This window comes from Bos taurus, chromosome 10, assembly GCF_002263795.3.
Source record: "Bos taurus isolate L1 Dominette 01449 registration number 42190680 breed Hereford chromosome 10, ARS-UCD2.0, whole genome shotgun sequence".
Taxonomy (NCBI): domain Eukaryota; kingdom Metazoa; phylum Chordata; class Mammalia; order Artiodactyla; family Bovidae; genus Bos; species Bos taurus.
Genome location: NC_037337.1, coordinates 102,048,917 through 102,119,910, shown reverse-complemented (window position 1 = coordinate 102,119,910; position 70,994 = coordinate 102,048,917). Strand labels below are relative to the sequence as shown.

The window sequence follows — 70,994 nt, the reverse complement described above, 5'->3', positions numbered from 1 at the left end:
GAAACCGCCCCTGGAAATGGTGCCCGCCTGCCCTTCCCTGCAGTGGAGTGGACAGGGCAGGCTTGAGAAAGCTGCGCCCCAGCCAAGGGCCTACCCAGGCCACGCTCCAAGCCCTGGGCCCCCCATTCCCCGGGGGCGCGGGCCTGTGCTCCCCGCAGGCGTGAAGGTCACAGACACAATGTGTGAAGACCCCAGACCAGGCCCCGCTCTGTGGTGATTAACCCTCACAGCAAACCCCTGAGACTGCTACTCTCATCACGTCTGTCAGGGACTGAGCTGCAAGCGCCCCCAGGATGAGACGGCGGGATGGCATCAGTGACCGAATGGACGTGAACTCGAGCAAACCCCGGGAGAGAGTGGGCGACAGTGCGGCCTGCTGGGCTGCGGTCCATGGGGCCACAGAGAGTTCGACTCCTTAGCGACCGAACAACAACAAGCCCCAATTCCGGTGCTGAAGGCCCACCCCAGGACCTGAGAGTGTGATTGCATTTAGAGACGGGGCCTTAAAGACGTGAGCCGTCTATACAGAGCCATGGGGGTGGACACACCCAACCTGAGAGGGAGATAAGAAAGGAGATGAGGACAGCCACCAACAGAGGGAGGACCACTGAGGACCCGGGGAGGAGGCGGCCATCTGCAAGCCCCGGGACCAGCCCGTGACGCCCTGCTCTCGGACGTCCGGCCTCTGGACCTTTGAGAAAATGGAGGTCTGCTGTCTAAGCGCCCATGTGGGGTACTTTGCCGTGCAGCCTGGGCGGTCTGGCGGTGCCCTGTCACAGGTGAAAAGACCAAGGCTTGGAAGGGATGAGAAGTGCACCCAGGGTCACGAGGCTGGTGAGCGGCTGGGACGGGAGCCTGACCCACCTCTGTCCCCCAGCTCTTTCGGAAGTCCTTCGGAGGACATCGCCCTCTCTCCCTGAGCGAGCCGGGTGGGGAAGGAGCCTGGCCTCCGATGAGGCTGCAGGTCAGGGGCCGCTTACACACCCCTCCTGGTGATGGGGGCACAGCAGGAAGAATGCAGGGGACTCGGAACCCTCAGCCTCCAGTGCTCAGCTGACCGGGTGGGATCCAGCCCGGCACCCACTCTTCTTTCCCCAACCACCTCCCCTCAACCCTCAGCCCCGTGGGCCCAGGCTCTGCCCTACACAGGCACTCCATCTGCCTGGGGCCTCCACACAGCTGCCCCGAACCTGCCCCAGGAGCAGGGACAGCCGGTGAGCCTGGAGCTCTACTCAAGAGGGCCAGGCACGCAGTCCATCAGGACAGAGAGAAATGTGTGATTCGGGGCAGAGGACTCAGGGGCAGAGCCTGGGCTCGGAGCTGGGAGGCCCGGGGAAGCACCTTCTCCCTGAGATGCTGTGGGCAGAATGCACCGTGAGCCCAGCTTCCTCATCTACACAGTGAACTGCATCCCAGAGACTGGAAGCGTCCGCCGAGGCATCCTTCCCTCCCTCCCCTCCCCTTCCCCCGCAGCATCGAGGCTACGGGTCCCACAGAGACACACACCAGGGCACGCACACCCCACTGCACACTCCTGCTCACACACCCCACTGCACACTCCTGCTCGCACACCCCACTGCACACTCCTGCTCGCACACCCGGGCATGCACAGGCACACACATCGGCTAACAGCACTTAAGCATGAAGGGGGCTGGCTGTGAGTCCCCAGCACCCGGCTCCCCGCCTCTGCTCAGCCATCAGGCCTGCCTCCCCAAGGGCTGCTGTTGCCCTGGCAACCCACCCAGGCTCAGGTCCCCCTCCCTGGTGGAGGGGTGGGTCTCTCTGAGAGGCCTGGTCCTATCTGGTGTCACGCGGAGGTCAGGAGGGCAGGGGGCCGTGTGGGGCCCAGAGGCGGCTTCAAGAAGGGGCAGTGTCCGGCTGGGGGTCCGCCTTGACTCCCCTCGGGGAACGTGATGCTCCCTTGGGGCACAGGTGATGGGGGCAGGCTCTCAGCAGAAGCTCCAGAGGCCGAGGAGGGCTGTGGCTGGAGGACAGCGGAAGCCACAAGAGCCGGGCATCTCTAGGTCTGGACTCCCAGCTGGACGCAGCGCCTGGAGGAAGCTGTCCAGCCACTGCCTGCCTCGTTCAGCCTGTGGGGTCTCCTGCCACCAGCCGGCTGGGTCTCCCTGACAGACCCCTGTACTCTGCTCAGCTACTCCCTGAAAGGTCCTGACCTCATCCTCACGGACCCCAGCCTGTCCCTCCTCCTGAGCAGACAAACTCCAGGTTCTGGGATTGCTCCTCCCATAACCACAGCAGACCGTTAAACTGCACTTGGGATTATTCACAGGATTAGCATTAGTCACTCGGTCGTATCCAACTCTTGTGACCCCACGGACTGCAGCCCACCAGCCTCCTCTATTCATGGGATTCTGCAGGCAAGAATACTGGACTGGGTTGCCATTCTCTTCTCCAGGGGAATCTTCTGGACCCAGGAATTGAACCCAGGTCTCCCGCACTGCAGGCGGATTCTTTACCGTCTGAGCCACCGGGACCCCCTGACCACTGCTTCAGCCTCCGCCTCCTCTGTCTCCTCCGTGACATCTCCACCAGCGCCCTGCTGCTACGTCTGCTCAGTCTGCCGGGGCTCTATTCCGTGCCACGGCCACTGGGCGCCCACGACGCGCCAGGCGCCCTGCAGAGAGAGCTCACACCTTCCCACCAGCACGTGGCTGGGGGCAGCGAAGGGAGGACTGCGTCAGAGGCCTTGGACACGGGTCAGAGGCCCAGGTCTGAGTCCCACCGTGTGGCCCTGGGTCTGTCCCTTGCCGTCCCAACTCACTCAGCTGTAAATGGGAGGGTGACAGGGGCCCTAGGCTGCCAGTTTGTTGTAAAAAGCAACTGGGATCATGTACTGAAGACCCAGAGCACTGGGTCTGTCGGCTGCAAATGGGCGCCGCCACGAGCACTGCCAGCAGCCAAACAACAAGGCGTTTGCCATCTGCCTCTGTGGAGACTGCGCCCTTCAACGCCCGCTGAGGGGCCCAGGGTGCGGGAGGCACTCTGCGCCCGGGGAGTCTGGTGGAGCAGGTCTTCAGACAGCTGGGTGTTTGCAGGAACACATTTCGTGATCCTCATCCTCGCCTCTCCTCCTTTCTAGAGAAGCACTAAATCCCTCCCCGGTGACGTCAGCGCCTCGTGACTGGCAGAGAGCCTTTTGTAAAATGAGTCCTTGATTGCGCTGAGCTCCCCTTCACCCGCCTCCTATATCTTGCCCTCCCCCCGCCTCTGTGGAGCTCTCTCTCCCAGAGCATCTGAGGGGCCGCCGCCCCGGGCCGCAGCCCTCATTTTGCCCCAAATAGCACTTAACTCGCAACTCTCGCCGTGAACATCTTTTCAGTCAACAGCCCCACGTGCAGCTAGTTTCAGGGACTTCCTGGGAAGTCAGGGCCAGTGATGAAGACTGTGCTTCCGCCCCCGAGGGCACTGGTTCGATCCCCACACAGGGAACTAAGATGCCGAAGCAGCCAAAACGAAAAAAAAAAAAAGCACCAACTACTTGGTTTGGGCAAGATGCAGGGAGGAACAGGAGCCGAGTGTTTCACCCCTGTCCTGCCAGAGAGCCCACGCCAGGCTTCAGCTTCTGCAGCAAGGGGCTGACACAGCGAGATGGGAGCGACGCCTCTGAGAGCCGCTGCCTCGACTCTGCACCGTCTCCTGGAGGCCAGGGTCAGCCTCGAGGGCTGCAGGGGGCGTGGGAACAGCCAGGGCTGTCCCAGCTACTCTTCGGCACTGGGCAGGTCACCGCTCCCAGGCCTTGGGGTCATCTGTCCTGCAAGGGGCGCAGGTCGGTGTCCCCCCAAACACATACGCGAGCCATGGGAGCTGCGACCCACGGGAGGCCTGCCTCACCAGAGCTGCTCCACACCAGGGGCCAGGCGGCGGCCCTGGGGGCTGGCCCCCACTCAGCTCGAGTCAGGGGTGAAGCTGGGCTCCCAGCTGGATGGCAGCCACCCCCTGTGCCCACCCCCGCCCACCCTGAGAAGCTCCCTGAGCTCCTGGGGAGGCCAGAGCCTCGGCGTGCGGCAGCGTTTAGCTCTGTCCTGTCAGAAGAGCACTTTTCCCCTCTCCTTGGCTGCGCCTTCTTCTGGTGACTTTTTGGCTCAGGGCCCAAGTTGGATCAAAGACTCCCTGGGGGGAGGACAGCAAGACAGTGCTCTTGTTGTGAGAAAATTGTGCAAGGGAGGCCTGCAGCTGGGGGGCCGGAGGGGCCGGGCGGGCCCAGAAAGCGGGACTGCCCTGAGCTCCAGGTTGGGGGTACTCTCCCACCAGAGACGCAGAAAGGCAGGTGAGGACCAGGAGCGAGGAGGGGAGGCGGGTCCCGTCAGCTGAGAGTGGGGGGCTTCCCAGCATGTTTGCAGTGACGGGCGACCTCTGGGCCAGAGCCTGAGGTCCTGGTGGACCCTGACTTCAGGACAGACTGAAAGGTCCTCTCCGACAAGCGGGGGTGAGGGCAGGCGAGGAGCCTGGAACGTCTCTCTGAGCTGCTGCCGCCCTTCGCCGGCTCGCTCTCACACAGGGTCCCCACCCCACCCCCGGGCTGGCGCGGCCGGAAGAGTCTGAGGAGCCCTCCTTGTCTGGGGGTTTGGCATCAAAGGAGAGGGAAGCAGGTGCAGCAAAGTCAGCCCGCCAAGGCGCGGGGGGTGGGGGGGGCGGCAGGAAACCCGCCTGCTGGTGCCAGTGGCAGCCTAGACCAGCCCGGGCAGCACAGCAGCAGGGCAAACAGGGGGAAGCTGTGTGTCCCCTGGGCTGTGACTGTGGCTGCTGTGGACTCTGCTTTGGAAAAGGGAGAGGCAGGCCCCTGTGCCCTGGGAGCTGGAGGCAGTCAGCACATAGGGGCAGGCCTGCCGGAGCCCGGGAGTCTGGGCAAGCCCGTGCAACTGGCCTGCATGCACACACTCTTCCACACACACATCACTGCACACATGCTCCTGTATACACACCCTGCACACACCCCTGCACACACCCCTGCACACACACCCTATACATACCCTGCACACACACCCCTGCATACACACCCTACACACACACCCCTGTACACACACCCCTGCACACACTCCTGTACACACACCCTATACACACCCTGCACACACACCCTATACACACCCTGCACACACACCCTGCACACACACCCCTGCACACCCCCCTGCACACACACCCTGCACACACTCCTGCACACACACCCTGCACACACTCCTGCACACACGCCCCTTCATACACACCCCTGCACACACACCCTATACACACATTGTACACACACACCATGTGTGTGTGTGCAGAGTGTAGCCTTCCAATGCCCCCAGCACTGTGTGAGGCCACGTAGAGAAGCAGAAAATTTGATTCAAGTCCCAGCCTCCCCACTTCTCAGCTTGTGACTTGGCCACATCGCTTTGTCTCCAGGAGCCTCCTTTCCCCCCTGCCAGGCAGAGCCAGAACTCTGGCCCTCCCGCTGGGTCCTGTTGACACCTGACACATGAGCTCCAGTTCAGTTAGCTGTCACCATCCTCTGAGTTTAGTTAAGGAAGGGCTGTGCCCCAGGGCTGTGCCGAGTCACAAGACTTGGACTTGAATCACATTTCAACTCTGGAGGTCACATGTGCGCATACACTTCACACATCCATCAGCCATCCACGCACGCCCATGTGGGTAAGCGACCAAGTGCACGTGTGCCACAGGCACACACATGCCGGGTGATTATGACCACCATGCCGGGCGGGTCATACACGCTCACTCTGAGTGAGACACACCTCACTGCCACCCTGATGTGTTTGTCTGCAAGTGTCAGAACCCAGCTAAGCCACAAGTACAGTAAGTCCTTGTTTAACAAGAATCCTGGATGTAGGGGGCTTCAGGGTGACTTGGCAGTCTGGTGAGGTCATCAAGAACCCAGGTTCTTTCCATATCTTTGAGCACCATCCTCAGTGTTAGCCTGATGCCACATGCTTGCAGGATAGCTGCTGCACCCCTGGACATCACGCCTACATTCCAGCATGAAAAAGGAGGAACAACGGCCTGAGCGAACCCTCCCTGCATATCTGTCCCTTTTATGAAGAAGCAAAAGTTGTCCCAAATGTCTCCCTAACTTCCTCCCTGCAGACGTCCCCTTATATCTCATTGCCTGGGACTGAATCAGTGGCCACCTAGAGCTTGCAAGGCAGCTCAGGAAAGAGAATGTGGAGAAAGGGCACAGCACCATCAGGGCGGCAGGATTCATCCCACAGGCCTGGGTACGCTGCTGATTCGAACAAAACCAGGATTCTCACTTAGGAAGAGGAGGGGGAGGTCAGTGAAAATGTCTGGCACGTGTACCCACATGGCCATGAGCGCCATCCTCCAGGGCAATGTGAAGACAGAGGCACAGCAGGCCCAGGGGTTTGCACTCCCTGCGGAGGAGAGGAAGGGACCCCAAATCCTGAGCAGCTGTGCCCTGAAGACAGGGAGCCCAGTCAGAAGCATGTCTGCTGCAGACAGCCAGCTTGCTAGGAGCAGGAGGGGCCTCTTCCCTGGTTGTGCTCATCCCAGACACCAGAGTCTTGGCCACAATATTCTGTGTCCCCCAAACCCAGACACCTAGGTCTGCTGTGCTCAGCTTTTGTTTCTTCCTATCATGACATTGTTCTTGCTGTTCAGTCTCTCAGTCGTGTCTGACTCTTTGCGACGCCATGGACTGCAGCATGCCAGGCCTCCCTATCTATCACCAATTCCTGGAGATTACTCAGACTCATATCCATTGAGTTGGTGATGCCATCCAACTATCTCGTCCTCTGTCGTCCCCTTCTCCTCCGCCTTCAATCTTTCCCAGCATCAGGGTCTTTTCCAATGAAAAATGATGCTCTTTGCATCAGGTGGCCAAAGTATTGGGGCTTCAGCATCAGTCCTTCCACTGAATATTCAGGGTTGATTTCCTTTAGGGTATATCAGGAAGCATTTAACAGGAGGCTTCCTGTGTGCTGTTTTGGATCTGTCAGGAATCCTCTGTTCCTTATTTATTCCTGAATATTCAGGAATTACGAGGAGAGGCAAGCCTCTCCCCAGGGCTGAGGAATCCAGGCATTTCCTTCGTTAGTTTTTCTATACGGTGATAAGTACCCTCTTCCTTTTTATGAACCATATGGTAAAAGTGATTATTTACAACTCTCTCTCTCTTTAATATGGATCGCCTATGTTTTGTAAGTCTGGAATTTTAATCTTTATCTTTGCTTTATCTTTATCCAGTGTTCTTGCCTGGAGAATCCCAGGGACGGGGGAGCCTGGTGGGCTGCTGTCTATGGGGTCGCACAGAGTCGGACACGACTGAAGCGACTTAGCAGCAGTATCTTTATCTTAATCATACAGTATATATGCCCACACCATGTTGATTAAAACACCTTTGCTCCATCAGAGGTTTGGTCCCCATGTCTTTCTTTATCTTTCTTTCTCTCTCTGTCTCCCTCTCTCTCTTTTTCAGGCTGATCCCCTGGAGCACAGAGGCCCTCTGGGCTCACTTTCCTGCCCGGGCTTCTAAGACCCTCTCGAGAAGGCACTCTGTGCCTTCACCCCATCGAGAGGGCACCTGAGGCCTTCGTGAACAGAGCAAGCCCCGTGCAGGGGCTTTATTGGCTTTCTGCGTAAACCAAGTAATATCAGCCTCTTTCTCTCACCTTTACTTTCTTACCAGTTGACTCCAGACCACCAGGTTCCGGTCCATTGAAGGACCTCAACAAGGGTGGACTTCCCATGGCACGCCTGATGGCACTCCCGCAGGGCCCACTGGCCACCTGCACTCACCAAAACACCTGCTCGCCTGCGGGCAGTGGCGCCACAGGGCTGCCTGGGGTCCCCTTCACTCTGAAAAGCTAGGAAGCCGTTTAGAAGCTCAAATACTTTAGTGTGGTCCCTGCTCCGTGGACCCCAGGGACCAGGAGTGCTGAGAAGCCCTGAGGCGGCAGCAAATGAAGGTCCTTATTGTGGATGGATGGCTGGCAGGCACCTTCTGAAAGGAAGTCCACAGTCTGCCCTGCAGCTAACAGAGCCCGAGGACAGGGAGCCCGGCAGTGGGGCTTGGTCATCAGTTCCAGGCTCTCCTCTCCGGGGACTGGTGACCGTCCTTCTCCTGGAGTCGTGGCTCTACTCTGCTTTTATCTGAAAGCCTGCTCCTTGGGGCTTTGCTGACACCCATGAGCCCCATGAGCTCTTGTCCAAGACATGAGGTCTGCAAAGGGTCCTTCCTAAGGGATGATTCGTGTCGCCATGTGGGTCCCTGAACCTGCAGATGCTCTGCCAGCTCCAGCCAGGCAGCTGCCGCAAGTTTCCTTCCTTCGATGCCCTGTGTGCCCTGCTGGCTGCCCGCCTGGAATGGCTTCTCGCTTTATGTTTGGCTGGGCTTGTCCAAAGCATGGGCAGAGGGAGGTGGCCGTCCCTTCCGGATCGCAGTCTGAGAAGGTCGAACCTCTCACCTGTGCTGCTCCCTGCCCCGGCACACTGGCCTCATGAGCCCCCACCCCCACCCCACCTGGGGTCCTGCACCCCGCGGTGCCCCTGCCCAGGGCCCCTCCTGGCCATCCCGCCTGCAGGTCTAGAGGCGCAGCACCGTCCTCCTGGCGTGCCAGCCTGAGAATTTAGCTCGTTGTAAATACTTCGGATGTTAAGGATGTGGTGTGGCATCCAGTGGTCCCACCCTCTGAGTGAGCAGGTGCCAAGAAGATGCGAGTGAAGGATGCGGGCGAAAGATGAGGGCGAAGGATGTGCGCAAAAGATGCGGGCAAAGGATGCGTGTGAAGGATGTGAGTGGAGGATGGGCACAAAGGATGCGAGCGAAAGATGCGTGTGCAGACCCAAGGAGAGGGAGTCACCCCCACGCGGGCTGTGTCCCCGGAGGCCAGCTTCCTGGTGTGCGGGTGGAGGTCGGGGGGCAGTGTCTGAAAAGGTTACTGAAGCTTGTTTCTCTCCAAGGATTTGTTTCTTTTCATCATGGTGACTTGGAGACCAGAGCTGGTGGAGGTGGGAGGGAGCAGTGGGCTTTCAGCATCCTCGGCTGGGCAGGCATGGGCATGGCCCAGGGGCGGGGCTGGGGGTGGGGTTCCCGATGGGTGGGACCTGCCTGCCCGTCTCTCTGTTGCTCCTGCCCCCGCCTCCGCAATGGGGAGGGGAGAGGTCTGAGGGAGGCAGGGCTGGGGTCAAGCTCTGCTGAGTCCCTTCTGAGCACCCAGCCTGAGCTGGGGCTCTGAGACCCTGCCTGGGAGGAGCACTCAGTCCTGGAGAGGGCAGATGGACACAGAGGTCACTGTGGGGTCCCAGTTCCCATTTGGGGGTGATTGTGCCACCCAGGGGCCATGGGGTGACGTCTGGAGACATTTGGGGCTGTAGCTCAGATGGTAGAGTCTGCCTGCAATGCAGGAGACCCAGCAATCCCTGGGTCCGGAAGATCCCCTGGAGAAGGAAATGACAACGCACTCCAGTATTCCTGCCTGGAGAATCCCATGGACAGAGGAGCCTGAAGGGCTACAGTCCATGAGATCGCAAAGAGTCAGACATGTCTGAGCGACAAACACTGCACTTCGCCTTGATAACCGGCAGGGGCGCATCTGGCGTCTGATAGGTAGAGGTCAAGGATGCTGCTCAACACCCTACAGGGGACAGGAGAGGCCCCACAGAGTGCCGAGTGCCGAGTGCCAAGGAGGGCGAGTGCGTCTCTGCACAACCGGGGGCGTGGCCAGAGCTCAGAGAAGAAGCGCGAGTCTCCTGTGAGTGTGCGACGCCTCTGGCCCGAGCCCTGTGGTGACCAGTCAGGCTGTGTGGCGGCCTTCATCGGCCTCCGGGGTGGAGAGCCGTCTGACCACAGCGGACCCAGACCCTTCCGAGCTCTCAGCGCGGGGCCCGGGCGGCCCGGGCCCTGTGGGGCTAGGAGAGACTCGGTCAGGGCCGCAGCCCCGGCCCCGAGCCGGGACGACCTGCTTGTGTGTGAGCCCCAGCCTCTCTAGGCCGGTCCCCCGCCTTTCCCAGGCGGCCCGGCCTGGAGCGGTGGGGCCTGATTGTGGGCAGCTAGGAAGGGGCAGGGCCCGGCCCAGCCTTCCAAGTGACGGCCGCCTCCCGCACGGGGGCTGCTCCCGCGATCCGACCTCCTCCACGCTCCACGGCTGTCCCCTCCACGCCGCACTTCGCAGCCCCAGACTCCTGCAGGCCCTGACCGTGCAGGGCCCCTCCTGCCCCAACCCCGGGCCCCCCTGCCTTCCCGACACCCCACCACCCAGACAGACGGCGTCTCTCCCCGACTTGAGTCTCCATGCCCTGCTCCGTTCACAAACGCTGAGAGCAAGGCCTTCATGACTCCACTCAACACTTGTTGCATCTGAACTTTAAACAACAGAAAAGGTTTGAGTAAGCTTAAAAAAACACAAAACTTTATACATGTTTGTGTGCCTGCAAGTGCTCAGTGGTGTCCGACTCTTGCAGCCCCATGGACTGCAGCCCGCCAGGTTCCTCTGTCCATGGGATTCTCCAGGCAAGAATACTAGAGTGGGTTGCCATTTCTTCTTCCAGGGGATCTTCCCAACCTAAGGATCCAGCCCACGTCTCCTGCGTCTGCTGCACTGTCAGGTGGATTCTTTGCCACTGCACCACCTGGGAAGCCCGTGTCTGCTTGCATTGTAGCTTAAATAACTCAGGAAAATATAAAGAAGAAAGTAAAAGCTACCTGAAGAGAAAGCCACTGCTGGCATTCTACTGAATATCCTCACACACAATATAAAACCTATACATCTATGTTTCCAGTCGATTTCACATAAACGGGATTTCTTTATATTTGCAGTCACATGACCTCCTTTTTCATCCTTTGGTGTGACAGGTAGAACTTTCCATATCAATACAAACATCTCTGTCCTCTGTGATCTGATGGCTGGGCGGGATTCCATTGCATAGATGGGTTACAGTCTAACTACTCTGTTTCCTATTGAGCCATTCGGATTCTTTCCAGTTTTTTGTTCTTTCAAACAATGCTCTGATGCATATCCTTTTATATAGCTCTTTTCCCACTTGCCTGATTGTTTCCTTAGATCTGGAAAGTAAAGTGAAAGCATTAGTCACTCAGCCTTGTCTGACTCTTTGCGACCCCATGAACTGTACAGCCTGCCAGGCTCCTCTTTTCATGGAATTCTCCAGGCAAGAATACTGGAGTGGGTCACCATTCCCTTCTCCAGGGAATCTTTCCCACCCAGGGATCAAATCTGAGTCTTTTGCATTGCAAGCAGATTCTTTGCCATCTGAACCACCAGGGAAGGTCAGGAACTGGTGGGCAATTTAAAACTGAGATTTAAAACTGTGTTTCCAAATTGGCCTTTACAAAGACTGTACCAACTTACTTTTTAAATAATAATAATAAGTAGCTACCATGGGCATCCAGTCCCATCACTTCATGGCAAATGGAGAAACAATGGAAACAGTGGCTGACTTTATTTTCTTGGGTTCCAAAATCACTGCAGATGGTGACTACAGTCATGAAATGAAAAGACACTTGCTCCTTGTAATAAAAGCTATGACCAACCTAGACAGCATATTAAAAAGCAGAGACATTACTTTGCCGACAAAGGTCTGTCTAGTCAAAGCTTTGATTTTTCCAGTAGTCACGTATGGACATGAGAGTTGGACAATAAAGAAGGCTGAGCACTGAAGAATTGATGCTTTTGAACTGTGGTATTGGAGAAGACTCTTGAGAGTCCCTTGGACTGCAAGGAGATCAAACCAGTCCATCCTAAAGGAGATCAGTCCTGAATATTCATTGGAAGGACTGATGTTGAAGCTGAAACTCCAATACTTTGGCCACCTGATGCGAAGAACCGACTCATTGGAAAAGACCTTGATGCTGGGAAAGATTGAAGGCAGGAGGAGAAGGGGACGACAGAGGATGAGATGGTTGGATGGCATCACCGACTCAATGGACAGGAGTTTGAATAAACTCCGGGAGTGGTGATGGATAGGGAGGCCTGGCGTGCTGCAGTCCATGGGGTCGCAAAGAGTCGGACACGACTGAGTGACTGAACATCAATACCATGAATTGAGCACTTTTTCTTTGCCTGGCACTGCTCTAAGCATTTTATACCTGATAATTCATTTAATCCTCCCCCCAAAACTGTGAGGTGGGTACTTTCATGCCCACTTTACAGACAAGGAAAGCGAAGAACAGGTAGGTTTATGTCAGTGGCCAAGGGTTAGCAGGTGACAGAGTGTTAGTTTGCAGGGGCTCCCATGTCCCCACATTTCTAACAACACTAGGAGAAACGTTTCTCATCTTTTGATAATCTACTGGGAGGAAAAGAAGAAAACGTCACTGTTGCTTTATTTTTATTTTTCTTACAGTGAGTGTGGTTCCCCTTCCCCCAAGTGCTGATCAGCCACTCTTTTCTGAAGTGTTCTATGAATTACTTTCTCATGTCTCCTCATTTTTCAGCCAAGGCATTCCTCTGTGTTCTGGTTGGCAGGAGCGCGTCACGCCCTGCATGAGTCCACCACTTGTCATTATCTGCCTCACCCCCTGTTTAGACAGCGAGGAGAGGGGCTTACCCAGGGTCTGGGATAGAGCAGGTTTCTGGAAGAGGGGCTCCTCGTGTCAAAAAGGGGGCCTGGGAGCCTGGAGCCCTCAGCACTCGACGGGGGTACGACTAGTTTCGTTTGAGGCCTGGGAGGCCTCGAGGCTGATGGGGTGCAGCCCCTTGTTCACACCAGGTACTGGAGCCCGGCCCCGCGCCCGCGCCCGCGCCCGCCCCCGAGCCCGCCCCGAGCCCGCCCCCACCCCCACCCCCACCCCACCCCCACCCCCACCCCCACCTCGGCCCCGCCCCGCCCCGCCCCTTCCCCCGCCCCTGGCCCTGCCCGGCCCCGCCCCTGGCCCCGCCCCCCGGTCCCCGCTGGAGGTGCTCCACCTCTGACCGCAGAGCTTCCTGTCCACGGAGGACGCCGCACGCAGCAGGTCCCCTGCCCGAGGGCCCTCCCTGCGCTCGCGGCTGGCACTGAGCCGGGGAGGCGCGGGGCCGCTGGCACACAGAAGCCCTTTGTGCCCGTTGCCAGGGCCCGGCTGTGTTTACTCAGCCTCGGTAAACAGGAGGTGCCCGGAGGCCCGCTCTGCTGTGACAACTCCAGAAGCATGTTCTTTCCTTCCTGAGGCGGCTCGGGGGTTCCCCCACCACGAGGGGCTTCCCCGGAGCTGGGCAGGCGGGGCTGCAGGACGGCAGAGCGGGCGCTCGGCTGGTCCCTCGAGGGTTTGACGGACACGCTGAAGACCAGGGGGGTGGCGGGGGGTCCCGGCCCAGGAACACAGGGAAGGACCTGGCGAGACGGGCCCAGCCCCGGGTCCTGTCCCCCGCAGGGGCGGACGTGGGGGCGTCCACCTGCCCCCCACACTCTCGTCATCGCACTCACCACACCTGGAAAGCCGCGCCACCACCCCCCCGTGGGTGGGTGCGGCGAGGGCTGACCCCACCTCTGTCATTTCTAAGGCTCCCATGCCTGACCAAACCAAGACGCGTCAGGATGGGGCAGTAAGAATCACAGCGTGAGTTTTAAGGTTCACAACGTACGGATTGTCACGGTTAACACCCCATCCCACCTCATCCGCGCGGCAACTCTACAGCGGTTATTACAGGCTGGTCAGAGGACTGATTCTGCGCAGACCACACTGAAGAACCACGGGAGGTGCGTCCAGGGAGGCCCCATAAGAAGAGCTCGCTTTTGCTCGGCAGATGTCTCAGCCTTGCCCAAGGCCGTCTCCTCCTTGGGGGAGAAAGTCAGAGGGCAACCTGGGGGGCCTCCCGGGACAGGCCTGCGAGGTGGCCGGCGGCCAGCACTCTGTGCGACCTTCAGCCCAGGTGCACTCTGGCTCCTTCCTGCAGGGGAGCTGGGCAGAGCGCTGGGCTCCCCTCTTCCCGTCGGAGGCCCCTGGTGGTCCTCCCCTCACAGGGGGTCTGGCACGGCTAGGATAGGGGCTCTGAGGCTGGAGGCTTGTTTGGAGGATGACCACCCCTCCTGGGTGGGTGCTTGACAAGTGTCTGTCGGTTCGGCCTCCTCCCGCCCAGAGCCTGTCCTCACATAAAGGGCCTGTGTACCTTGGCAGGACACTGGGGCAGGGAGCCCTGTGGGGAACTGAGTGGATTTCCTCAAGGTGGCAGCGGGCCGTGCCAGGGAGGCCGTCTGACATCAGGGTCGCCCCCGGGCCGAACCACCCAGGGCTCAGCCTGCACGGCCGCTGTGCGCCTGGCCCCATGCTGTTCAGAGTGCACCCTGGCCCCCCCGCCCCGACCAGCCAGACCCAGGGTTGAGGCTCCTTCCCCACCCTGCTCTGACCTCCTTCTACCCTAGCGGCTTATTCCAGCAGGATCGTGTTGGCAAGCGCTTCCAAGCCAGCCTTGGCAGGTGGTGAATGGGAAGGAGAGAGTGGAGCCAGGCCCCCAGCCCTCCCCACCCCCAGAGCAGGCCATTATTGTCCCCTTTTACAGACGAAGAAACTGAGGCCCACAGGGCACCTGGAGGAGCTTATGGGACAAGACTGTGTCCAGAGACAGATCCAGAGCCGTGCTGTGCCCTGTTCTCAGCTGCTGCCTCTCAGAAGGAAGCAGAGAACCCTGGTCTAATATCTGTTAGCCACGTGACCTCCAGAAAGCTACTCAACCTTTCTGAGTTTCAGTTAATGAACAGTATCCATCTCCTTGGAAGAAAAGCTATGACCAAACTGGACAGCATATTAAAAAGCAGAGACATCACTTTGCCAACAAAGGTCCATCTAGTCAAAGCTATGGTTTTTCCAGTAGTCATGTATGAATGTGAGAGTTGGACTGTGAAGAAAGCTGAGCACCAAAGAATTGATGCTTTTGAACTGTGGTTTTGGAGAAGACTCTTGAGAGTCCCTTGGACTGCAAGGAGATCCAACCAGTCCATCCTAAAGGAAATCAGTCCTGAATATTCATTGGAAGGACTGATGTTGAAGCTGAAACTCCAATACTTTGGCCACCTGATGGGAAGAACTGACTCCTTGGAAAAGACCCTGATGCTGGGAAAGATTGAAGGTGGGAGGAGAAGGGGATGACAGGAGGAGATGGTTGGATGGCATCACTGACTCGATGGACATAAGTCTGAGTAAACTCCGGGAGTTGGTGATGGATAGGGAGGCCTGGTGTGCTGTGGTCCATGGGGTCACAAGGAGTCAGACATGATTTAGAGACTGCACAACAGCATTTTCTAGCGTTGATGTAGTAAGTCAATTTATATTTTTTGAACACCAAGAATAGTGCCTGGTACATCATAATTATTGCTTAAACGAAATACAACACTTATCAAACAAAACAATACATTGTAATGGGATCATGAGAATGACAAAGATCACAGAATGAAACTGACTTGGGGAAAGCAGAGCAGCTCAGGCCTGTGGATTCTAGAGATTTCTTCAACTGAGGTGCCTCCAGGGCCCCTGGATTCTGGGAAAGGAAATCCATCATCCTCCAAGTCACTGCCGCCTACAGTGGGCTGGGTTGGGCTGGTCCTTGGCCCCTGTCTAGGAATTCTCCAAAGGTCAGGTGGGCTGAGACCATGCTCCTTGCCCTCGCCTGCCTCTGCCTGCTGACTCACCCCAAGGTGCTCCTTGGGAGCTTCTCCCCTGGGTTCTCAGGCCCAGCTAGAAATCCCATATCTGCACATTTGTTCCTCTGGCTCAGGGTGGTTCTCTGTGTGTGGCCCAGCGCTGGGCACGGGGTGCCTGACAGAGGAAGCGGTGGAGGCCCCACGCCCCACCCCACCCCCGGCGCCCACGTGTAAAGGGCAGGCCAGTCTGCGCACACGCCATCCTCACGGACTGTAGGGCGGGGTGAGGGCACCAGAGAGCCCGGAAAAAAGCGGGGGACCAGCTTCGCGGGCTCATGACCCACTCAGCATGGGGTCCTGGCTCAGCCCGAGTGAGGCAGGCAGCCCCGACGCCTCAAGACTGCAACTCCTGTGCCCCTTTCAGAAATGACAAAACTGAGGCTCAAAGACAGAAAGGAGCTTGCCCAGGCTCAGACGGCTGGTGGGGACAGAGGTATGTCCCCAGGTGCTCTGGGGGTCACGTTGCTCCAGCAGCCCAGACTCCAGCCGTTTGTCCCTGACGCCAAGGCCAGTTCCCAACCCCCTGCTCTCTGGGGCCTTTTCCTCTTTGTCAGGGGTAAACAAGAAGAGAGAGGGGTCTGCCAGGACAGGGAGAAGAGCCAGTTCTGACTCACACACCCGAGAAGAGAGCTGGCTTGTGGCTCCCTGGACTGTGAGGACTTTGGTGGGGGTGGGGGCGGGTCCACTCCAATAATGTAAACAACAGATAGTGTCCCACAGTGAAGGGCAAGTTGTCAGTTCACGGGGAAGACGGGCTCGGGGCCAGAGCGTGAGGTCGGGTGGAAGCGGGGCAGTCAGAGCCAGGAAACGGAGGAGCCGGGGCTGGGGCCGCCTGTGCTCCGCTGGGCTGCGTGCCCGCAGCAGGCCACCTGGCAGGCACGACGGCTGCGACTGCTGACAGCGGGCCCCCACGCAGCAGGCACTGCTGAGCGCACATCACACGCGTCGTCTCCCTGAGCCGCCCCACTGCCGCCGAAGGGCCGCTGTCCCCACGCCTCCAGAGGCCAGAGACGGTCAGTGCCCCAGCCAAGGCCACAGAGCAGGGCGGGCCTGGTTCCCTCCGGGGCTGTGTTTCAGCCCCCGCCCCCGCCCGAGTCTGGAACCTGTAACGCTGGGGTTACAAGCAACACAACAATTCGCTGCTGTTCATTTTTAAAACATTTATTTCATTTCGGCTGTGCTGCGTCTTCGCTGCTGGGCGGGCTTTTCCCTAGTTGCGGTGAGCGAGGGCTCCTCTGGAGTTGGGGTGCATGGCTTCTCACTGCGGGGGCGTCTCTCGTTGGGGAGCCTGGGCTCCAGGGCAGGTAGGCTGCAGCAGCTGCAGCCCCTGGGCTCCAGCGCGCCGGCTCAGTAGCTGTGACACCCAGGCTCAGTCGCCCCACACACAGCATGTGGGGCCTCCCAGACCAGGGATCGAACCCGTGTCCCCTACACTGCAAGGCAGATCCTTAACGCCTGGACCACCAGGGAAGCCCCTGTTCAACGTTTTTAAATAGCAAATCGCCCCCACCACTGAGTACTTAAAACCACAAACCACAACATTCTACATGCACCTCCAACAGTCACAGCACCACCATTTACAATAGCCAGGACACGGAAGCAATGCAAACGGCCATCGGCAGAGGAACAGATGAAGAGCTTGTATAGATACCTAGACACGATCTATATGTAGATAGATATCTATTCCATTACATAGATATCCATATATGCAGTAGAATACTACTCAGCCATAAACAATGAAACACTGCCATTCGCAGCAACGTGAACGGACCTAGAGATTATCACACTAAGCGGAATGTGCCAAAGACAAACACCATATGATATCACTTACATGTAGAATGTGACTCAGAAAGTGATACAGAGGCTTCCCTGGCAGTCCATGGTTAAGACCGATTCCAATGCAGGAGACATGGGTTCACTTCCTGGTGAGGAAACTAAGATCCCACCTGCTTCACAGAGTTCACAGTATGGGGGGGAACAAAGAAGAAAGAAAGAAGATACAAAATAAGAAGAAAAAAGATACAAACTAATTTCTTTACAAAACAGACTCACAGACACAGAAAACAAATTTATGGTTACCTTAGGGGGAGGGGGAGGAGGGATACTTTAGGAATTCAGGATAGCAGACACACTACTGTACATAAAACAGATAAACGGGCCCTATCGTGTAGCGCAGGGAACTATAGTCAATGTCTTATCCTAACCTACGATGGAAAAGCGTCTGAAAGAGAGCACCTCCACGCACACGCATGCATACACGTGCATTTATAACTGAATCATTTTCCTAACCTACGATGGAAAAGCGTCTGAAAGAGAGCACCTCCACGCACACACATGCATGCATACACGCGCATTTATAACTGAATCATTTTCCTAACCTATGATGGAAAAGTGTCTGAAAGAGAGCACCTCCACGCACACACATGCATGCATACACACGCATTTATAACTGAATCATTTTCGTGTGCTCCCAAAACTAGCGCAGCCTGCTAAATCGATTATAGTTCAGGGTTTTGAAAACCGCATTTTGCTCCTGTGTCCTCCACTTCTGGGGGTCAGCTGGCTCTCACTGAGCCTCCGAGGCGGCTCCAGTGTCTGCACTGGCGTCATTTTGAAGACTCCCGCACACCCGTGTCTGGAGGTCAAGGCCGGCTATCAGCCGGGGCCTCAGTGGGGCAGTCGGCCGAAGCAGCTGGAGGCCTTTACATGGCCCGGGCTTCCTGAGAGTATGGTGTCTGTGATCCAGGGGCGAACATCCCAGCAGAAACAGATGGAGCTTGTCACCCGTTCAGACCCAGCCTCAGAAGTCACGTAGCATCATCCTCACCTTGTCACAGGCCTGCCAGACTTCAAGGGGATTGAGCACAGACCCCGCTACTCAAAGAGACCGATGATGGGGAACTCACCCCTTCACTGTTCATGGGCGTCTTCAGTTACTTAATGTCTTGACATGAATGAAAATATACCTCCTGTGACTCCACCCCCAGGGGGCGCCAGTGGTAAAGAACCCACCTAACCAATTCGGGTGGACCTAACGTGTTTCCATCGCTGGGTGGGGAAGATCCCCTGGAGAAGGAAATGGCAGCCCACTCCAGTGCTCTTGCCTGGAGAATCCCACGGACAGAGGAGCCTGGCTGGCTACAGTCCATGAGGTCGCAAAGAGTCAGACACGACTGAAGCGACATCGTCAAGTTCAATTCAGTCGCTCAGTCATGTCCGACTCTTTGTGACCCCATGGACTGCAGCACGCCAGGCCTCCCTGTCCATCACCAACTCCCGGAGTCCACCCAAACTTATGTCCATTCAGTCGGTGATGCCATCCAGCCATCTCATCCTCTGTTGTCTCCTTCTCCTCCCGCCTTCAGTCTTTCCCAGCATCACGGTCTTTTCAAATCAGTCAGCTCTTCACATCAGGTGGCCAAAGTATTGGGGTTTCAGCTTCAGCATCAGTCCTTCCAATGAACACCCAGGACTGATCTCCTTTAGGATGGACTGATTGGATCTCCTTGCAGTCCAAGGGACTCTCAAGAGTCTTCTCCAACACCACAGTTGAAAAGCATCAATTCTTTGGTGCTCAGCTTTCTTTATAGTCCAACTCTCACATCCATACATGACCACTGGAAAAACCATAGCCTTGACTAGACGGACCTTTACCATACATGTAACTCCCCCCACCCAGTACAGCCTGCCTCTGGGACCACTGAGTCCTTCCTCCTTCCCTCCTTTAAAGAGGTGGATGTCTAACTCTCCAAGTCTTCTCCACATAGAAATCCAACCAGTTCTTTCCCTCATCCTCCTGAATGTTTGCCATTCTGGCCATTTATATCTGTCTTTTTTCTACAGAGAGACTGGCAAAATATAACCCAAGGGCCAGATCAGGCCCTCAGCCTGTTTTTGTAAATAAAGTTTTATTGGAACACAGCCGTGCTCATTTGGCTACTGTTGTCTGTGGTTGCTTTGTACAGAGTTGCATGGCTGCCATGGAGACCATGAGACCCTCGATATCTTCTCTCTGACCCTTTATAGAGGAAGTTTTCTGGCCCTGATCCTGAATGTGTGTGCCTTAAGTTTCTCTCCGGACGAAATGCTGAAAATGACTACAAGGGGTGAGAGTGGAGGCAAGGAGGCTGGACAAAGTAACACAATGCCCAACGACAGCACTGTGACAAAGTAACAAAATGCCCAACGACAGCACTGTGACAATCTGACTATGTATTTCCACGACTGAAATATTAATTTACACAAAGATATTTTAACATTAGACCCCATATATCTAATTCTCTGCAGACGTTCCCAGGACTTGTCTCTGGCTGAGTAAACACAGAGCCCTCTGTGTTTTTGTGAGCTGTCAGTGTGACAATGCCTCACGCCTTACCTGGAGTCTCTTGCTCTGCCTCTAAGGAGCCCAGCGGTTGGGAGCAGAGCAGGGTGGTATGTGTCCTGGGGTGCAATTAAAACCCACAGATTCTTAACTCCGAAAAATAACAACACTGAAAACCGCAGCGGGCTCGATGCCTGCGAAGAGGAAGTCCGGGGCTGGCCACAGGGGTCGGGTAACCACGCAGGCACCAAGGAAAGCGGGCCAGCCCACCCCAAGGCCGAGTCGGCCTCCCTAGGAAACTTGGACTCTGCCCCAGCTTTCCAGAAAAGACTTTTCTCAGTCACTATGGTCACGAAGCAGGAAAAGAAAGCCCTGAATTGTTTTCCGGGAAGAAAAGGAGAAAAAGAAAATAAAATGTTGCCATCTCAAAAATGCATGCTTTGTCCCCAGGCTACCTAAAAGACAGCAAACAGGCAGGGGGACTTGACTTAGACGAGAGGCTGAGACAGCGGAGGCCCTCCCCGCGTCTCAAGCTGCCTTCCAGAACGCGTGCCCGGTGACTGAGCTGTGTGACCTCTCTGGGTCCCCTTGCCGCGGGTCTGGGTCTAGGACTATGTAGTAGAAACCCCAAGGCCGCCTCGTCTGGGGCTGCTACCGGTCTCCATGAGCAGGTACGGAGGAGCCGCAGAGGCGGCGGCCCCGGGGCTCCCAAGGAGGGCTGGGAGGGAGGAGATGGAGAGAGGGGCCAGCGGCCTCCCAGGAGCAGCTCTGCTGGGTCACTGCGGCCTCACGGGATGCGGGCCGGCAGGGCAGTGTGTGGGCACTGCAGGAATCCAGGCGCCTTCCAGAAGCCTCATCAAAAAGTCCACGGTGAAGAGCTGAGAAAAGAGGGATGAGCACCATGCAGGGGAGAAAGCTGGGCGCACAGGTAGGGCTCGGCCTCGATCCTGCCCACTCGACCAGGTCCCTCCACGCACGCCTGTCTGGGGGTCCCCGGGGGGCACCCTGCCCTTCTGCTCACCTCCCCCGAGGGTTCCCAGGCGCTGAGCCTGCTCTCCAGCGCTGCCCAGAACTCCTTTGTGCCGCGGCCCCGGCAGGGCACCCAGAAGCGGCCCCTGGATCAATCCCTGGATCGATCCCCTCTCCTCCGCTCAGGGTCCCTCCAGGTGTGGGAAGGTGGCTGCCCCGCTCCGACCTCCGCAGCTTCAGTCCTGGGTGAGGTCATTTCCTTTTCGCAACTGCTCCGTGAAAAAACCTCTCTCCAGGTTGGTGACCGGCGAGGCACAGCCCAGAGCTAGACTCCCGGGAGAAGAGGCGAGCAACTCGGGGAGCAGCGTGCCGTCTGCAGGGGCTCGGAGGGGCTGAGACCAAGGCTGAGGTCTCAGGGTCCCGGCTGCTGCACCCTCGGAGCTGTTAGCTCTGACACGCCCTTCATCTGCGGAACTAACCGGTCTACAGAATTCTAGCTCTTCTGAACACGCACCAATGGATGATGACTTTGTTGTCTAAGGTCAAAGTGCGCAGTATAAAGACACCAGACCAGGCAGCTGAGACCAGCTACAGGGACGACGTGGGAGCCCCAGCCTGCCTCGCAAGAAAGTCAACCAGCTTCAGCGGCATAAAACCTCACCTCTGTCCACGAATCACGTCTGATTATTCACGCACTCACTCAGCCTTTCCATTTTTCCTTCTGCCTCCCCTTCCGTCCCGTTCTTCCCTCCATCTTCTCAGCCCTTCATTCATCCAACCATCCACTCACTCCTTCCATCCAGTGATTCTTTCCCTTTCTTTCGCCTCTCCTTCTTTTCATCCAAACTTCAGTCTTTCTAGCCACCCGTCTGCCCAGCCTTCATCCTCCCCTCCTTTCAGTCACTTTCTGCCCTTCCTTCCACCCTCGCTCCTTAACGTGTCCATCCATCCATCTTTGCTCTTCCCTTCCTTCCATCCTCCCACCCATCCAATCATTCTTCTATCCTTCCCCTTGTCTTCCCATCCTTGCTGTCTGTCAACACAGTCGTTACCTGCATATTTACGGACGCCCACTTGAGCTGGGTGCTGTTTATACTTACATGTGAGCATGGGTGGTCGTGTTCAGTCTAAATAAACCACAAGCCTGTTAAAGAAATCCCTCATAGGGGAGAAAAACCTCCAAACCTTGAGGTACAACGTGAGAAATGTCATCCAGTACCCACAGTAAGGGGCGCAAGTTTGAGGAGGAGCTGTACAACTCTGGGCAGTCAGGACGCGTTTCCCTGTACGTGCTTCAGGAATGCGCGGGGCGGATATCTCTCCTGCAGACAAGGGAGGCCTTGACACATTCCGGGCGGAAAGAATGAGATGCGCAAAGGCACAGAGGCACAGAGGAGTGTGGCGGTTCCTGAAACAAGCGGAATGACCTACAGGCAGAGCAGAGGGGCGCAGAAGGCCAGCTTCGGGACCTCCCTGGTGGTCCAGTGGCTCAGGCTCTGCCCCCCAGTGAAGGGGGCCCAGGTTCGATCCCTGGTCGGGAAGCTAGACCCTGCATGCCGCAGCTAAGACCTGGCACAGCCAAATAGATAAACGTTTACAAAGAAGAAGTCCAGTGTCCAAGGGCCGCTCAGGGCCTGCGGAGGGATCTGGACTCTCTCCTGAGGACATCGAGGAGTCCTGGAGGAGAAGGACCCACTTGGCTTCGGCAGGAAGGACGGAATTGTGTGCGTGATGGGGGTTGGGGGCATGGACTAGGGAGCGGCCACTGGGAGGCCACTGTGCGGTCAGGAGGGGACAGGAAGTGATCCAGCCGAGTGATGGAGCTCAGCGGGTGGAGCTGGGAGTGATTAAGGGCGTGCAAGGAGCGGGTGACGACAGAGAAGAGGGAGGGGGTCCTGGAGGAGCTCTCGCTGGTGGGCAGGGACGAGCGTACTGGGCAGACGTGGAGGCTGGGCAGGCAGTGAACGGGCTCAGGGACACGGAGCCTGAGGCCTGGAAGTGGCCTGACTGCACGGTGGGCCCTGGGATGCACAGCAAACAGCACATCAGGGCCCCCAGCTCCTGGGGCTGTGTTCTGGGGTGGGGGCCCCTAGGTCAGTCTGCAGGTCTGAGAGCCGAGGGAGTCTGCCCAGGGGGACGGCCAGCTGGGGGCCGGGGGAGCAGAGCCCAGGCTCGGGTGGTGGGCAGGAGGCGGGGACAGAGCTGAGCAGGCGGCTCATGGGGCTGGAGAGCAGGGGTCCCCACGGCCCATAACTTGGCACACGGCTCTTCTGCCGGAGCTCGGGACTCAGGGCCAAGGCAGGCGAGGTGTGGGCCTAACGGGGCAGCCAGGTGTCCGTGGCGGACTTTCCTCTGCCCCTCAGGGGGCCCTGGGTTTCTGTTCCCTCCTCCTGCTAGAAGTGCACACCCCGGCCCCCAACACTGCCTGTCTCCTCTGCTTCCTGCTCCAGCCTCAAGTTCCCACCGCACCTTCACTTAGGTCAGTAACTGCCTCTCTCCTGAGCGAGACACGGGGCTGAGTTTGCCCTGACCAGTTGTAGTGTCGCTATGGTTTTTCCAGTAGTCACGTATGGATGTGAGAGTTGGACCATAAAGAAGGCTGAGCACCGAAGAATTGATGCTTTTGAACTGTGGTGTTGGAGAAGACTCTTGAGAGTCCCTTGGACTGCAAGGAGATCCAACCAGTCCATCCTAAAGGAGATCAGTCCTGGGTGTTTATTGGAAGGACTGATGCTGAAGCTGAAACTCCAATACTTTGGCCACCTGATTCGGAGAGCTGACTCATTTAAAAGACCCTGATGCTGGGAAAGATTGAGGGCAGGAGGAGAAAGGGATGACAGAGGATGAGATGGCTGGATGGCATCACTGACTCAAAGGTCATGAACTTGCACAAACTCCAGGAGACAGTGAAGGACAGGGAGGCCTGGTGTGCTGCAGCGCAAGGGGTCACAAAGAGTCGGATCCAACTGAGGGACTGAACAGCAGCAACAAGCTGTAGGGTCTGAGAAATGTCATCTGGCCTCTCAGAGTCACCATCATTCCCGTGTCTGTGAAATGCGGCGCCTGAGCACGTGGGTTGGAGCAGGCTGTGTGAGCCAGGGCAGACCAGGGCTGGCTGGACTGAACACAGGCTGAGGTCGCACCGAGTCAAGCTCCACCCACGACGATGGATGCTCACATTTCCTGAGCGCTCACCGTGTCTAGACTCTCTCTAGGCGTTATCCCCCTTCACGAAGTCTGCAAAGGAAAGCCTGTTAGTTATCTTCTTGTCTTCAGAAGACCTTGAAGCACAGAGGGCTTGAGTCAGCTGTTTCGGGTCCCAAGGTGAGAATTGGGCCTGGGTTGGATACCTGGCTGTGGTCTGTGGGCATTCTTCTCCACTGTGCTGCGTTCCCTCCAGAGGCTCTGTGCCCCACACGCCCGCCAGGGGGCGGGACCACACTCACCAGGGGGAGGGCGTGGGCGGAGCTGGGCACGCTCAGTGCGGAGAAGAGACTGCCTGAGGCCGGGGACCCCCTTCCCCCTCTTCATCCCGTTAACTCCAGCCCAGCTCCCTGACTGCTGCCTTTCTGGGCGCTTCTGGAGCAAGGTGACCATCCTGCCTCAGGTGACCGTCTCATGGCATCTAGCACCTTCTCTGCGCCAGGCGCAGGGACGAGAAGGGACACGTCCTCTCGCTGAGTCCTGGCAGCCCCTCTGTCCATCCTGGGCTTGCCTGGGCAGGGGTCCCTGGGCAGGGCGGAGCCCCCTGGAGCCAGCTGAAGAGAAGGGGAGCGCTGTGGGGGAGCTCTAGGTATCCCGGGGAAACCCGGCCTCATGAGGGTCAAGCCAGGCCCCAGGGCGGCGTCAGAACCCCATGGACCGCCTCCGCGTCTCAGTGTCTCTTACGCTGAGCTCACCCGGTGTCTCTCATCCGCGTCTCCTTCGGCGGTCCCGAGATGCGGGGACAGAAGTCTGCTCAGGGCGGGAAGAACTGTCTCGCTCAGGACTGTCCCGACACACGGGGCGGCCTCAGCAGACAGCAAACCCACCCTGGGACCTGCCAGCCGCAGTGGGAGATGCGCGAGGAGACGGGCCGGCTCCGAGGGGGCCACTCGGGCTGCGGAGTCCAGGTCACGTTTCAAACGCCTTCTCCACGTCTCCACTGCGATGCCCGATGACCACCTCAAAAAGAACACGGCTAGGGGCTCCCTGGTGGCCCTGCGGTTCAGAATCTGTCTTCTCGTGCAGGGGATGCAAGTTCAGTCTCCAGCTGGGGGACTAAGCTCCACCTTGCCTTAGGTCAGGGAAGCCCGCAGCCACCAAGGAGAGCCCTTGTGCTGCGCAAGGACACGGGCAGCAAAACTCTAACAGACAAACACCAACCAATCGCTTTAAACAACACACACAACCGAACGTGAGACCGTGTTCTATCTCCCAACCGCTCCTCCCACGTAGTCTTCCTCATCTCAGCGGATGGAGCTCCATCCTCCCAGTGGCTCAGGTCGAAGAGTCGTTCTTGAGTCTTCTCTCTTCCATCCGGTATTTGATCCTTCAGTAAATCCTGCTGGTTCTACCTTCAGAATGTGTTCAGAACCTGACCTGTTTTCTCGTTTCCCCGGCTACTGGCCTGGTGGAGCCTCCCCATGGTCTGGCCCCCCGGTTTAGACTCTTTCCCGTGTAGCTCATTCCGGAGTGGTGAGTAGATTTCCTGTGCTAAACAGCAGATCTTTGTTGGTTATCTACGTTTTAATTTTACTTAATTTTATTTTTAAAATTTTTTACTGGAGTATTGACAGGGTGGTGCTAGTGGTAAAGAATCCACCTGGCAATGCAAGAGATGTGAGAGGCACAGTTTCAATCCCTGGGTTGGGAAGATCCCCTGGAGCAGGAAATGGCAACCCACCGTTCTTGCCTGGAGAATCCCATGGACAGAGGATCCTGTCGGGCTACAGTCCACGGGGTCACACAGAGTTGCACACGACTGAGCGACTTAGCACACACACTGGAGTACAGCTATTTACAACATTGTGCCAACTTCTACCATACAGCAAAGTGAATCGGTCACACACATACACGTGTCCCCTCTTTTTTGGCTTTCCTTCCCATGTAGGTCACCAGTCCCTCTTAACCTGCCAGGTTTCTTCCTTTATTTCCCAGCACATACCACTTTGAATAAACTATGTAATTTTGTTATTCAATTATTTACTCTCTGTATCCATCCACTAGAATATAGGCTCCGGGGGTCAGGGAGGGCATTGACTCTACTTTGTCTGCTCACTGGTACCTCCTTAGTATCTAGAACAGGTACTGAGCCAGCATAGATGCTCGGTTAATATGATGCTGGAGAGATGAGGCTGCAGGTAAGTCTGGAGCCGGGAGCCCAGGGTGCCCCTAGCAGCGCTCAGGGAGCATGGCCCCCAACACCTGTCTTGGGGTCCCGGCAGACTCAGCCAGCTTCTCTCTCCACCTTTACCTCCCACCCCTGCTCATGCAGGCTGGGTTATACTCTGGAGGGGCACTGGTTCTTAAATGTGCCCACAGAGGGTTCAGGCATGCTAAAAATCACAGATACAGAGAATAAACTGGTGGTTACTGGTAGAGAGGGAAAAGGAGGAAGGGATAAGATGGAGTAGAGGATTGAGAGTTACAAACTACAATGTGTAAAAGAAATAAGCTACAGAATCTATTGTACAGCACAGGGAACACAGCCAATACTTTATGGTAAGTTTAAATGGAATATAATCTACAAAAATATTGAATCACTCTTGTATTGTTTACCTGAAACTAATAAAAGATTGTAAATCAGCTAAACTTCAATTAAAAATAATAAATAAATAACAGATAGATGATCTTAGAATGCCAGAAAGAAAAAAAAAAGAACTTCCTAAATTATACCAAAAAATTTGGTTCACTTGGGTGTGCTTTTTTTTTTCCACTGGGGAGGGAGTGCCCTTTTCCCCGTGACATTTATGACCTTCTGACACACTATTTAATTTACTTCTTTACTATGTTATGTTTCTAAATTTATTCTTCATTATTTGGGAGATTCTCAAAGGGATTTCTGATTCTATAACAGTTTGCGAATCACTCGTCTCAATCACCCTGCCATTTTGCTTGTGGCCAGCAGGGTTCCCAGACTCTCAGGCCTGGGAATTGCCCACCAGGCTTGGGTCTGCTGACCGTAGCCGTCATGCAGTTGGAGAGGTGACAGCTGGACTTGAGTCAGTCCCCAGATTCTCCTCCCTCTGCTTCTAACCTGGTGGTCCCCAGGCCCCACGGGCCTGCCTGTCTCCTCGGGCCTTGGCCTGAGTCTGCTGCTAAGTCACTTCAGTTGTGTCCGACTCTGTGCAACCCCATAGACAGCAGCCCACCAGGCTCCCCCGTCCCTGGGATTCTCCAGGCAGGAACACTGGAGTGGGTGGCCATTTCCTTCTCCAATGCATGAAAATGAAAAGTGAAAGGGAAGTTGCTCAGTCGTGTCTGACTCTTAGCGACCCCCTGGACTGCAGCCTACCAGGCTCCTCCATCCATGGGATTTTCCAGGCAAGAGTACTGGAGTGGGGTGCCATTGCCTTCTCCATGGCCTGAGTCATGTCCCTGCAAATCAGCAAGTTCAAAACGGTGCAAAGTCCCTGTGGTGCTCTCCGTGGTCCTGAACCATCTGCTGGTCTCTGCTCAGAATGAGGTCGTTTCTCTGAGAAAGGGAATCGTGTGGCCCCCAGAGAACCCCTCCCGCTCTGGGTTACACTTATCTTTCCTAGAACTCTAACACTACTGGCTTTGCTTATGTTAAACCTTCTTATCTTTGAGATCTTGGCTGAGTTGTCACCTCTTCTGGAAAGGCTGCTTGGGTTCTGCAGAAACGAAGGTGGTCTCCTCTGTATCCTGTACTTCCCACATTCCAGTGTGTGAGGACCACTTTTGACCTCATCAGTTAGGAATAAGCTTCTCATCTGTCTCCCACACTGCTGTGTCCCTGACGTGTAAGTGATGACAATAAATTTTGTTTGAACAAATGAGCAAATTAATTAATGAGACAAGTGAGTGGTGGATGGTCTGGGGAAGGAATATTCTTGTGGTTGGTTCCTATCCTTTGATTTCTCCGGGACTATTATGCCAGGCTGTCTGTAACAGGAATGTGGAAGAGAAACAAGAGGTTAATATGGTCCTTCTCCTGTGGAATACGTGACCTGGTGAAGGAATGAACAGAGGCCACATTTTATAAATGGAAAGACTGAGGCTTAGAGAAGTGATGTCATTCTTCTGTAATCGCTCAGCTCAGGAACAAGAGGTGGAGCCTGAGCTTCTATCCCGTGGCTCTGGACCTCGTACCCACCCCCTGCCTGTGCCATCACTTCCTCACCTAGATTGCAGTTCACAGCCCTGGGCAATGAGGACATTGGGCAAAATCTACCTCAGAGGGAATTTTCCAACTCCGAGTTTCTGTTGAAAATTAGAACTCATGGGTTTCATCTCTAGTTTGGGGATAATAGCTTCCAGGGCCACTAAGATGGCTCAAGGAAAGCCCTTTGCTTCCAATAAGTGCTTTTGTCATCCACGTCATAGTATCAGAAACAGGATGAGAGATCCCTTCGTTCCAAGAGCTGGACTCTCAGCAGACCACAAGAGTCTTTTACATTCCTCAGGGTTCCCAGGAGGTGGGGTGGGCCTGACCTGGTGCATCCTGGCCTCAATCTGGACAGTAACCACAGCTCCCAAGACAGACAGTCCCCGTCCTTCTCACTGGTGGATTTGTGGAACTTGGGAGAAATCCCATCATCACCAACCTGGGGACCTTCACCTGCATGAGCCCTGAGCTAGTGTCAACTTTCATTTCTTGAAACATACCCACCATCCAACCACACAAGTCCCATGTCTCTGCCTCGGGGGCAGGCCAACCTGGGGTATCCAGGGCTGGGAAGACTCTTTTTTTAATGGGCTATGTGAGCAAGTTGCTCAATAAAGGCTTTTTGCTCAAGGGACAAAATATTAGTATTTCTGACCGTGCTGGGTCTTCAGTACTGTGCACCGGCTTTCTTTAGTCGCCGTGGGCGGGGCTACTCCCTAGCCGGGGTTCACTGGTTCCACACGTTCTCGTTTGTGGCTTGTCTTGTGGGCTGGGCCGAGGGTCGCAAGCTGCAGCAGTCACGGAACACGGAGCTCGAGAGGCAGGCTCCGCAGTTGCAGTGCCGGGGCTTCACTGCCCGGAGACACGCGGAATCTTCCCGGACCAAGGGTCTAACCACGTCCTCTGCACTGGCAGGCGGATTCTTCACCACTGGACCACCAGGGAAGCCCGAGACAAAGTTTTGAAAACATGGATCCACAGAAGAAAATCACACTAAAGAAACGAAGTAGATGAGAAGTAAAAGAAGCCGGGACCTCCTGACCCTTGAAGGAGACAGTGACTCCTTCTGGGAACCAAGGCTCGGTCTGGGGGAAGGAAGGGCTGGAGGCGGGGCTGAGGCGGGGCATGGGCCCCACCAGGGAAGGCCAGGGGAGGCTTGCTAAAGGCTGGCGTTGCAACCTTCTCACTCTGGCTGAAAGTCGGAGCTGTTGGGAGGAGAACAAAAATGGCCCCCCGCAAAGCCCACTGAGAACTGTGCTGGGGCGGGGGTCAGTGGCGCTCTCCCCAGGGTCTCCGGGATTTCCTGTGTCCCCCTGGTCTCAGCAACCACGCAGTTCCCCAGAGCTGGCCGCCCTGCCGTGGACTCGGTCCTGCCTGTGGCGTCCCCAGCACCCCGCCAGCAGGACTCACAGCTGCACCCAAGGGAGAGGGCCCAGGGCAGTCAGGAGGCCTGCGTCACGCACGTCGCCTCTCTGGCTCAGCGTCCCACCTGCAGAGGGACAGACTGGATGCCCTCTGAGGGCCATCGGTGCTGGTGGTGCAGGGGCTCCCGGCCTGGATTCTGGGGGGCTGTGTCCCAGTGGAGACAGGAGGCCCTGCGGCAGCCGGAGCCGGCCGCCCACGCACAGGCAGGCAGGGGGCGGGGCGCTGCGGTCCCGTTGCCAAGCGCAGAGAACTTTCCACTGGGTCCAGGGTTCCGTCACCATGGCAACTGCTGGGGGTGGAAGCAGAACTCCTCAGAATTCTGAAGAACATATGGGGGAGGGAAGAACAAGAGCGGGAGCCCCAAGCAGGCCCAGGGAGGGAGGGGCAGCACCCAGTGGCTCCCCTTCCTCTGCCCGCTTCATTCCCGTCTTCTTCTGAGCTTCCTCTCCTTGTTCTTCTCTCCTTTCTCTAGATCCTCCATACCCTTCCCTGAACCCTGGCGTGATGTTTACTGGGCACCTACTATGGACCCGGCACCATACCAAGTGCTTTATGCATCTGAGCTCATTTAACCCTCTCACTGCTGTGTGGTAGGTACTATCATCTTCCCCATTTCACAGATGGGCAAGTAGAGGCCCAGGGAGGTTGGGTGACTTGCCCAGTAACCGGCAGACCCAGGAGTTTGGTTGGATCCTGTGACTGCACCCCCAGCCTCTGCTGTATCTGGACAGTCTCCATTGTCTGAGAAACTCCAGGAGCCCTCTCCTAATGAAATGAGGGTGTGTGGAGGTCTGGAGACCTGGTCTCCACTTCCCCTCCCCACTGCCTGGACCCCACACTGGCCTTCCCGGGTAAGGCCAGGGCAGAAGGCAATGCCAGCTGCCCATATGTGCGAGGCACCTCTGTCGGCTGAGTTTCCCGGCCTTGGCTGCCCAGTGTTCACCCCCACGGGACCAGAGAAGCCCCTGGCCTAGGGCTGGAGTCAGGACATCCAGGAGACCAGAGATCTGAATGCCACTCCCAGCGCCCTCTCCTGTCTCCTGCAGGCCCTGAGAACCTGACCCAGGGAGTCTGCTACACGAGACCGACTCAGAATCCCAGGGGGTCCACTTCTCTCCTCTCACCCAGTCTGGTGATACTGGGGGGTGATGGGAGGTCGTGTATAAAGACACTGTGAGAGCAGCAAAGTTGGCAACTTCACCAGGCCCGTCACTGGGCATGACATCCCTGGCAAACTCCCTGGAGAAACGCAAAAAGACCAGGACAAACTGGAGGCCAGGAAACATCTGCTTCAGCTCTGGCTTTCCAGATGGGCAGCTCCTCTCCACGTCAGCTCCTTGCTTTCCCCTGGCTTCTGTGTCCGTGTGCTCAAACTCCTCCACTCACTACCTTGGTTGGGACTTTTGTCTCCAGCTCCCTCTAAGGATCTTAGGTCTTACTCCAACTCTCAGGACCAAATTTCCAAAAAGGAGCTCTAACCAGGACATCTTTATTGCTGGTGCCTCGATTGGATGGACTCCCGCTCTACACATCCCACTGCCTGTCGGCCGGGCCACTGATTGGCTGCTCTGAGTCCAGTGCTTTCCCCTGATCCAATCAGCTGTAACCAGGGAGGCGGGGTTCCATGTTACCAGAGGATTGCGGTTGACATAATGGATGTATTTCTTCCCTGTTGAAGCTAACTGGAATTGGGGAGTCTCTTACCTGAGCAGGCATCTCACTAACTTGGGTTTGGGTCTCAGGCCTTTGGTGATGAGTCACTTGCTTCTCTGCTTCTGTGCGGTCAGGTGAGTTGGAGTTTCTCTTCCTAGTAAGCAAAGCCTTGTGGCTGGCACCTCTGGTTAATTCCAAGATTGAATGAGTAAGACCTGGACAAGGGCGGTCACGACCTTACAGAACTGAGGTGACGGGGTCCAGAATGCTGAGTCAAGAAACCTGGAGGCCCCGCTTCTGTTAGCAAGCTTCCTTCCGGCGTCAGTCAAAACTGACCAAGGAGGCTTGCATTTCCATCTGCGGGCGCCAAGGTGCCTATACTCTGAAAGACCAGTGGATTGAGCGCATCCATTCTGGTTACAGTGGGAGCTCTAAACGCTCAGTCCTGGGCCAGTTCTCCCATTTGAGGAGCCAGCTTTCTCTCACCCAGGGGGGCAGGGGAGCGTGTCTGCAGCCAGAGCCCCCCCCACCGCCCCCGCGCCCACCAGGCTCACCACAAGTCTCCCATCAAGGCAGTTCTACAAATGTCCCCCTGTCTCCCCACCTCCTGATGCCAATGATCAAAGGGACTGTGATGCCTCTCCCGTGTATTATTCATGCCTCACTCTGTGGGACAGGTGTACCAGCTCCACACTGAGTACTGGGAAGGAAGGGAACACAGGGACGTCACGGGAGGCAGAACAGTTTTTTACTCCAGAGTAAGACTAGGCATTAAAGAGCACCCAGTCCAATTCCCCCACCCCCCAGTTTCTGCGTGCTCACCTCTGAAGACACAGAATCATCTCTTTGCTGATTTATGGGGTCTTCCTTGACATGAAGGCAAATAAGCCTCTTTATGACTTCCCCCCATCATGGTTTTCCGTCGAGGACCACTGGGTGGGCACGCCTAACTCTCCACACTGAATCCCACCTGTTTCTTTCGCCAATTCACCTATGCCTGAGCCTCCAGGACCCTGACAACTCCAGTCATTTATGTCGCCTCTTTCTAAGTAGGGATTGCAGACAACAGCCCAAAGACCAAATCTGGCCCACTCCATGTTTTGTAAATAAAGTTTTATTCGGACATAGCCACACTTACTCAATTATTGTCTATGGCTGCTTTTGACTTACAAAGGCCAAGCTGAATAGTTAACACGAACACTGTATGACCTACCAAGCTTAAAACATTTAGTGTCTGACCCTTTACAGAAAGACTGTTCTCATTCCTATTCTGAAGCATCAGTGGTCCCTTAAACGGAACAGGAAATCCCAGGTATGGCCTGACCTTCGGGATGGACACTTCCCAAGGTGTCCCCTCCTGGGATCCTTGTGTGTGCTTGGTGCAGGCCCAGAATCTGCGTGTCTCGGCAGCCATGACTTGACGTTGGCTCCACGAGAGCCTGTGGTCAGCAGGAGTGTCCAGGGCACTCTCGCGCAGCCTGTTGCTAAGGCCTGTTGCCAAAACAAGGGCCCTGGCCCTTGAGTTTTGTAGGACCTGCATTCATCTTGGTTCACTTTTTATTTGTAGCCTTTGTCCCAACTTCTTGCCTAACAGAGACTATTTTGAACTGTAAGTCCCTCATCCATCTATGAACCAGCCCTCCCAGCTTTGTTATAGACTGTCCCTGACTTACAACAATTTTTTGACTTCATGATGGTGCAAAAGCCATATGTGTTCAATGGAAATCATGCTTCAGATTTTGAATTTTCATCTTTTCCTGTCTGTGAGATGTGGTACCATCCTCTCTCGTGATACTGGGCGATGAGCCACAGCTCCTAGCCAGTCAGCAATCTTGAGAGTACACAACCCGTACACTCACAACCATTCTGTATCCAGGCCACTGTTCTGCTTTCCACTTTCAGTATAGTCTTCAATATATGACATGAGATATTCAATATTTACTTATGAAACAGCCTTTGTTTCAGTAATTTTGCCCAGCCGTAGGCTAATATGAGAAGGTCTCTAGATAAACCCATGAATATAGCGGGATGTAACCCCATCGCAAGTTGAGGAAGATCTGTATTTATTCAGCTTCCTTTCTATGTCGTCATCCAAATCATTGATTTTAAGAGCCCTGTAGCATGGCGCTAGAGACCTCCTTTCCCTGTTGTTACTGATCTACTTATCAGTGGTCCTTAGACATCATTAATCAACCGATCCCCACCCATAAACTGCAAGGTTCCACTTTACCAGGTTATTAGTAAGGATGTTTGGGTCATTTTGTCAAATATTTGACTGGGTTTCTATTCTCAAATACTACCACCCACCTTTTAGGAACAGACTTGTGGAATTGTGGAAGAGACTTTGGAAACCTATTAACTGACCCTCTTTCCTCGCAGATGGTGAAACCAAGGCCCAGAGCAGTGAGTAGTCCAAGATGACCGAGTGAATTGGTGGCAGAGCCGGGAGCAGGGTGCTCTGCACGACACCCTGGTGATTCAGACTGTGTGTGAGTGAGCAGCTAACTGCTATAACAAACGGGCCCAAAATGTGACAGACTGCCGCAGCAGAAGTCTCCTCTGGCCACACTCGTCCTGATGAGCATGCAGGGTGGCGTGTCAGTTGTCGGCCTGACCGTCCATCAGAGGCCCAGGCGCCTTCCATTCGTGGCTCAGCCGCCCCACGGGGCCTGCCGTCCTTCACCGTCGGCTGACAGGAGACGGCTCCGGCCCGGTCAGGGGAACCCTGCTTTGCTGAATCCCAATGACCTTCTTCTCTGGCTTTCACTGCTCCCCTCACCGCCCAGAGGCCGTCCCTCCCGACACAGGCCTGTATCACACGCTCAGCCCCTCGTCCCATCCAGAAAGGGTTGGTTCCAGACTCAGGGCTGGCCAAGGGGGCTGGGCTGCAGTCCAGTCTACCAAGCAGGAAGGCTGGACTAACTGAGCAGCTGGGGTGAGTCCAGAGATCACCCACTAGCGGGGAGCGGGGGCTTCCCCCATCCTGTGGCAGGAGAGAACGGGAAGCGGCAGCCAGCAGTTCACAGCTGGAGTCTGCCACAGCATCACACCCCTCCTCCCCGCGTGTGTGTGCCTGGCGGTCCGCACCCCGAGGAGGCGCCATCAGGCTGAGAGGTCGGCCAGCCCTGAGCGGTCGCCCTCTTTGTCGTCAGTGCTGGGGCGGCTGGGTAACTGGGGCTTGGAATCCCCAGCCCAGATCCTTCCTACTCCATGTCCACCAAGCCCTTTCTCTCGAAGTAGTTTTCTGGATATCTGCGTTTGTGAAGCCTGGGATCTTACTCCTGGTAAGAACGGGGGACCCCTTCCAGGGCCCGAGAGAGGGCTCTTGTCTCACACTCAGACGCGACCTGTCCAGGGAGACGTGCACACAGGGAAGAGCCTTCACTGGGAGGGGCGCCCGGGCGGAGGACAGCAGGGTGAGGGGCCCAGGGGAGCGCCCTGCCGCGGGGCTCCCAGTCTTGGGTTTGATGCTGATGAGATGAGTTTCCAGGCCGTCTCTGGCCAGCGTCCTGACTTGGAACCCTTCCTGGCGGTATGCGCATTGCTCAGTCAAGATGGACCCCCGTGGAAGGACTCTGGGACGTGGGCAGGACATGTGGACGGGCGCCTCCTCCCTCCTTTGACCTTTCCCGATCTCCTCTTGCTGGTGGTGTCTTGTTAGTTCTGTGTTCCTTCCCAGGACCTCCCGCTGCACGGTAACTCATTGAAGTGGTCACCATCGTCCCAGGTGAGGGCTGCCGTCTCTTTGAACCGTGCCCTTTCCTGAGGCACTGTGGCGTCACAGGTCTTTAGAGCCGTGCACTTCTTACTTCTGCCCCTACCAGCAGCACAGCCAATCTCTCCGTGACCCAGTTCCCTTATCTGCAAAGTAGAACTAACAGTGAGTAGTTAGCAGGGATTATCGTGTGGATGTACTGTATGGATTAAATGAAGGGTGTAAGTGAGCCTGGCGCCGGGCTTCATAAAAACCTGTCTTCTCTGTGCCTTTCCCCTCCGTTACCTTGTTTTGTTCAGTTGCTCAGTCGTGTCCGACTCTTTGCGACCCCATGAACCACAGCATGCCAGGCCTCCCTGTCCATCACCAACTCCCGGCGTTTACTCAAACTCATGTCCACTGAGTCGGTGATGCCATCCAACCATCTCATCCTCTGTCGTCCCCTTCTCCTCCTGCCCCCAATCCCTTCCAGCATCAGGGTCTTTTCAAATGAGTCAGTTCTTCGCATCAGGAGGCCACAGTATTGGAGTTTCAGCTTTAGCATCAGTCCTTCTAATAATATTCAGGGTTGATTTCCTTTAGGATGGACTGGGTGGATCTCCTTGCTTTCCAAGAGACTCTCAAGAGTCTCCTCAACACCACAGTTCAAAAGCATCAATTCTTCGGCACTCAGCCTTCCATGACTACTGGAAAAACCATAGCTTTGACTAGACAGACCTTTGTTGGCAAAATAATGTCTCTGCTTTTTAATACACTGTCTAGATTTGTCATAGCTTTTCTTCCAAGGAGCAAACGTCATTTAATATCATGGCTGCAGTCAACATCTGCAGTGATTTTGGAGCCCCCAAAAAGAAAGTCTACCACTGTTTCTACTGTTTCCCATCTCTTTCCTATGAAGTGATGGGACCAGATGCCAAGATCTTAGTTTTCTGAATGTTGAGCTTTAAGCCAACTTTTTCACTCTCCTCTTTCACTTTCATCAAGAGGCTCTTTAGTTCTTTTTCACTTTCTGCCATAAGGGTGGTGTCATCTGCATATCTGAGGTTACTGATATTTCTCCCAGCAATCTTGATTCCAGCTTGTGCTTCCTCCAGCCCAGCATTCCTCGTGATGTGCTCTTCATAGGAGTTAAATAAGCAGGTGACGCTCTGTCACCTGGGTTCCCGTTATCTCCTCTTCCTCTCTGCCTAACCTGCTGCCACTTACCTCTCAAGCCTCTGTCTTCTCTGACCAGCCCATTCCCCAGTCACCTCCGCTGCAGTCGTCACTGATGGGGGCTAGTCATACTGGGATAAGACGCAGGGCTCCCTGTTAGTCAGTCTTTGCATAAAGTTGCACTCAAAGACAGTCAAGCACCCGAAAGTACTTTTTAAAGACATTTCAGTCCTTCTTGTTTCTTGAAAAAGAATCAAATTCATAATCCATGGCAGATTCTCAGAAGCTCCTTTGCAGCCCCCAAGTTCTCATCCACCCTGAAGCTGCAGCTCTCACAAGCCCACCCTAGACCAACCCCCTACCGTTTTTCTTTCATTCTCTGCCCTCTCGCTTTTTATTACAGACATTGCGGGGTGGGGGAAGGCAACATGAACACTCACAGATTAATACACAGCTTGTCTTCCTCCTATTTGGGTTTCCAGCGAGTATCTCCTTCATCTAAATTATAAGCTCCACGACAACGGAACTATTGAGTTGGGAAAATGGCTTTTAATTTCATGTCATTTCAAACAAACAAATTTTGCAAGACTAGTAAAGGGTCCCCCATATATTCTTTTTCCTTTTCTTGGGGTTTCCTTACTTTAGGATTTTACTCTGGCTGGAGGGCTCCCCCATATAATCTTGACCCAAATCCATCAATCGCCCACTTTTTGCCCCATTTGCTTCCTCCCTCTTCCTCCTTGTATACATTACCATATATAGCATATTTATATATTACACATTATATATATTTACATATATGATAAAAATAATGTTTTTTTTCTGAAATCATTTCAAGTAAGTCAGAAATTTCAAGTCACTTTATCCCTAAACACTTCAGTGTGAATTTCCTAAGAAAAAGGATATTTTCTTACATAACCACAGTACAGTTACAAAAATCAGGAAATTAAACATACCAACAATATACTATTGTCTGTTCTACAATCCATATTAGAATCTCGTCGATTGTCTCAACAGTATTCTTTATACTTCTTTTATTTTCCCAGCCTAAGACCCAACCCAAGGTCTAAAATTGCTTTCAGTTGTCATATTTCTTTAGGAGGAAATATTTTGTTTTGGGGCTTTTTTCCTGAATCCCTGCCCCTACTGAGCAGTGCTTAACACAATGCTGTGAACTTAATAGAAACTCAGTAATCACTGAATTGAGTTTGGAACAAAGAGTTTAATAGTAATAATTGTAGCTTCTCACGCCCTATGGCAAAACTGTTCGTCATGTACCCAAGTCATTGCCCTGTTCCTTCAGGCTGATGGATGTCACGGTGGTTGGATGGAAAGATGGGTAGACAGGTGGGCAGATGGATGGATGGTGGCTGGGATGGGGGTAGAGGGGCGGATACAGACTAGCTGGGTAGGCTGACAGGTGGGTGGATGGGTGACAGAGGAGCGCAGATGGAATGCGGCGTAAGGGCGGTTGAATGGAGTCGGAGGGATGAGCGTTAAATGCGGGGAACTGGCGGCTGAATGTCGGTGGGTACCCGATATTCACAACGATGTGCTGGGTGAAGCACTTGGGTGGAGTCGGAAGTCCTGGCTCCTGCTTGCCTTCTCCCAGCAGGTTCTTGAAGAGCTCCTTGTTCCCACGAGACTAGTTGGCCTTTATGATCCTTTCCCGTTTGGACCAAGTCTTGTCTCAGAAAACAGGAAGTGATGCTCCCAAGGCCATGATGGGGCCCAGGGTTGGGTCTGGTCAGCCTGGCTCTGAAGGGGGTGCGTTTCGCTGGTCCCGCTCCCCTGCCGCTGCGGGAACCCCAGAGGAACGGCCGGAAGGCGTGGGGCCCCCTCGTCCCCGCCGCCCGCCTCCCGCCGGCCTCAGCGGCACGAAGCCCCCGGCCCTCGCTGCCCGCAGCCCCGCCGCAGGCTGAGCCGCGGCCTCTCCCCGGCCCTGCCTGCTCGCCCCCTCCCGGCTGCGCTCCCGGCTGCGCTCCCGCTGCCCGAGGCCTCTGTCGCAGCCTCAGCCCCGCACCTGCGGGCCTTCGCGCCCCCTCCGAGCCCGCAGGAGCTGGGGGCCTGGCTCCCCTCCCGCACGGGTGAGGGGCGTTAGCACTGCCCGCGGGGGCAGGGGGGCTCCGCTCAGGGCGCTTTCTGACGAGCCCCGCCTGCCTCCTGGGTCCCAAGGCAGGAGGCCCAGCGGGAGTGAAGAAGGCAGCAAACAGAGGCAGCAGCAATAAGCGAGGGAAAAGAAAGCATTTTAGAAAGACGTTGGTATGGAATGTTGTAAAAGCCCTGTCAGAATAATGACCATGAAAAAAAAATCAGAACTCATTTGGACTGCCGTATTTCTAGCACTGTTCTAATTTTGTGTGACTTCTGGTGGTGGCGGGCTTCCCTGGTGGCTCAGCTGCTAAAGAATCTGCCCACGACGTGGAAGGCCAGGGTTCGATCCCTGGGTTGGGAAGATCCCCTGGAGAAGGGAAAGGCTACCCACTCCAGTTTTCTGCCCTGGAGAATTCCAGGGACTGTATAGTCCATGGGGTCTCAAAGAGTCAGACACGACTGAGCGACTTGCACTTCCACTCTAGGGTGGCAGCAGCCCCCAGAATCTTTTCCTAAGGTAATGGCCTCCCTTTGGGGAGTGTGGAGCCCTAAGATGCTGGAGCTGAGTGACTGAGGCGGGGGAACCGAGGCCTGGACACGCGATTCTGCACTCGCTGACTGGACGCCGCGTGGGACCCAGAGAAGCCGTGGGTCTGCCCCAGCCTCAGGCCCTGTCGCTCCCCAGGCCCACCTCCGTCAGACTGTCTCCCTCCTCCCAGACACACTCTCCGAGCTGGAGGGGTGAGGGGCTGCGTCTGGGCCGGGGCAGGGGCAGCGTGTCCGAGACGGCACAGCCAGCTCCACACAGAGCCGGGGCTTGGAGCTCACTGGTGGGGGACGCAGGGCTGTGCCGCCCGCGCCGTCGGCACCAGCGCAGACCCGAGGGCTGCACTGAGAGCCGTCCCGGCAGAGACCGGAGCTGTGACTGGGCCGACGGTTCGCTTTGAGACTTGAAGCTGGACGAGACGGCGCGTGTGTTATTTCCACAGCCTTTTGCAGACATCAGCCAGCCTTCCGTTGTTTTCAGAACATGGATCTGGTGCCTCTTCACACTGCACACGCGGTTCTTGTTCAGCCCACTAACCTCCCCAAGCCCCAGCTGTGGGCCGTGGGAGCACAGAGACTGAGGACGCACCTGCTGCCCCAGGGGGTGAGGACAGGCTGGGGGAGCGGGCGCTGCGCGGGTCACAGGGGCGGGCAGAGGGGAAGGGGGAGCAGGAGAGCCTGCCCACCGAGCACGGCGAGGGTGGAGACGCCTGGAAACGGCAGTGGGTCAGACGTGGCAGGAGCTCTCTGTGTGTTCACCAGAGTCTGAAGCCGTGTCTCTGATCAGCGGGTGACTCTATTCCAGGGCTTCCCTGGTGGCTCAGAGGGTAACGAACCTCCCTGCAATGCAGGAGACCCGGGTTTGATCTCTGGGTTGGAAAGATCCTGGGAGAAGGGAATGGCAGCCCACTCCAGGATTCTTGCCTGGACAGTTCCATGGACAGAGGAACCTGGTGGGCTACAGTCCATGGGGTCTCGAAGAGTCAGAAATGACTGAGCAACCCAGCAAGCAAGGAAGCTCTTCCATCTGGCAATGGAGGGGCCCAGCCTCCTTCTGCATTGCAGCTTCACTATCTTTGCCTTGCTTGTCTACGTCAAACTAGCAAAAGAGAAAAAGCATGGACGAGTACCTGTGGGACGCTTTTTACGGGCCTCACCTAGAAGTGTCACACATGATTTTGATCACATTCCATTGGCTAGCACACACATGGCCACCCCTAACTACAAGGAAGAAGGGAAATGTTTTTAAAGGTATTCTCAGGAAGAAAGAGTGGGCCTGGTAAATAGCTATGGCAGACACATGCTAATTGTACTGTCTCTTTAACGTGTTACTCACATCAGCAGTACTGTGAAGTAAGGCATTAACACTACTTCCATTTTACAGATGAGAAAGTTCAGGCTTGAAAAGATTCCACAGTTGGCCCAAAGTCACAAGACTGGTACGTGGCTGAGCTGTGATTCAGTACTGGGCTGGTCTGTGTGAGTCTGAGGTCTATTCACTTAGCCAATACCATCGGGCCTCATCCATTCCCAGGACTTACCCAGCACCACCAGGCCTCATTGCTTCCCAGAAAAGAGAAGAAACAGGAAGCAAACATGAGGGTGAGTCAAGAAAAATTTAAAAACCAAAGGAAGACAACAGAAAGGAAGCGAAGGGGAGGGAGGTGAGGATAGCAGCCAGTGTGGAGGAAGTTGAGAGTGAAGTTCACGAGAATCTTAGTAGTTCTTGCTATTACTCATGCTTAGGCCATGGTTACCACAGAAGTGCTCAGAAACAGGCCCCGTGAATCTCATCTAGGAACGCAGATAGAAAAGTCTTAAATAAAATACTAGCAAACAAACAAAAACAATAGCAAACAAAATCTAACAGCACATTTTAACATAGCACATTGTAGCTGACACGCATTGGAGGTGTTCCCCAATAAAATCAGATAAGAAAGAGGAAATAGAGGTGTTAGAATAAGAAAGGAGAAGTAAAAACTATCTCTTTTTGCAGATGATGCAACCATATGTATTTGGAAAAGCCCAGTGGTCATGTAAGGATGTGAGAGTTGGACTGTGAAGAAAGCTGAGCGCCAAGAATTGATGCTTTTGAACTGTGGTGTTGGAGAAGACTCTTGAGAGTCCCTTGGACTGCAAGGAGATCCAACCAGTTCATTCTGAAGGAGATCAGTCCTGGGTGTTCATTGGAAGGAATGATGCTGAAGCTGAAACTCCAATACTTTGGCCACCTCATGAGAAGTGTTGACTCATTGGAAAAGCCCCTGATGCTGGGAGGGATTGGGGGAAGGAGGAGAAGGGGATGACAGAGGATGAGATGGCTGGATGGCATCACCGACTCGATGCACATGAGTTTGGGTGAACTTCAGGAGTTGGTGATGGACAGGGAGGCCTGGCGTGCTGTGATTCATGGGGTTGCAAGGCGTTGGACACGACTGAGCGACTGAACTGAACTGAAAGAATATGGAAAAACTGCCCTGAATATTGAGAATTTAGTAAAAGAGTAAGATAAAATTAACACGCAGAAACCAAAAGTCTTCATAAATATAAAAAATAAAATAACAGCAGAGCAGACTACATTTATAATACAAAAACTTGAAAAGTATTTAAACATAAATTTTACAAGGAATGTGTAAAACCTACGGGAAGACAAAAAGAAGTTCCTGAAATGCAAATATGGGCACTGGAGCAGGCTGATGTACATGCCATGCTCTTGAGTAGAAAAATTTAAGGTTGTAAAAATGTCAGCTCTCCATAAGTTAATTTGCAAATTTAATGAGACCTTCCACTCCCAAAATGCCATCTTTTTTCCCCCTGGAGCATCAGAAGTTGATTATAAAATTTATAAGAATAAAAGCTAGTAAGAGTAGCCAGGGAAAAAAAACTTAAAAAATAAGAGCAATAAGGGATCCTCACATTATAAGATATCAAACATATTTTAAGGCTTCTGTAATTACAATAATGCAGTATTGGTGCACAGATTGATGAAAATCCAAAAATAGATCCAAGTGCATATGCAAATTTGATATACAATAAAGGTAGCATTTCAAGTTAATGGAGGCAAAGAAGAACATTTTAATAAGTTGTGGTGAGACAGCTGGATAGCCACACAGAAAAAGGTAAAATCAGATTCGATCTTCACATTGCATGCCAGGATAAATTCCATATGAACTAGGAATCTAACTGTAAAAGCTAAAACAATAATGCTATAAAGAAAGCATATGTGAATTCCTTTATAACCTGGGGTTGGAAAAACATTTTCTTAAGTATGACTAAAAGTGCAAAGCAATGAGGGGGAAAAATTACCAAAATTTTAATTTTACCAAGTAAAATTACCAAATAAAAAAGTTTAAAATTTTCCGTATAGAAAAATAAGCACAGTGACAAAAATGTTAAACTGGAAAAATATTTTTAAACTTACTTCACAAAGAGTACCCCTAACAACAACTCAGCAGAAAGTGGATAAAAAATTTGAATGGACAGTTCCCAGGAAAAAAAGCATATAGCCCCTAAACTTATGAAAATAGAAAATGGAAATTAACACTAAGTCGAGATATTACTACTTCTTACCTGTCATATCGGCAGACTTCAAAAACTTAACAACATGTGCTGCTGGAGAAGCCATAGGGAAATAGTCACTCTCAGACAATCAGTCCAGTTCAGTCAATCCTGGGAGAAAAGCAAAAAATATGCAGTCCCTATCAAGAATTTGGCAAATGGCAACCCACTCCAGTGTTCTTGCCTGGAGAATCCCAGGGATGGGGGAGCCTGGTGGGCTTCCGTCTATGGGGTTGCACGGAGTCGGACACGACTGAAGTGACTTAGCAGCAGCAGCAGCAAAATTATATAGGCATTTACCTTACCTTTTGTAAAGAGGCCTTTACCTTTTGACCCAGTAAAGTCATTTCTAGGAATCTACCCCAAAGTACACCAAAAGAAATACAAAATGATATGGGCAAATGGTCTTCACTGAAGCATAAAAACACAAATATTTATCAATAAATAATTGGTTGAATAGCCTATGTACAATGTAATCCATACAACGGATTATCATCAGTTCAGTTCAGTTCAGTCACTCAGTCATGTCCAATTCTTTGCAACCCCATGGACTGTAGCACGCCAGGCTTCCCTGTCCATCACCAACTCCTGGAGTTCACTCAAACTCATGCCCACTGAGTCGGTGATGCCATCCAGCCATCTCATCTGTTTCCCCCTTTCTCCTCCTGCCCTTAATCTTTCCCAGCATCAGGGTCTTTTCCAATGAGTCAGTTCCTTGCATCAGGTGGCCAGAGTGTTGGAGTTTCAGCTTCAGCATCAGTCCTTCCAATGAATATTAGGGAGTGATTTCCTTTAGGATGGACTGGTTGGATCTCCTTGCAGTCCAAGGAACTCTCAAGAGTCTTTTCCAACACCACAGTTCAAGAGCACCCATGGATTAGTGTTAGTCGTTAGTATTAGTCGCTCAGTCGTGGCCAACTCTTTGCGACCCTGTGGACTGCAGCCCACCAGGCTCCACTGTCCATGAGATTTTCCAGACAAGGATACTGGAGTGGGTTGCCATTTCCTTCTCCAGGCGATCTTCCCGACCCAGGGATTGAACCCGGGTCTCCTGCACTGCAGGCAGATTCTTTACCAACTAAGCTACAAGGGAAGCCCTGTTTCGATCATAGACCAGCAGTCAATTCTTTAAAAAAAAAAAAAAAACCCTCTGATCTGAGGCTCTCACTTCTCCCCTCTTGCCTCCAGCTCTTTATAAACGCCCCTACTCACAGGCTTGACTATATTAACTAAATCCACCTCGTCTAAAGAGCAGTGAGTCACAAGCTCGACAATGGATTACTATGCAGCTATACAAAAGGGCGAGGACAGGGCCTTCCCAGGAAGTCCAGCGGTTAAGTATCCGCCTTCCAATGCCTTCCAATGCAGTGGGCTTGCTTTCAGCCCCGAGGCTGCTGAGCCTGTGGGCTCTGGAGCCCGCTTGCCACAACTAGAGAGCCCACACGCAGTAAGGAAGCTCCCGTGTGCCGCAGCCAAGCCCCAGCACAGCCAAAGGAAGACAGAAGGAACGAAGACAATCTCCAAATAATGCTACGAGCAGTTTCCAAGACATATTGTTCAGGGAGGTTGCCAGACAGCATGCACAGCTTGCCCTTTTTGTGTATAGAACAGGAAGAAACACACACACACACACATACACGTGTGTGTGTTTTATTTATATTTTTAAAAAGAAACAATTGAAGGAATCCCCAAAACTAATAAAAAGATGGTAGAAGTAGACTTATCTGAATGTACCTTGTTTTACAGCTTTGACTTGGGATCAAGTAAATAAAAGTGAAAAAAAGATCAAAGAATCTCAAAACGTCTTCAAAATAGCACAGGTCAACCTGCAAGATTCCTATAGCACTATTTAAGACCCAGCTTTAACCCAGTTCCACCATCAGCTCTCGGTGTGACCTTCAGCCTCTGCGAGGCTCAGGTACGTCCCCTTCTAACCCCCTCCGCTCCGTTTGCTTATTTGGGAGACACAAATCCAGCGGGCCCACTGATTCCGGTGGTCACCACCCCGTTCCTTTGTAAATGTCGACCCAACAAGTCACAGGTGGGGGGGGGACTGTTAACAGGAGTCGCAAGCCCTTCAGAGCATTTGTTCGCTCCATCAGTTAAAATCAGAGTTTCTACCTTGTGTGATGCTGAACACCAGTCGCCTATTTTGAACTTAATGCTTCATAAACAAGGGTTCTTGAGCACGGTTGGTGTCCCTGAGCATGTATTTATTGAATCAAATAACTCTCTGGGGCTATTTTCAAATGTTTATTTGGCTAGCCAAAGAGTTGATCCATGTAAAATTGGGTGAATCTTATGTAAGAATGCTGGCAAACCATGGAAGAAATGGTAATTACTATTAAAGGAGCAAGAAACAGACTGTACTGGAAGTCTGGACCCGAGTGCTAAAGCTGACTGATCTGAGCGCAGAACGACAAAATTAGAATTCTCATTCAGATCTTTACATACAAATTGGGAAGGAACTGAAGCTTTACTAACGTTGAATTGACTGCAAACTGACCTCTCCCAGTCAGGCAGCCACATGGTGGAGAGATGAGGGCAGGCTCTGGCCCTGAGTATTTCAAGGCATGGGTTTCACTTTTGCTCAGGAAGCTGAGTTTGCAAACTGCTTTTCCTTGAATTAGTTCTCATGAAGTGGACAGATGGCTTTAAGAGACTCCCAAGAATCCACAGGCTGCTCCTTGATGGCCAGGGGTTAAGAATCCATCTGCCAATCCAGAGGACACAGAGTTTGATCCCTGGCCGGGAAGATTCCACAAGCCTCAAGGCAAGTAAGCCCGGGTGCCTCCGCTTCCGAGCCTGCCGGCAGCAGCTACTGACACCTGGGTGCCCTGGAGCTCACGCCTTGCAACAGGACAATGTGAAGTGAAAAAGTGAAAGTGAAAGCTGCCCAGGCGTGTCCGACTCTCTGTGACCCCATGGACTGCAAGCACGTCAGGCCTCCCTGTCCATCACCAACTCCCGGCGCTTTCTCAAACTCCTGTCCATTGAGTCGGTGATGCCATCCAACCATCTCATCCTCTGTCGTCCCCTTTTCCTCCCGCCTTCAAATCTTTTCCAGCATCAGGGTCTTTTCCAGTGAGTCGGCTCTTTGCATCATGTGGCCAAAGTATTGGACTTTCAGCTTCAGTCTAAGTGGAATGATAATCCTTGGGCTGTCTTCCCCCATGGGATACACATGACGTCATCTACGCAGGCTCCACGGGTGACAGAGATGAGAAAGATCAGATGCTGTTGGAGCTCCCAGCCTGAAGGTGGAGGCAATGATACCAACACGAGGCCCAACGAGACAGACGCTTAGACCAAGGAAGGTCTGGCTGGGGTCAGCTTTCCCTTCTGCCTGATGCTCTGATTCCGATCATCCTCCTCCTGACCCTGCGTCCCCACCTGGAGCTCAGGGTCTTATCTCCCACAGCAATCAGGTTCCCGGAAGGAGACCTGTGATCTCAGCCACTGAGCTCACCCACCTGAGGGGAGGCGCGGCTGTCAGTGCCCAGGAGCCAGGGACCCGGGGCGGGGGGCAGGGGCACCCAGCCCACCCACCCGGCCTCCCCGCCTCGCGGCCTGAGGCTCTGCTGTTATCCAAGCAATGTGGGCTGGAAGTCAGTCTGCTTTCCAGGCACCCCGAGGGCTGGGTGCCCTATTCCACCCATCAAGATAAAAAGTAGGCAATTAGTAAATAGTAGAATGGAATCGATTTTGTAAAGGGCAAGCGGTTGGATGGCCCCGGGGGCTGGGGCCAGGAAACCCGGGGCTGGCGGGGGCAGGGGGCTGGGGACGGCAGGGCAGGGCAGGTGGCTGTTCGGGGAAGATGGGCGGGGCACTGTGCCTGTGTCCCACCCAGAGCCATGTGCGCGGTGGTCCGGGGACCCTCCTCCCCGCCCGGCGCAGGCTCCAGCTGGGACCGGGTATTGAGGGGGGCGGGGTGCTGCTCGCCAGCACAGATTTGCGCACAGGTCGAGGGCTCTGTCGTGGCCACCGGGGCAGTGGCATCCTCGCGATCCCAGCACCTGCGCCCGACCTCGATCAGAGCCAGGGCCCATGGAGTACTTGGCGAAATGAACAAAGAAATAGAAATGCATTGGCTCAGAAGCCAGAGGGGCGATGCGCGAAGGGGCGAGTCGCTCAGACCTGGACCCAGGGAGCCTGCCTTCTGTCATTTCCTACTGTGACCTTGGGTGTGTCATTTAATCTCTCCGCCCTCTGTTGCCTCATTTGTAAAAAGGACGAGGGGATTAAATGAATTGCGAGTCCAGGGCAGTGCCGGGCACCTGACAAGCTCTAGCTGTTGTGACTCGCAGGGCCATGGACCCTGGGGATGCGGCGTGTCAGGCAGCACTGTCAACTCCACGCACGTGCCAAGGTCCCCCGTGCGTCCTCCCTGACAGCTCCCAGGGACCCCGTCTCCCCGACCTCATCTCCTTCCCTCCCCCTCCCCCTCCTCTCTGAGCTGCAGGCCTCCAGGCCTCCTCCCCCCTCAGGGGCGTCCGATGCCAAGCCAGTGATGGGACAGTCATCTAAGTCTTTCCTCCTCAAACCGTGGTCTTTGGACCTGCAGCACTGCCATCGCTGGGGAGCTTATGAGAAATGCAGACCCTCCGACCCCACCCTGGCCCACAGGATCCGAGCTGGCACTTCGGCGTGATCCTGGGCCTCTGTGTGCGCGTGAGAGCCTGGAGTGGTCCTCACCCCGGCCACGTGTCAGAGGCACCGGGAGCATTACTGAGAGTTGCCGGGGGTGATGCTCGTGTGTGCGCTCAGTCACGTCCCCCTTTCTGTGACCCCACGGACTGCAGCCCGCCAGGCTCCTCTGTCCATGGGATTCTCCAGACAAGAACACTGGAGTGGGCTGCCGTTTCGTCCTCCAGGGGGTCTTCCCGACTCAGGGATGGAACCCAAGTCTCTTGCCTCTCCTGCGCTGGCAGACTGATTCTTTACCACTAAGGCCACCTTGGAAGCCGGGGGTGACGCTTGGCCGTTAGTAACTTCGACAAGGCTCCCAGAGCCAAGAACCAGTGACTAGACAAGTGCCCTCCCTCTATTCAACCAGGGTCCGATCTGGCTGGGGAAGAACGGGTCGTGGAGCACAGGCTCCCTCCTCCTGACGGGACACCGTGACAAAGGAAGAGCTCGGCCCTGTTCCAGGCCCCCTGGAAATGGTCGTGGATGAGACTCTCTTCTGACCCTGAGTTGCTCCTGGTCTCGGGAGGGAGACACTCAAGGGAGGAACAGACAGCAAGGCCAGGTGGGAAGGGCTGGGGTCTTGATGCAAACTCGGGAAGCACAGAAGAGAGAATGAAGGACTCAGCTCGGGGAGCCTGGAGGGGACGTAAGGGGTGGGTGGTCTCTGAGCCTTGTCCTGAAGATCTGGAATTTGGCAAATGCAAGAAGGAAGAACATTCCAGAAAGAAGGAACAGCACTGTGAAGGCACGAATTCAGTCAGGCTTCATGGTGAATGGGGCCTGGTGAGAAGCTCAAGGGGGTGGTGCCTAGCGTTTGAAGCGTATCGCCTGGCGGGAGGCGAGGATGCAGGTGCCGTCACCAGGTGGACATAACTGCTGCGAGGGCGTCTGCACTTCATCCCGAGCGCGACAGGCCGGCGCTGGAGGGAGGGGCAGAGACAGAGCCATGCCTGGCTTTCACGGTCACTGGTGGCAGAGCAGAGAGTGGGCTGGGGGGACACGCTGGGGGAAGGGGGCGCATGAGACCTGGAGAGAGTGGCCGGAGTGGGGAGGAGGAGCCCCGGGCAGGTGATGGAGCAGAGGCGTCGGGAGGGCCGCGTGGGGCCGGCCACGCCCGGAGTCTAGAGCAGGGAGCTCGGTATGCGCCCGGTTACCCGCCCCGCTCGGAACCTGAGATTTAGTCTCTCAGTCGTGTCCAACTCTTTGCGACCCCGTGGACTAGAGCCCTCCAGGCTCTTCTGCCCATGGGACTTCCCAGGCCAGAATACTGGAGTGGGTAGCCGTTCCCTTCTCCAGGGGATCTTCCCGACCCAGGGATCAAGCCCAGGTCTCCTGCACTGGGCGGATTCTCTATGGCTGAGCCACGGGGTCGCCCGGGGCCTTAGGTGCCTTATCATAGTCCTCCGCCGGCCGTGATGTGAGGACTGACTGCGCAGTGCGGACGCGCTCATAGGAAGCTGCTTGGTGCGCTGCAGGCGCTCAGCCAGCGCTGGTTTGCGGCACTGCTGATCCAGACACCAAACTGTCGCGCTGCGCTCTCTCAGTCTCCGCGGTGCCAGGAGCACTGGGATGCTTGGGACTGTATCTCCCTGCTCCCTGGATCTTGAGATGGGCCCAGCTGACTGAATTCTGAGCAGCAGACTGTGGGGCACATTGCGTTCTCCGCGTCCCAACCTAGCTCAGAAAGCCTCCAGGGATGCCGCCCCTCTCCTCCTCCTGCGGCAGGATGTCCAGGCTCAGAGTGGCCTGGTGTGGTGGGGGGTGGGGTCAAAATGATAAAGACCAAAGACCATCGCTTCCTTCCTCCTTGATGGCAACTCGGATCCATTCTTCTGTCGCCTGGCTGGCATCATGGAAGAATCAGCTGTCCCACAGAAGTTCATTATCCAATCCAGACAGTAAAGCACGTCAGAAGAACTAGGTTGGAGTCCCCTCTCTGATTTTAACTGAGTGGCCTTGAGCGAGACACTTGACCTTTCCGAGCCTTGATCAAGAAAATGGGGATAAACTCATTTACGGGGCTGCCAAGAAAAAGGGTATGTGTAAATGTTCTTTGTAAATTTATATAACAATGGTTGATTTTCTTTAAGATGTGGTCATCTGGTATGCCTCATTTAGATCCATTTCTTAGTGGATCTAAGAAATAATAAAAAATTTGGATGGCCAGAATGATCATTTTGGACGTTGATCATTGCCCTCAATATGAATGGACAGTTCCCTCTGGGCTTGTAGAGACGGGGGTGGGGAGGCTGCCTGCTACTTCCTTGAGTAGCCCCATATCACTGTCTAGGACTTGCTATTGCTCATGTTAAGGCTATAGTGAAAGATGAAAATCGTACATTAACACATATAAATATAGAAAACTATATATATATGTATAATTTTTAAACTTTGGGTCTGTGAGATCAACAGTCAGCCATGGTTGAGAAGACCCAACCCTTAGCAAGCTTGCAGGGTCACCTGGGAAGTCCTGGCCCTGCTTTGCCCCTGGGTTCCTGGTACTCGTGTGTGTGTGTGTGTGTGTGTGTGTGTGTGTGTGTGTGTGTGTTAGTCACTCAGTCGTGTCTGACTCTTTGTGACCCCATGGACTGTAGCCCACCAGGCTCCTCTGTCCACGGAGTCCTCCAGGCAAGAACACTGGAGTGTGTAGCTACTCCCTTCTCCAGGGCACGTTCCCAACCTAGGGATCGAACCTGAGTCTCCTGCATCGCAGGCGGACTCTTTACCGTCTGAGCCACCAGGGAGGCCCTCCTGGTGCTCTTATGCTCCTTGAAAACCCAGCTCGAGGTTGACCCCTGAGCCCTGCAGCCGCACACCCCCGGGCTCCTTCCGCATTCTCCCCGCAGGGGCTCAGCAGGCCGTAGCGCACACTTCCTCATCCCCCAGTGCTCGCAGGGAGGAGCTGGGTCACCGGCCTCTTCACCCTGGACCTCACACACTGCTTGGCACCTAGTGGGCACTCAGGAAGTTTTGCTAAATGAATGACTCATAGATCCAGTCATTTTGAATAATGATGAGAACTATATCACCTCCCACTGAAAAATCATTTCTCTTTATTTTTGAGTCATACTTAGAGTCTGAACTATTCCCTTCGTTTCAATTACATTAGCTAATTAGTGCCATGCTTAAGCATTTTCTTGGTTATTTTCCACTAAAGATATCACCGGTTTCCATAAATAATTTAGGTGCACACTGTATCCCATTTAGAAGACAGTAAGCACCTCCAGATACTTCTGAAGAGGCTGGAGCTAGAAAGAGAAGGCAGCCACCCTGAAGGCTTCTTAACAAGACAGGTGCTGGACAGGACAGATAGCTCCATGCCAGGCTGTCCTTTCCAAAGACGGCCGCGATAGAGCCTCCATCTCATGTGCGTGTCTGCAACAGGACCCTGACACTCCTCCCAGCAAGAGGGGCACACGTCTGCTCCCCACCGAATCCGGATGGACTCGTGATTTCTTTGACTGATGGGGAAAGCAGCACTGCAGAGCCATGATGCCTCACTTCCTGGGGCCATCTGCTCCCTTACTCACCCCCACACCCACAAATGCTCCTTCTAGCCTCAAATTCAAGAATATTTCTGAATCTGCCTCTCACAGGCTTCTGTAATCTGACTCGTCTGGCCTCTTTGATGTTATTTCAAATGGCATCTTCCAGTCCCTCTTATAACCTACATACACACGTTAAGAAGAATATTCTTTCTTCAAAGGAGGCATATAGATGGCCAATGAGCATATAAAGATGCTCAGCACCACTAATTAGGGAAATGCAAATCAAAACTGCGATGAGATAGCACTTCACACACAACAGAATACTACTCAGCCATGAAAAAGAATGAAATTTTGCCATTTGAGACACAGGGGTGGATCAAGAGGGCATCATGCTAAGTGAAATAAGTCAGAGAAAGACAAATGCTGTATGATTCGATTACATGTGGACTCTAAAAAGCAAAACAAACAGACAAACATAGAACAGAAACAGTCACAGACCCAGACACGAGAACAGAGGGGAGGAGGCCGGGATAACGGGAGAAACGGGTAGAGGAGGTTAGAGGTGCAGCCGTCCGTTACAGAATAAACAAGTCACAGGGAGGCCATGTGCAGTGGGAGGGACGTAATCAACAGTTACATAGCATATGGTGACAAGTAGTGACTCAGCTTACGATTATGATTATTCTGAAATGTATAGAAATACGTGATCACCACAGTGTACGCTAGGAGCTAGCACGTGTTGTAGGTCAATTACACTTCAAAAACAAATAAATAAATTAATGAACTCATAGAAAAAGCAATCAGACTTGAGTCTACCAGAGGCGGCAGGGGCGGGGGGGCGTTGGGGAAGGGGAAATTGGATGAAGGTAGTCGAAGGTACAAACATCCAGTTATACGATAAGTAAGTACTAGGGATGTGATATACACGACAGACTTAACACTGCTGTGTGTTACAAATGAAAGCAGTCAAGAAGGAAAATCTTCAGAGCTTGCATCAGTTCAGTTCAGTTCAGTCGCTCAGTCGTGTCCGACTCTCTGCGACCCCATGGACTGCAGCATGCCAGGCCTCCCTGTCCATCACCAACTCCCGGAGCTTGCTCAAACTCCTGTTCATCGAGTCAGTGATGCCATCCAGCCATCTCATCCTCTGTCATCCCCTTCTCCTCCTGCCCCCAATCCCTCCCAGCATCAAGGTCTTTTCCAATGAGTCAACTCTTCACATGAGGTGGCCAAAGTACTGGAGTTTCCCCTTTAGCATCATTCCCTCCAAAGAAATCCCAGGACTGATCTCCTTCAGAATGGACTGGTTGGATCTCCTTGCAGTCCAAGGGACTCTCAAGAGTCTTCTCCAACACCACAGTTCAAAAGCATCAATTCTTTGGTGCTCAGCTTTCTTTACAGTCCACCTCTCAGATCCACATGTGACAACTGGGAAAACCATAGCTTGCATCATGAGGAAGTAAATTTTTCTATTTATTTCTACTGTGAGATGATGAATATTCACTAAACATGACAATAATTTCATGATGTATGTCAGTAAGATCATTATGCTGTACACATTAAACATACAGTACCAAATATCTGTTACACCTCAACACACAGCACTGAGTGTCTGTTACACCTCAACATAGAGTACTGACTGACTGTTACACCTCAACACACAGCACTGAGTGTCTGTTACACCTCAACACATAGCACTGAATGTCTGTTACACCTCAACATAGAGTACTGACTGACTGTTATACCTCAACACACAGCACTGAGTGTCTGTTACACCTCAACATAGAGTACTGACTGACTGTTACACCTCAACACACAGAACTGAGTGTCTGTTACACCTCAACACACAGCACTGAGTGTCTGTTACACCTCAACATAGAGTACTGAGTGCCTGTTACACCTCAACACACAGCAATGAATGTCTGTTACACCTCAACATACGGCACTGGATATCTATTACACCTCAACATACAGTACTGAGTGTCTGTTACACCTCAACACACAGTACTGAGTGTCTGTTACACCTCAACATAGAGTACTGACTGTTACACCTCAACACACAGTTCTGAGTGTCTGTTACACCTTAACACACGGCACTGAGTGTCTGTTACACCTCAACATAGAGTACTGACTGACTGTTACACCTCAACACACAGCACTGAGTGTCTGTTACACCTCAACATATAGCACTGAATGTCTGTTACACCTCAACATAGAGTACTGACTGACTGTTACACCTCAACACACAGCACTGAGTGTCTGTTACACCTCAACATAGAGTACTGACTGACTGTTACACCTCAACACACAGCACTGAGTGCCTGTTACACCTCAACATACAGCAATAAATGTCTGTTACACCTCAACATACGGCACTGGATATCTATTACACCTCAACATACAGTACTGAGTGTCTGTTACACCTCAACACACAGTACTGAGTGTCTGTTACACCTCAACATAGAGTACTGACTGTTACACCTCAACACACAGTTCTGAGTGTCTGTTACACCTTAACACACGGCACTGAGTGTCTGTTACACCTCAACATACAGTACTGAGTGTCTGTTATACCTCAACGCACAGTACTGAGTGTCTATAATACCTCAACATTTAACACTGACTGACTGTTACATCTCAACACACAGTACTGAGTGTCTGTTACACCTCAACATATAACACTGACTGTCTGTTACACCTCAACATACAGTACTGAGTGTCTGCTACACCTCAACATACAGCACTGACTCTCTGTTACACCTCAACATATAGCATTGACTCTCTGTTACACCTCAATATACAGTACTCACTCTCTGTTACACCTCAATAAATCTGGGGGAGAAAATAGGAAAGAGGTATTGGGAGGATGTGGAGAGATTGGGCCATTGTGCCCTGTTGCTGGGGCAGGGAAAACAGTATGGAGGTTCCTCAAGAAATTACAAAAAAAAGAATTACCATGTAACATAAGAATTCTACTTCAGGATATATATTCCCAAAATTTAAAAACAGAATCTCAGAGAGACATTTGTAGATCCATGTTCATGACAACACTACTCACAATGGCTGAAATGTGGGAGAAACCTAAGTGTCCATTGATTGATGCATAGATAAACAAAACGTGGCATATACATATAATGGAATATTATTCAGCCATACAAAGGGAAGAAACTCTGACATACAGTACAACATAGATGAAACTAGAGGACATTATGCTAAGTGAAATAAGCTTGTCAAAAAAAGGCAAATATTATATGATTTCACTTATATGAAGTACTGAGAGTAGGCAACATCACCGAGACAGAAGGTAAGAATATGCCTGCCAGGGACTCGGGGAGGGGAACCAGGAGTTACTGCTTTGTGGGAACAGAGTTTCAGTTTTACAAGACGAAAAGAGTTATGGAGATGGATGGTAATGCTTGCATAACTTTATAAATGTATTCAATACAACCGAACTGAACACTGAAAAATGGCTAAGATGGTACATGTTATGCTACATGTATGTTAACACATTTTTTTTTAATGAAAAAAACAAAAAAAGAAAGAACCTTCCCATTAAGTCACATTGATCTGCAGTTCTCATTCTCCATAACTCACTGTGGGTCACTCGCCCTTTACCTTCTACTCAAGCGGTGCCCAGGGCCTGAAGGCCTTCTCCAGTCGTCTCAGCTGTTCTTAAGCATTATTCATTCTATGGATAGGTTTAGGCAGGGCTGTACTCATCCGATTTTCAGCTGTGGAGCCATTGATGTGAGCTTCCCCGGTGGCTCAGGGTAAAGAATATGCCTGCCAATGCAAGAGACACAAGAGACGTGGGTTTGACCCCTGGGTGGGGAAGATTCCCTGGAGGAGGGTACGGCCACCTACGCCAGTACTCTTGCTTGGAGCATCCCCTGGACAGAGGAGCCTCGGGGGCTACAGTCCACGGGGTCACAGAGGGTGAGACGCTATTGAAGTGGCTGAGCAGCATCCATCGATAGAGGGGGTCAAAATATTAAACTGTCTCCATGCTGGTTGGTGACTATCTGCTTTCCCAGGCTCCGCCACCCCAAATCCCCCAATCCCTCCCTCTGCTGCTCTATCCCTAGGGCCACAGTCTGCTCTGTTCTGACTGGTCAGTGCCTGTGCCTCAACATTTAACACATTAACATTCCAACACCTTTGGAATTAGGTTCAGCTGTGTACAACAGAAAAAAGCAGGGGGGGGGTGGGCGGGGCACTTAAACAGATAGTTTACTTCTCTACACAGAAAACGACAGAGACAGGCAGTCCAGGGGCTTTCTGGTGACTCCACAGTCATCCGATACCCAGACTCCTCTCAGGTTCTATTATCCTCAGTACACATTATCTATCTGCAAGATCGGTTCACACTCCAAAGAGGATTCTAGAGCTGCAACCATCACATCAATGCTCCGTACCAGCAGAAGCAAAAACATACGGGGCAAGGGACTCTCCTCCCAGCTGAATCAGATCCTTGAAGCAGCCTTTCTAGAAGTCCTACACCACACTTGTGCTTTCGCTTCTTTGGCCAGAACTTAGTCACAGGCCCACGTCTAGCAGCAAGGAAGGCTGGGAAATGTAGTCTTAGCTTTTTTATTAACGTAAAAGAGGAGAATGAACGGTGAGGGGCACTTAGCAGTTTCTTAGTACAAGACTTCCTTGTGAAACCAGTCCCCTAGGATGTATCACACATCCCCAAAACCACCCAGCTTATCTTCACTGTTAAACATCCAAGGTTTTCTGTAAAAATAATAATAGTGGTAGTTATCATTTACTGAGCCTTACAATGTGCCAGACAGTAGGTGACCGACCTGCCTTATTTATTTAATCCTCCTAAGATCCCTATATGCAGATATTAACTATCATTACCCCCAATTTGCAAGTAAGGAAAAGGAGGCTCAAATGGAGGTTCAGTATTACTTGCCTAGGGCCACAAAGCTAGGAAAGGCGGCCTCGGGATTTGACTCATTAGCTCGCTGTGACAAGAAAGCAGGTCGCCTTAAAGCACCCAGCACGGTCCACGAAGAGAAGACGATATTAAAAGGAACAAATAAAACCCTGTTGGCTGCTCGAGGAATTAATTCAGCATAAAGATAAAACGGGAACTAGACAAAGGGCTTAGTGGAGTGATCTGGGCCTTCTCCAGATACAGGAAACCACAAGTCTGAGAAACAGGCAGGAGATGCAGGCTACGGCTTCAAAAACCGGAAGATTTGCAAGACCATGAGGCAAAGCAGGGGTTGACGCTGCCCCCTCTTTGGGGTCTTCTGGCCAACGGTCCTCAGGGACAGGTTAGGCTCCGGGAATGACCCAGTGTGGCTTCTTTCAAAAGCAGGAAGAATTTTCACTTTATCCTCCATCTCCTGCTTGTTTGGATTGCTTTAATTTTTTATTGTTACTTATTAAGCAGTTGAAACATCCATGATGTCATCTTCTGCAGCAACCACATATCCAGTCAACTCACTAGGCATCTGCCTTCAGTCACTTGTAAGTTATAATATTGTTACCGTGATCATTCGTTCAACAGAAGTAATTCATGCAGGCAGCAGAGGCCGCTGAGAGTCGTTTCAGCTTTTTTTCGTAACAGTCCCATAGATTTTAGTTCCAGCCTGGGATACCTCTCTCCTCTTGGAAAAGCAGGACTGCACTCTTCCTTTGGCTCTAAAAAGTGTTTATTATGAAGACTTTCAAACATACACCAAAGGGTTAGGTGGCATCACATGAAATTGCCATTGTGAAGCTCCAAAATGGTTACATAAATAGCAACAATATCATATACTTAAATTAATATTGCTTCCCAGCTGGCTCAGTAGTAAAGAACCCACCTGCCAATGCAGGAGATGCAAGAGTCTCAGGTTCAATCCCTGGGTCGGGAAGATCCCTTGGAGGAGGAAATGGCAACCCACTCCAGTATTGTTACCTAGGAGACCCCCTGGACTGAGGAACCTGGTGGGCTCCAGTCCATGGGGCTACAAACAGTGGGACATGACCGAGCGTGCATGCATAAATTAATATCGTAATACAATGATCCCCTAGACCCATCACCAATCAATCAGCTCAAGGCCAACCTTGTCTCATCTAGACCTCCACACACTCTCCTCCGCCATGGATTATTTTAAAGCACATTCCAGACCTCGCATTATTTTACCCACAAATATTTCAGTATGTAGTCCTAAGCAATCAGGGCTCTTTTTAAGTATCATCCCTAAACCAGTTGAACATTCCCTAAAATTAAAATCATTCGTTGACATCAGTAGATATCCAGTCAGTGTTCAGATTTCCTCAACTGTCTCACGACTCTCTTTCTGTTTGGTGGGAGGCTGTTTATTTTGCTTGTTTGTTGTTGCTGCTTTGGACCACACCACCCAGCGTGCGGGACGCTAGTTTTCCCAGCCAGGGATCGAACCCACGCCCCCAACGCTGGAAGCGCAGACAGCGAATCGCTGGACCACGAGCGTCTTAGGTTTTACTGTCGTTGTTGCTTCTTAGTTTATTAGTAAGAATCAGAATCCAAATAAAGTTCATATGTTATCATGGGTTGGTATTTCTCTTGCTGCTGCTGCTGCTAAGTCGCTTCAGTCGTATCCGACTCTGTGCGACCCCATAGACGGCAGCCCACCAGGCTCCCCCGTCCCTGGGATTCTCCAGGCAAGAACACTGGAGTGGGTTGCCATTTCCTTCTCCAATGCATGAAAGTGAAAAGTGAAATTGAAGTCGCTCAGTCGTGTCTGACTCCTAACGACCCCATGGACTGCAGCCTACCAGGCCCCTCCGTCCATGGGATTTTCCAGGCAAGAGTACTGGAGTGGGTTGCCATTGCCTTCTCCGGTGGTATTTCTCTTGAGCTTCTGTTAAGTTCATCTATAAGTTCCCCTTCTGTTTCATTTGAAGTTATTTTGATTTGCCTTTTGTTCTTTTTCTTTACAATCTCCTGTGGATGAAATCTACAGTGTTCTTCCTTTAGACAGGATCTGGCTGCAGTCCCTGTAACTCAGAATTACCTCTAGAGGCTTGATCAGATTCAGGCTTGATTTTTTAAGTTTTTTGGCAGGAGTACTTCAGAGATGGTGCTGTGGTCTTCCATCAGAAGGAAAATAAAAATAATTTCCAGCTGTCATCATTTATGAAGTTAGCTGTCATTGACAACCACTGCCTAGATTCATTGTGTTCTAAATGGCCGTAAACCAACCTTGGTGACAGACAGATGGCAAGATTCTGCTAAAGGACTTCTCTTGTTCTCCTCCCTTCCCCACCCCACCCCCTCACCCTGGCGGTGTTCCTTGAGAAGCCTCATCCAGGCTAGGATGGGGCTGGATGCTGCACTTCCCGTCCACCTCTCTCCTCTTCTCCACAGCCTGCCCCTCAAGCCCGTGGGGGACACACATTAGTGGAAGGCTGGGGAAAGAGAACAACCTTGAGTTGGGCCTCGCCCTGCGGATGCCAGCCTTGGAGGTTGCTAGGATACGCGGCTCCCAGAGCCTCCTCGCAGCGGCGTCCTTCTGCAGCAGCGCAAAGACACTGGATGGGCTGGCCGTGCAATGGCGGGGGCAGGGGTAGTGAAAGGTAGCACCCAACAGGCAGGCCTGCCAAGGAAGAGAAGGCCGAGGTCCCTCCTGGCCTTCCGTGAAGCTGGGACCTGTTCCCCCAGAAGCATCTCTACATGGAGATGAATTCTAACACCTATGGTGAAGGCAACTCTAAATTTCAAAAGTCCCCAGTCCCCCCTTCTCCTGATACTTGCATTTCTTCTGCAACACGCCCTTCTATATATAATTCGGAAGATATAGCCTGAATAAATGAATGAATGTGGGAATGACTGTCAGCCCTCTCCCCAGCCCCCGTCTGGCTGGCAAGCTTCTGATCTACTTTAAGATTCAGCCACGGGCTGCATCCTTATCCTCAAAACGCCCTTCCCTCAGGCTCCCAGGCAGATTCAGACACCCACTCCCCGTGCTCACACTTACCCACAACATCAAAATTACCTGTTAAAGTGTCCCCACGGGCCTCATCCTCCTCTGGACCCCCGTACTTGGCAAGGTGCTAAAGTGTCCCCACTGGGCCTCACTCTCCTCTGGACCCCATACTTTCCAAGGTGCCTTGCCCAGGTCAGTTTTGATGCATGAGTGAAAGGGCTCCGTTGCATGCCTCTGGCAACAGGGAGCTCACTACCACAAATCACCGCATTCTAGGCAGCTTCAAAGCTTTTCCTTATGCACAGCTGAAATATGTCTACCAGAAACCTCCTCCTAGGACCCTTGGTGAGCCTGCCAGTGCCACAGTGAGCGAGCCAGCTGCCTCTTTCACAAAACCACCCGTCAGAGTGGAATCGCGCTTCATTCCTCTCTGTAGCACCTACCAAGAAGCAGTGGGGAAATGGCCAGACGTTCATGTTCGAAGTCACCAAGCTTGACTTCACAGAAGCTTCCCTATGGTTAGAGTCGTTGGTCCCATTAAGCATTCAGGCACTTGTACCCCGATCCTGCACCCCAAAAACTGCATCTTGACTCAAAACCACTGGGCACAGGCCCAGATGCCAGAGAGCTCAGGCGGAGGGCACCGGTGGGGCCCTGCAGGCCTCCTGGGCGTGAGGGCATCCATCCCGGCCCTTTCCTGGCACAGGTGAGCAGATGTCAGGCCCAGGCAGTAGGCACCGTGTTCTCAGGATCATACAGGAGAAAGTGTGTAGAGTTCAAACAAAAGCCAAGACAGGTGGGGAGAGAGAGGAGGGAGGCAGGCAGAGAGGAGGCAGTGACATGCACCATCGAACGCCACAGTTGATCTGCCATGAGCCAGCCTGCTGGGGTTTATGTGCCCCCATCCCTGGGGTGGCAGAAGAGCTGAAATGCTCTTCTCAGGACCGAACTCCTCAAATCCCAGCAACGGCTTTTCCGGGTCTACCCCGGGGCTCAGTGACAGCAGTTCAGAGAATAACCCTGCCCTGACAAGCCGGCTGGGGGCAGGCTCCTGCCGAAGACTGCCAGGGAGCTTAACCCAGGCACAGGGATGACAGTTGGCCCTATGTTCCCACGGCCTTGAGATTAAGGACTCTGGAGCCAGGGCTTCCCCCGTGGTGCAGGGGTAAAGAGTCTGCCAGTGCAGGAGACACAGGAGGGTTCCACCCCTGGGTCGGTAGGATCCCCGGAGGGGGAAATGGCAGTGCGCTCCAGTATTCCTGCCTGGACAATCCCATGGACAGAGAGGCCTGGCGGGTACATACAGTCCATGGGGTTGCAAGAGTCGGGCCCCACTGAGCCACTGGGCACACAGGCACACTTTGGAGCCAACCTGCCTGGGTGCAAAGCCTGGCTTTCCCTCTCACCAGTCTCATGACCTTGGGCAATCATTGTCCTCACCCAGCCTCGATGTCAGTGGGGAGTTAACGTTTATAAAATGAATAAAGTGATATATAAGGCTCAGGACAACGTCTACCAGTTAGAAAAACAGTCAGTTAGCGCTGACCATTATTAAACATGTCCACGTCCTGCCAGGCTCTGGGGACGAAAAGGGGAGTGGCCGAGACAAGACCCTTGTCTCTGCAGGTCTCCTGGCTGGTTGGTGAGGAACCCGGGCAGAGCCTGAGCCTGGGGGTCCTCTAGGAGGCGGGCTGTGGGGAGGACGGGAGAAACTCGCCCCTCTTCCGCAGGAGGAAGCTGATGCCTGGCTACAGCCTGGACCCCCAGCGGGCCTGTCCGCAAGCCTAGCGCCAGCGCTCAGCACGCCCCTGAGGTTATTGATATTTCTCCCGGCAATCTGGATTCCAGCTTGTGCTTCTTCCAGTCCAGCGTTTCTCATGATGTACTCTGCATATAAGTTAAATAAACAGGGTGACAATATACAACCTTGACGTACTCCTTTTCCTATTTGGAACCAGTCTGTTGTTCCATGTTCAGTTCTAACTGTTGCTTCCTGACCTGCATACAGATTTCTCAAGAGGCAGGTCAGGTGGGGCGCAGCGAGGCCCGCAGTCCCCGGAAGGCCACGCTTCCGACCAGTGAGGGCCCACGGCGATGATGTAATGCGTGGTCGCTCGCGTGTTCATTGGCTGCCCTCCCTGCCACTCCAGAACCGGGATTAGGGGTGCTTTCGGCCGCAGGGAAGTGGTCCGGGGTCCGGGGAGGGCTGGGCGCGCGCTGAGGGAGCCGAGGCCCAAGCCCCTGCCCAGGCCCCTCCCGGGACAGACCCGGGGGGCGGGCTCCCAGCACCCCCTCCATCGCCCCAGGGGCAGCACGAGCATCCGAGGGCGCGCAGCTCCTGAGGGGTTAGAAGGTCGGCACCCGGCCGCCGCCTGCGGGACAGCCCGGCCCGGGGAGGGGCTGAGCTGAGAGCTCGGGGCCTGGCTTAGCGGACTTCTGCACGACGCCCTGACACCTGCTCCAGACGCGCGATGAATTGCAGGTCTGAGTCCGAAATGTGAGGCCGGCCGCCAGGAGCTTTCCAGGACCTGGCTTTGCCTGAGAAATAATCACTGTGCTTCTTAAAAAGCAGCTCAAGTGACCCGAGGGAGAGGGACCGGGGAGGCTGGGGGTGGAAACCCGAGCAGAGGAGAGGGTGAGGCCCGCGTGCTGGGAGAACCCGGGTCCCCTGCTTGCTGCCCTCTGCCCCGGAAAGCCCAAGCACGTGCCCTGCTCCCCAGGGCCTCGTCCTCCCCCAGCCCTGTGAGGGCATCCCTGTCGCGGTGCCCCCTTTACAGGTGGGGAAGCTGAGGGATGGAGGGGTGCCTGGGGAAGGCCAGGACCCGGCTCAGGACGGCCTGGAGCCAGTTCAGCTGCTCCCTGGTCCCCACCAGAGACCCCCGTGGGCTCAGCAAGCCCCAGGAGTGTGGGCAGCCTACTGAGGGGAGGCTGGGGTTGGGGGGAGACTGTGTTGCAAAAAGCCAGTTCCAGCTGAAGCCGCAGAGTCAGGACACCAGGTCGTTTCCTCACCCTCCTCACAAACAGGGGCCTCGGACTACCCATCCCCCACCCAGCTGCACTTTCTGGGCAGAGGCAGTTGTTTTTCAGATGCTCAGTCGTGTCCCACTCTTTGCGACTGCAGCACGCCAGACCTAGCTGTCCATCACCAGCTCCTGGAGCTTGCTCAAACTCGTGTCCATTGAGTCGGTGATGCCATCCAACCATCTCACCCTCTGTCGTCCCCTTTTCCTCCCACCTTCAATCCTTCCCAGCATCGGGGTCTTTTCCAATGAGTCAGCTCTAAGCATCAGGTGGTCAAAGTATTGGAGCTCCAGCTTCAGCATCATCCTTCCAATGAATGTGCGTGCCAAGTCACTTCAGTCGTGTCCCACTCTGTGCGAGTCCCTGGACTGCAGCCTGCCAGGCTCCTCTATCCATGGGACTCTCCAGCCAGGAGCACTGGAGTGGGTTGTCACGCCATCCTCCAGGGGATCTTCCCGACCCAGGGCTCGAATACGCAGCTCCTGCACCTCCTGCGCTGCAGGTGGATTCTTGACAGCTGAGCCATCAGGGGGCCCTTCCAATGAATATTCAGGGTGATTTCCTTTAGGAATTCCCTTCTGGTCCCTCCCAGAACTCTGGCCTTTGCCCTCTGGCCTAGGTCTGAACTAGGCTGTTTTCCCACCTACTTCCTACCTGCACTTTTGCCAGAAGTTCACTTCTGTGCAGGTGACCTGGGGCTGTGTCTCTCACAGAGAGCGCCTCAGAGTGGCTGAGACGGACTCCAGTCCCTGTCTGGCCTCGGCCTCTTCTCAGCGATGGACTCAGCCATGGTCTTGGATCCTCTCTGGGCCTCACTCAGGGTCCTGGGGGGTCTTATCCACTCGACAGGGGCAGAGAACTCCTGGGCAGTAGCACGGCCCCCTCCACAGGTGGCCTCCTTCCCTTCTCAGATGCAGATCTTCAGGGGGTGACACCCAGAAACTTCAAGCCAGGGATCTGGACTGGATCTCAGAGCTCCCCTAGACTCCTCACCTCCACCTCCTCTGAGTAAGTGAAGACACTGAACCGTCCCGAGGCCGTGCCAGGACCGGGGCTGGGTGCCTCCACACTCGGGGTCTTTCCAGGCCCCAGGGCTTCTTCCCCACTCCCCAGCCTCCCCTGCTCCATCACCGTGCCCTGGTGGTGAACTTAGCTGACGTTAGCTGGACTTGGTTGAACCTAGCTGACTCCTCAGTAATGAGTCAGGACGGGGGCAGGACAGGCTGGAAAAGAGAAGGATGGGGTGCGGAGTGGGGAAGGGGAAGGAGGGGCCTCTCCCTCCAGATCGGCAATGTCCTCCTCTGTGGGGCAAGCTGGGCTCCCACCCCAGGCCTCCTGGGCAGCCCTGAGACAGAAGCGGAGGTGGTGGGAGAAAACAGGCCCAGGAGGAGGAGGAGGGGGGCGGGTGATGGATGACGAAGGTATGGGGAAGGTGCGCAGGGCCCGGAGGGGACACAGGTGCTCGACGGCCATCCACCCAGCCGGGAAGCCAGAGTGCCCTGCGTGGGTTAGACCAGATGACTTCAGGGGTGCGTTTCAGCTCCAGCACCAGCAAAGGAGGGGCCCGTGGGAGATGCTCTGACCGTTCTTGACCTGGTGCCTCCCCACTACGTCATCAGCCTCCTGTAAACCCTCCTCCCATGTAGCAACTACAGCAGCAGGCATGACCAGCCCCATGAGGCCATGGGGGCACTGGACGCCCAGAAGGCATCTTCGTTCACTCAGTGGTAAGAGAACACCACAGACTGCATGACTGAGCAGACAGACGTTTATTTTTCATAGTTCTGGAGGCTGGACGTCTGAGATCAGGGGCCAGCATGGTTGGGTTCTGGCAAGGGCCGTCCTTGCCTGGGTTGCAGATAGCTGTTTTCTCACTTATTTCTGTGTGGCAGGGAGGCAGAGAGAGCTCTGAGGTCCTCTTTATAAGGGCTCTAATCCTATTCACGAGGGCTCCACCCTCATAACCTAATCACCTCCCAGAGGCTCCCACCTCCTAACACCATCACTTTGGAGGTTAGGATTCCAATGCATGAATTTGAGGGAGACACAAGTTTTCGGTCCATAACAGAGGGCATGAGTGAGGTGCTAAAGTCACCAGTGGGCAGGATCCACCCAGAAGGGGGAAGCAGACTTTTGATAGGTGTTTCAGAGGCCTGGCCACAGGCACATAAGGAAAAATGGGCTGACATCAAATAGGCTGCCTGTTTGTCTGCAAACCTGGCAGGCATTCAACTGGTCAGCTCATCAGATAGTGGTCCGGCTGGTGGCCAGTGAGCCAGACAATCAGATACTCACTTGATCCATCAGTCAGCAGCTGGCCAGGTCAGCTGCTCTGGAGGTTCCAAAGCCCCTGGCTGGAGGATACTTTGGGGATGCTTTAGGTCTTCCCTGTGAACCAGAAATTCTGAGCTGCTCACCACCCCCAGACGCCCCGAACACTCCACCTCCAAGCCTTGTCTTCCCGGACCCCATCCTGAGCGTGTGTCAGCTTTCTCTTTCACAGTCATGCCTCGTAACAAACCACAGCACTCGCGCTCAGGTGTGTGTGTATCCTCAGCCTCTGAATCTGGGAGCCCGGTGGGGGCGAACCAGCTCTTTTGTCTTGACTGGCTCACTCGTGAGTCAGCTGCCGGGGCTTCAGCTGGGACAGTTGGGTGAGCAGCCTCTGCTGCACGCAGCGTCCCCTCCTCCGGGAGGCTGCAGAGGAGGCTGGTGTCCACCAGAGCGGGAGGCCGCGTGCAAGTCCTCTTGCGGCTTGGGCTGGGGACTGGCACCCTGCTGCTGCGTCCGTCAGTCAAGTATCAGGGGCGTCTCGGATCAGAGGCTGGGAGGAGCTGCAAGTCTCCTGGCAAAGCGAGTGGGTGTAGGGAGGCCAGGCCCTGGGCCGTTGGCATCGGCAGCAAGCACCGTCCCAGTCCCTCCCTGCCTGTTTCCTGTTCCTCAACACCCTTCTCAGCCTCGTTCTTTGAAGCTTTCCCCAATGTTCCCCTGCGCAGTCGCTGAAGACTGTGCGAAGCGCCGGCTTCTTTCTGCCCTCCTGCTGTATCTTGGGTTCCTATCCTAAAGCCCCCAAGTAGGTCCCCAAGGCTGCAGGTTGATTTCCCCCAGCCTCCGCTGCTAGGCATGAGCCCCCGAGGCCCTGAGCCGCATCAGGGTCCCTCCCACCCTCAGAGCCGAGGCTGACAGCCGGTGGGGCCGCAGGCAGGAGGCTGGCCTGGGGAAGCCCCCGCCCCCAGTCCTGAGCAGCACCCCAAGTCCTGAGCAGTACACTGTGTGAGACACCCCACCCCTTCCGATTAGCAGCTATCTGTCCTCGGGCAAAGCAGCTCACTTCTGAGCCCCTGGAACCCCCACCGTGGGGAAGCTGGCAGGGAGAGGGGCGGACAGAGGAGGGCACCTCAGGGCCCACAGCCAACGTGACACACGGCAGCTCCCAGTCTCCTTGCCTCGGTCGTCACAGACCCAGGCTCCAGGTTTTCCCCAGCACGATGCATCCCACGCGATGATTTCCAGGCAGTCCTCTCCACGCTGTTCTCCTGCGGGCTCCCCCCGTCTCGATCCCCGCTGGCAAGCATTTGTCCACATGTGAGCACACAGCCTAACCCATGGGGACCACGTGTGCCTGCTTCTGCCACCCGTCTGCCGCGCCGCCCGCTGCCCTAGCCACACATTCTGTGTCCTGTCTGGTCTCCTCCCCACCCCCTTGCTCATCCCCTGCTGATGCTTCTGCAGAAAGGCCCTGCCAGGCCATCAGGGCCTCCCCCCGCCCAGGCCATCAGGGCCTTCCCAGGAGGATGCTTCCAGAACTTGGAGGTGACGGGAGGCTCCTGAGGCACCGCTGTGTGCCTGCCACGGAGTCCATCCACCAGAGCCTCGCCAGCACCAGGCACCTGGCCGGGGCTGCTGGGTGGCATCGTGACTGGGGAAGGAGGGTCCCAAGCTGGCCCAGATGATGTCTATGGTCCACCCTCTCCCTGAGCTCCTGTTTTTACTCCTATTTCTCCTATTTCTGAGGCAGCTGTGTCCCCATCCCTCCTCCCAGTATGTGTGAGTTGAGTTTATGTGCTCAGTCATGTCTGACTGTTTGCGATGCCATGGACTGTAGCCCCACAGGCTCCTCTGTCCATGGGATTCTCCTAGCAAGAATACTGGAGTGGGTTGTCATTTCCTTCTCCAGGGGATCTTCCCGACCCAGGGATCAAACCCGTGTCTCCTGTGTCTCCTGCATCACAGGCAGATTCTTTACCCGCTGAGCCATTCTCAAGCTGAGCTGCGAAATTCCTACAAAATTCACCATCGTGGGGCGGGGGGCTCAGGCTGAAGAGTGCAAATGTTGAGTTTGGATGGTGTGGGTTCAAAACCTGCCTCTGTCACTTTCCAGCTGGGGCACCTTGAGCAATTAAAGCAAAAAGCGTTTATTCACTAACTGAAGTGTGTGAGGTGCTTGAGCCAGGCCTGGGCACCTGGAGTTGCAGCTGTCACGGCAGGACTGATGCTCAGAGACGCAGCTGCAGGGAGGAGAGGAACTGCTGGTTCAGGTTTCAGATGCGCACAGGCCTGCATCCTGGCTTCAGTACTTCCTAGTGTATGACTTTTGGTCAGTTTCTCAAATGCTCTGAACCTCAGTTTCCTTATCTGTAAAATGGGGATGAAAACAACCACCCTGTTAGTTGCTGGGAGGATTCAGAGATGATACGTGGACGTGCCCAGCCCAGAGCCAGGAACAGCCAGCAGGCCTTTGATGGGTACTTGTTAGATGACTGGAGGTTAAGTGGAAGTCCCTTATCCAACCCATTCAAGTCACAATTTGAATCCAGGCCTGCCTGATTCAAAGCCAGTCCCTAGCCATCACCCCGTCCCCTGGGTGGTTCACAGGGGCAGGGAGGGGCCCCTGGGCCTCAGTGATGGTATCTAGGATGGGCTGTCACCCACCTGACTGCCAGGGGTTACAAAGGAACCTGAGTCCTAAATGCGTGGCAGGGCTCTGGCTGGTACTCCAAACTGTGCCCCAGAAGGCATGGAAAGGTGCCACCAGTCTCCAGTGCTGTAGCCGTGGCCTCTCCGCATACAGCAGTTCCCGCGGCAGGCACCGTCTAAGTGCTGTTCTTCAGTGACCCATCACTTAACCCTCCCAGGAGGACGAGGGGAGAGGTGCCACCGTTACCAGCGCCCATTTCGCAGATGAGGAAACTGAAATAGAGGGGAGCGGGGGGTCCCTGGTGGTCCAGTTGAACCCCTGCTGTGGCCCTGCGCTCAATTCTGGTCCAGAACTACGGCCCCACAGGTCGCACAGTGCAGTGAAAGCAGAGAGAAAGGGGTCTAAAGGCTACGCGCTACCCGGGATTGGACAGCAAAACAGAAAAGGGACCGTGCTGGAAAAGCTGGAGATGCCCGAATTAAATCAGGAGTTCCGCTGACAGTAACTGCCAGCAGCGCTGCCTTCCTTGGGGCGTATCACAGCAACGAAAGACGTTCCCAGTGGGGCAGCTGCGTGAAGGGTATGTGGGAACTCTCTTTGCAAGTCTTTTGTAAATCTAAAGTTCTCTTGAAATAAAAAGTTTGAAAATAACCTATTGGCAGGGAAGCAGGGAGGCGCAGACATAAAGACCAGCCCCGTGGACAGTGGGTGGGGAGAGGCAGGGGAGGGCAGGCCAAAGGGAGAGAGCAGCGTGGAATCGTGCACTCGCACGCGTGGAAGAGACGCCGGCGGGGGTTTGCTGTGTGAACTGGGGCTCTATGACACCTCGAGAGGCTGGGATGGGGCGGGAGGTGGGAAGGAGGGTCAAGAGAGGGGCACATGTCCACCTGTGGCTGATTTCTGTTGATGCGTGGCAGAAACCAACACGATATTGTAAAGCAATTATCCTTCCATTAAAAATAAATTTAAAAATTTTTTAAGCTTAAAAATAAAGGAAGTTCAGTGACGTGCCTGGGGTCATAAGGCTTCTAGGCGGCAGCAGGGCGATGTAGGTCCCAGACCACTGGCCGCAGAGGCCGTGCGTGGGGCCCTGCAGGCTTCCAGCCGAGGCCGCCATCACCGGCCCTGCCCAGCACACACACTCACTCAGCGGTGAGCCCGCGTTCGGGGCCTTGGCAGAAGGCTCCTTTTCGTCTCTTTTAACGCAGGTGGGGAGTCCTTGTGTCGACATAACTCTCTCTAAAGATTGCGTGGGCTCCCTTTGTTTTACCCCCACTCTACTCCATGGGCAATGGCCACGCACTCCAGTCCTCTTGCCTGGAAAATCCCATGGGTGGAGGAGCCTGGTCGGCTGCAGTCCATGGGGTTGCGAAGAGTCGGACACGACTGAGCGACTTCACTTTCACTTTTCACTTTCATGCATTGGAGAAGGAAATGGCAACCCACTCCAGTGTTCTTGCCTGGAGAATCCCAGGGATGGCAGAGCCTGGTGGGCTGCCGTCTATGGGGTCGCACAGAGTCGGATACGACTGAAGCAACTCAGCAGCAGCAGCAGCTACTCCATGGGCCAGGAGCCATAGCAACGGAGCAGATTCTGACTCCATCTCTATGATGCTACTTGCGGACTGGGCAGTTATTCTGTGAGCTCATCTCTTTTTTTGTAGTGCCTTATCAAACGCAGACGTAAAAGCCAACTGATGCTTTCAGTAATCTGCTGAGATATCCCTTTGCCCGAGTCCAGGAGTTCATTTGATACACTTTTTGTTCCTTAAGTTTCTACAGATAAGTTTTCCCAAATGATTCAGCATTACATGGTGTGAATTGCCGTTCTTCTAGCCTGCAAGAGCAGTTTCCTCACCGTTTTTTCAGCCTTCCCCACAGTTTCCTCTGTCCCACCATCCAGTCCCCCAAAACCAATGCCATGCATGTTTTACATCCACGTACCTATTTATGTATCAGTCATTCACTGCTATATAATGAAATATCCCAAATCTCAATGGCTTAAAACAGCAATCATGAATATTAAATATTTCAGACTTTATTTACATTTGGCAGCCCTGAGTCTCCCTTGCTGCATGCAGGCTTTCTCTGCTTCTGGTTTCGCGGGCTTCTCATCATGGGGCATCCCTTGTTGCAGAGCACAGGCTCCGGGGTGAGGAGGCTTCAGCAGTTGCAACATGCGGGCTCAGTACTTGTGGCAAACGGGCTTAGTTGCCCCGAGACGTGGAATCTTCTGGGACCAGGGGTTGACCCTGTGTCCCCTGCATTGGCAGGTGGATTCTTAACCGCTGGACAATCAGGGAAGTCCATGCATGATTTTTTTTACATGTCTGTGAGTCACTGGAGGCTGGCAGACCCAGGCTGAACCTCACCGGCTCTGCTGGTGTCAGCCGGGCTACCTTGAGAGTCTGAGGCTGGTTGACCTGGGCTGGACTCAGTCAGGGATGGCTCCGCTCTGAGTTTCTTTCATCCTCCTGCTGAGACCAGGGGGCTCATTGGGGTACGCCCATCCGAAGGTGATGGCAGTAGCCCAGGAAGGCAAGACCAAGCCTGCAAGCCCTATCAGGTGTCTGGACCCATATCTGCTGTTGTCCCCTTGGCCGAAGCGCATGGTGGAGCCCAGAGTGAAGGAGAAGGGAAGGGCCTCCCACTCTCAAGGAGGAGGACACGGCACCATCACGGAGAGGACGCGGACGGGGCCGGGGCAAGGCCTGGGCACGAGCACCGTCTGCCCCTGTGGCCAAGGGCACGCGCTCACTCACTGCCCGTCCTCTGCATCTGCTTTAACCCTTCCTTATAGTTCCTTTTCCCTGTTCCACACGGTCGTATCATCCTTTCTCAGATGAGAGCTGAAGATCAGATGAGAGGCGTGAAGTCCCTTCCTCAGGATCCCGTTGCCAACAGGCACAGAGCTCGCATTTGAATGCAGGCCTGTCTGGGCACCCACTAAATGTACATGCAGTGAAAAGGAAATCATTTCTGCCATGGTTATACCCAGAGGGTTCTTGAACTGTAGAACCTAATTCTGGCTAACAAGCTGGAGAAAAAAGCAATTCATTGGAAGGAAATCGCATGGCCCACAGTGGTGGAAGAAAAGTCAAAGAAATAAAGGTAGGTTCAGAGAACTTGTCAGAAAGGAGCTTTTGAGGGCCCTCACTGTGATGATTGAAAGGTTGAAGGCGGAAGGAGAAGGGAACGACAGAGGATGAGATGGCTGGATGGCATCACCGACTCAACGGACATGAGTTTGGGTGAACTCTGGGGGATGGTGATGGACAGGCAGCCTGGAGTGCTGCAGTCCGTGGGGTCGCAGAGTCGGACGCGACTGACTGAGGACTGCACTGACTGTGATGACGACTCAAGTTGTCTTTGTCACTCAGCCTGGGAGTCAGGGCCCCGAGAATCTCATCGGCCCAGCTTGTGTGCGCCCGTGGGTGGGGCGTGGGGGCGACAGCCAGCCCCTCCCTTCCCCCTGCCCCATGAATGGGGTGGGGGCTTCTGAACGGAATCGCGGGGTGACATGTCCCGGGAGTGAGCAGGGCGGGTGGCCTGGCTGCAGGGATCGGGCGCGTGGACTTGGGGGCGGGCTCTTGGCTCTGCCGCCCTGGAGGGCCTGCTGACTGGTCGTCCTTGACCCGAGCAGGCAGGCGTCCGTCCGCCTTCCCTCCCTCCGGCGCTCTGCGGTGGTGTGTGAACCTCTCTGGGTGCTCGTGAGGGGCAGTGAGCGCTGACTGGTGGAGTGGCTGTGTCTGGGGCTGGGTGGGTGGGTGGGTGCATGGTAAACCCTCCAGGAGACACCACGGGCCCTGCGGTCCTGACGGCCGAGGCAGCCGAGGTCCCAGACGGGCCGTGACCTCCCAGCCTGGAGAAGCGCGCGGAGACGCTGGCAGCCTGCACCCAGGCCCGTTTCTCGGTGGAGGAGCTCCGAGAACCCAGAGATGCAGGGGCTGAGCCCTCACCTCAGAGGGGGACAAGCTCGTGTGCGTGATTCTCAGTCTCAGCTTTGCTGGCGTCGTGGCGGGGACTCTGAGCCTGTGTGAGCAGAGCACAGGGCTTCCCCAGCTGGCGCCAGACGCGAAGTCAGGGAAGGTTTCAGGCACCGGGAGCTGGCCTCGGCCTCGAGAGGGCTCCTGGGAACCTCAGTCCGCTTGTCACTCGCTGTGACCTGGGGTAAGTGCTCCAAGCCTGCTCGCTCATCTGCCCAGGAGAGGAGGTCAAAGGGGCTCCCAGCCCTGTTCCAACCCCTGGTGCTGCCTCTTAGAGCTCCCCCAGGATCCCCCCTGGACTCACCAGGCTTGTTTGTTTTGACAATGGCCTGGTGATTCCTTTTATTAAAAAAGTTAAAGAAAAAAAATTTTTAATATAAATTAAAAAAAATTAATTTGTATTGGAGTATAGTTGCTTTATGGATTTCCTTGGTGGCTCAGATGATAAAGAATCAGCCTCCAATGCAGGGGACCTGGGTTGGATCCCTGGATTGGGAAGATTCCCTGAAGCAGGACATGGCAACCCACTCCAGTATTCTTGCCTGGAGAATACCGTGGACAGAGGCACCTGGAAAATCCCATGGACAGAGGAGCCTGGCGGGCTGCAGTCCACGGA

At 54.2% G+C, this 70,994-nt stretch overlaps 1 long non-coding RNA gene across 2 annotated transcripts; it reads left to right on the top strand.

Annotated features, from left to right (window-relative positions):
• The first annotated feature begins 29,952 nt into the window (after positions 1 to 29,952).
• LOC132346433 (uncharacterized) lies at positions 29,953 to 46,868 on the top strand. 2 transcript variants are annotated; one of them, XR_009496270.1, is made up of 6 exons: positions 29,953 to 30,235; positions 30,692 to 31,432; positions 33,678 to 39,412; positions 40,193 to 40,247; positions 40,343 to 40,410; positions 40,805 to 46,868. It is a non-coding gene; the product is annotated as an uncharacterized lncRNA (long non-coding RNA). The 2 variants fall into 2 exon arrangements; XR_009496269.1 differs by having other exon boundaries at positions 40,193 to 40,410.
• Positions 46,869 to 70,994: the final 24,126 nt, after the last annotated feature.